Raw genomic sequence first — 72089 nt, 5'->3', positions numbered from 1 at the left:
CAATATATGATAGCCATTAGTAGTATTCTTGATTGTCACTGTGAACATAGAATCAGAACAAATCATGCAGAGCTTTGTCAATTTAAAAATATTTATAGACATACTCCAGGAAAAAAAAGGATGAGATATCTATAATTCAGGAAAGCCTTTTGGGGGCACAAAATAAAATTGTATGCCTTAGAAAATAATGATCTAATTATATGGGTAGTAATTTTACCTGTGATGAAATGTATCTTGATGAGAAGCAAGCAGAATTATGGTGAAAAAGTTGGACCTACCACCAGGGATAGCTCAAGAAATGAAAATAAGGCTAAAATCAAAAACAGACAAATTGTAGTTAATAACTGAGTATTCACAAGCTATAAGGAGATTAATGAGATAATTAAGTGAGGCCAGTATTCTTTTAAAATCTTCTTCAGAGAGATTCCTTTTAGCAAAGAAGTACTGAAAGTACAACCTCCTATGAGTCCCTGGGGTGACTTAGGAGGCTTTTCAGGTTGGCCATAACAAACGCAGACAGGATCTTGTTAAAAAATAATAATAAAAGAAAAATAAACACATTGTTTCTTAAAGTCTCTAGATCTGGCAGTTAAGGAAAAACTTAAATTACAGAGAACAATAAGACAAGTAGAGATATAAACCCAAACTTTCTGATTACTCACTGCTTAGGAAAACTGCAGAAATACTAAACCTTAACTGTAGACAGGATGGTTTCATTTACATAAATCTGGCAGTGGAATAGGACATGTGCAGAGAGAGTTTGAGCTGTCTCTAAAAGCCAGCTGTGATGAAACTTCCACATGTCCCATTCACATTACCACTTCCAGCTGATTCCAGAATTCTGTCAATGTTGAAGCTATGGATTGATTGAGACACACCTGCCAAAGAACACAAGGGAATAGTGTAGTCTAGAGCCAATTCTGTTATTTTTTCACAACTTACTTGCTACAAGATTTACTGCCTTTTCCCTCTTCCATCATCAAAACTAGATTTCAACAGAATAATTCTTTTGGCAATTTAAATGTTCAGTTTTTTAAAATTTGGTATGTAAACTATCTTCTATAATTTCAGTAATTAAATATGAAATACTCTCAAAACTGAAAGATAGCCTTACTAGGCTTTCAATGTAAAATGCTAAGTTAACATATTTCTAGAAAAAAATAATTTAAAATAATTTCTTAAGAACATGATATTTTCTAAAGATAAAATCCCATAAAAAGCTCTACAATATTATATTTCACAGTTACAATTTTATAAATCTATTTAAATGACAGTAGACTAGGTACTTTCCTGAGCACATAAATATTTCTAGTATGTTTGCTGGGATTGTTTTTAGATTTATAAGCAAAAACCCATATTATGCTTCCAGAACATACAGGCATTGATTCTTTCACATTCTAATACACTTGACATGATCTACAGTTTTAAACTCCATAATCAAATATATCTCAAAGTGATCATATATCTTTATTAATAAATCACATAAAATATAACATCCCTTAAACAAATATGATTATCAATCAATTGGTTTATTATATGCGTAATGTGGAACATGTTTTTCTTCTTGTTTGGCAAATAGAAAAGGAAACCCCATTAGGCTATATATTAAAACCAAATCTACGTTGTGTATACTGAAAGATTTTCATATTTGCCAGCTCAACTTTCCCAATCAGAATTCATTCAACAAAATCACATAGTATTTAAGACATTAGCTACATTTCAACATGTCACAGGAATTTTCAATGAATGTTGCTTGTCAGTGGTTTTAAATACTTACATCATGGTCCGGAAAAGCTATGTTTCTTTCACTAAACATTCATGTAGATACCTTAGGCATGTATACGTGATCATAAAACACATGGAAATGGGTAGCTGATCCATGGATATAGAAATAGTTCCTAGAGGCTACACTTTCCTCAGTTCCACACAGCCTTCTCATTATCTCAGTCATTAGAGAAGTATGGCACTATCCAAAGCAGATGACCAAAATATAAACATGCTTAACCATAATCTAGAAATAAATGTTCTTACCTGCTGGAAGATTTCTTCACAGAAAAACAAAGACACTACTTTTGCATGACTGTGTACAAATTGATCTGATTAGTGGAAATTAACCAGGACAAGTCACTTATTTGTGACACAAGTAAACAAAAACGTACCAACATTGAAATTTGTTACATGAAAGTTTCCTCAATTATGGCAGAGCAACCATAAGTACTTTAGTGTGAAGAGGATTTATGATAACTGTCATGTGCCCAGATATTACACTTTGTACCTAATAAAAACAATGCTGAAACTTAACTTCATGGAAAAACCAATGACAGAGCTTACTCACAGTCAGAAGCCAAACTCTTCAATCTTTCATTCAATTATCATAAAAAAGCATACACCTAAGTCCACTTCTTTCCTTATTAAAAATATGCCCCTGTATCTCCCGCCATCGCAGTAAATTGAGAAGTTTCACAACTTTTTACAAGAAATGGAGGATATGACATAAAACATCACACCTAGAGGACTCGATACCAACTGAAGACATATTCTACCTGTAAACACAATATATGACTTTTAAATCATCCGTATTTTAAATGAAAGACACAGTAGCGTCATTACAGATTGGTTAATTAGAATATCTGGAACAAATTCAAATGAGGTAATCTCTCTGAACACTTTTTTTCCCCTTAAAATCCCTAGAGGAAAAAGATGTGTGTCTCACCAAGAAAGAGTAGCTAAATGCCAGGTAATGTGAAAAGCCTATAATGTGAAAAGAAAAATTCTGAAGTAAATTGAACAATATATTATGAGTGTCACATTATGAAATACTGAGGTAAAGCAAGTAATATTTAAGCCAGAATGAAGGGGAACCAGCCCCAAGTTCTCGTCTCCGAGCATATTCCCAGGAGGAGGGCCTGACCCTTCCTGCTAGAAAGTACAGCAACCCAAGAAGCCCTGAGGCTCACAGGCACAGAGACTAAGAAAATAAGTTGAATTCTGATTCTTGGAATGATAGGTAATCAAAGGTCTGCAATCTTAGGTTAAAATACAGGCTCTCAATCGAGGCTCAAACCTATATCAGATATAACCATATTGATCAGTAGTCTATAATTCAATCCTTTAATTTTATTTCAATAACAATTCAGTAACTTTTTCTGCAATAAAGAATTTTTATTTTGCCAACAAGGGAGCAGTGCTTAAGGGTTTCCATTGATATTTTCATTACTTTCATTACCACTGGCTTCACTGAAAACTTTCATCTCATTATATGTTTAGTTAAATATTGGATCTACTGTGTCATAAGAGCCTTAGATAGAGTCCCATAAATACCAGTCGGAACCAGCTAAGGTCTTTATTACTTAATGTGCTCCACTAAAAGTTAATTATTTTCAACTTACCTAATAAATGGATTAAATTTATCTATCACAAATACAATATGTATTATTTCAAAAATTTGAAATGCATATCTATAAGCACTGTGCTCCCTTACTGGTAAGTGGTAAAAGATGCACAAACATATTTTTAATTCTGATGAACTATCAGATATGATCAAAGATACTGTGGATTAAATTATGGTTCCAAGATGGAGAACTAATATAAAAATTAGCCATAAAGTTCAGGTAACTCACAAAAGGAAGCTCATCAGACTAATAGTGGATCTCTCAGCAGAAACCCTACAAGCCAGAATAGAGTGAGGGCCAATATTCAACATTCTTAAAGAAGAGAATTTCCAACCCAGAATTAAATATTCAGCCAAGCTAAGCTTTATAAGCAAAGGAGAAATAAAATCCTTTACAGGCAAGAAAATGCTGAGAGATTTTGTCACCACCAGGCCTGCCTTACAAGGACTCCTGAAGGAGGCACTAAACATGGGCAGAAACAACCAGTACCAGCCATTGTAAAAACATACCAAATTGTAAAGACCATCGACACTATGAAGACACTGTATCAACTAACAGGCAAAATAACCAGCTAGCATTATAATGACAAGATCAAATTTACATATAACAATATTAACCTTAAAAGTAAATGAATTAAATGACCCAATTAAAGGCACAGACTGACAAATTGGATAGAGTCAAGACCCATTGGTGTGCTGTGTTCAGAAGACCCATCTCACATGCAAAGACACACATAGGCTCAAAATAAAAGGATGGAGTAATATTTATCAAGCAAATGAAAAGCAAAAAAAAAAGCAGAGTTTGCAATCCTGGTCTCTGATAAAACAGACTTTAAACCAACAAAGATCAAAAGACACAAAGAAAGGCATTACCTAATGGTAAAGATCAATGCAACAAAAAGAGCTAACTATCCTAAATATATATGCATCCAATACAGGAGCACCCATATACGTAAAGCAAGTTCTTAGAGATCTACAAAGAGACTTACACTCCCACACAATATTAGTGGGAGACTTGAACACCCACTGTCAATATTAGACAGATCAAAGAGACAAAAAATTAACAAGGATATTCAGGACTTGAACACGGCTCTGGGCCAAGCAAACCTAACAGGCATCTACAGAATTATCCACTCAAAATCAACAAAATATATATCCTTCTCAGCACCACATTGCACCTATTCTAAAAATGACCACATAATTATAAGTAAAACACTCCTCAGCAAGTGCAAAACAATGGAAATTGTAACAAACCATCTCAGACCACAGTGAAATCAAGTTAAAACTCAGAATTAAGAAACTCACTCAAAACTGCACAACTACACAGAAACTGCCCAACCTGCTCCTGGATGACTACTGGGTAAATAATGAAATGAAGGCAGAAATAAAGATGTATTTGAATCCAATGAGAACAAAGACACAATGTACCAGAATCTCTGAGACATATTTAAAGCAGTATGTAGAGGGAAATTGATACACTAAATGCCCACAAGGGAAAGCAAAAAAGATCTAAAATTGACACTCTAACATCACAACTAAAAGAATTAGAGAAGCAAGAGAAAACAAATTCAGAAGCTAGCAGAAGACAAGAAATAACTAAGATCAGAGCAGAACAGTAAGAGACAGAGACACAAAAAGCCCTTCAAAAAAATCAATGAATCCAGGAGCTGATTTTTTTGAAAAGATCAACAAAATATCTAGACCAACAGACCAATAAATATGAAAAGAGAGAATAATCAAATAGATGCAACAAAAAAATGATAAAGGGGATATCACCACCAATCCCACAGAAATACAAACTACCATCAGAGAATACTATAAACACCACTATGCAAATAAACTAGAAAATCTAGAAGAAATGGATAAATTCCTGGACACATACACCCTCCCAAGACTGAACCAGGAAGAAGTCAAATCCCTGAATAGGCCAATAAGTTCTGAAATTGAGGTGGCAATTAACAACCTACCAACCAAAAAAATTCTAGGGCCAGACAGATTCACAGTCAAATTCTACCAGAAGCACAAAGAGAGCTGGTACCATTCCTTCTGATATTATTCCAAACAGAAAAAGATGGAATCCTCCCTCACTCATTTTTGAGGCCAGCATTGTTCTGATACCAAAACAGGCAGAAACCCAACAAAAAAGGAAAATTTTAGACTAATATCCATGATGACATCAATGTGAAAATCCTCAATAAAATACTCGCAAACAAAATCCAGCAGCATATTAGAAAGCTTATCCACCACAATCAAGTCAGATTCATCCCTGGGATACAAGGCTGGTTCAATATATGCAAATCAATAAATGGAATCCATCACATAAACAGAACCAATAATAAAAATCACATGATTATCTCGATAGATTCAGAAAAGGCCTTTGACACAATTCAACAACCCTTCATGATAAAAACTGTCAATAGACTAGGTATTGATGGAATATATCTCAAAATAACAAGACCTATTTATGACACACCTATCAGGTCTCCCTATGCAAGCCTGGACCCAGAAAGTCTGAAGTCCTGCCTGCCTCTGCTGATCATCATCCACCCCAAAAATGTACCAAATGGTAAAGACCATCAATATAATGAAGAAAATGTGTCAACTAACAGGCAAAACATCCAGCTACCATCAAAATGGCAGGATCAAATTCAAACATAACAATACTAACCTTAAATGTAAATGGGCTAAAGGCCCCAGTCAAAATATACAGACTGGCAAATTGAACAAAAAGTCAAGACCTATCAGTGCGCTGTATTTAGAAAACCCATCTCATGTGCAAGGACACACATAGGATAAAAATAAAGGGATGGAAGAAGATTTATCAAGCAAATGGAGAGCAAAAAAAAAGCAGGAGTTGCAATCCTAGTCTCTGATAAAAAGGACTTTAAAACAACAAAGATCAAAAGAGACAAAGAAGGGCATTACATAATGCTAAATGGATTAATGTATCAAGAAGAGCTAATGATCCTAAATATATATGCACCCAATACAAGAGCACCCAGGTACATAAGCAAGTTCTTAACGACCTACAAACAGACTTAGACTCCCACACAATAATAGTGAGAAACTTTAACACTCCACTGTTAATATTAGACAGATCAACGAGACAGAAAATTAACAAGGATGTCCAGGACTTGAACTCAAAACTGGACTAATTAGACCTAATAGATATCCACAAAACTCTCCAACCCAAATCCACAGAATATACATTCTTCTCAGCACTGCATTGCACCTACCATAAAATTGACCACATAATTGGAAGTAAATCACTCCTCAGCAATGCAAAAGAATGGAAATCATAACAAATGGTCTCTTAGACTGCAGGGCAATCAAATTAGAACTCAGAATTAAGAAGCTAACTCAGAACCCCACAATTTCATGGAAACTGAACAAGCTGCTCCTGAATGTCCACTGGATAAACAATGAAATGAAGGCAGAAATAAAGATGTTCTTTGAAACCAGCAAGAACAAAGACACACTGTGCCAGAATCTCTGGGACAGATTTAAAGCAGTGTCTACAGGGAAATCTATAGCAATTAAAGACCACATGAGAAGCAAGGAAAGATCTACAATCAACAGCCTATCATCACAATTGAAAGAGCTAGAGGAGCAAGATCAAAAAAACTCAAAACCTAGCAGAAGACAAAAAATAACTAAGATCAGAGCAGAACTGAAGGTTATAGAGACACAAAAAATCCTTCAAAAAATCAATAAATCCAGGAGCTGGTTTTTTGAAAAGATTGACAAAATAGACAGACCACTAGCCAGATTATTAAAAAAGAAAAGAGAGAAGAATCAAATAGATGCAATAAAAAACGAAAAAGGGGGTATCACCACAGATTCCATAGAAATACAAACTACTATCTGAGATTACTACAAACAACTCTATGCACATAAACCAGTAAACCTGGAAAAAATGGATAAATTCCTGGACACTTGCACCCTCCCAAGCCTAAACCAGGACAAAGTTGAAACCTTGAATAGACAAATAACAAGGGCTGAAGTTGAGGCAGCAATTAAGAGCCTACGAACCAAAAAAAGCCCAGGACCAGATGGGTTCAAAGCCAAATTCTATCAGACATCAAAGAGGAAATGGCACCATTCCTTCTGAAACTATTCCAAACAATCCAAAAAGAGGGAATCTTTCCCAAATCATTTTATGAAACCAACATCAACATTATACCAAAATCCGGCAGAAACTCAACAAAAAAAGAAAACTTCAGGCCAATATCCCTGATGAACATCAATGCAAAAATCTTCAATAAAATACTGGCAAACCGATTGCAACAGCACATCAAAAAACTTATCCATCACGATCAAGTAGGCCTCATACTGGGGATGCAAGGCTGATTCAACATACAGAAGTCCATGAACGTAATCCACCACATAAACAGAACCAAAGACAAAAACCACATGATTATCTCAATAGATGCAGAGAAGGCCTCTGACAAAATTCAACAGCCGCAAAACTCAACAGTGCTAAAAACTCTCAATAAAATAGGTATAAGAGGAACATATCTCAAAATAATAAAAGGTATTTATGACAAACCAACAGCCAATATCATACTGAATGGGCAAAAAATGGAAACATTCCCTTTGAAATCCAGCACTAGATAAGGATGCCGTCTTTCACTTCAATATAGTATTGGAAGTTCTAGCCAAAGCAATTAGGCAAAAAATAAATAAATAAAGGGTATTCAATTCAGAAAGGAGGAGCTCAAATTGTCTCTATTTGCAGATGACTTGATTGTATATTTAGAAGACCCTATCATCTCAGCCCAAAATGTCCTTAAACTGATAAGCAACTTCAGCAAAGTCTCAGGAAACAAAATCAATGTACAGAAATCACAAACATTTCTATACACCACTAACAGAGACCCAAATCATCAGCGAACTTCCCATTCATGATTGCTACAAAGAGAATAAAATACCTAGGAATACAACTAACAAAGGATGCAAAAGACTCTTCAAGAACTACAAACCACTGCTCAATGAAATAAGAGAGGACACAAACAGACGGAGAAACATTCCATGCTCAGGGTTAGGAAGAATCAGTATCATGAATATGGCTGTACTACCCAAAGTAACTTATAGATTCAATGCTATCCCCATCAAGCTACCAAGGACCTTCCTCACAGAACTGGAAAAAACCACCTTAAACTTCCTGTGGAATCAAAAGAGAGCCCGCATAGCCAAGACAATCCTAAGCAAAAAGAACAAAGCTGGAGGCATCACACTACCTGATTTCAAACTATACTACAAGGCTACAGTAATCAAAACAGCATGGTACCGGTAACAAAACAGAAATATAGACCAATGGAACAGAACAGAGGCCTCAGAAGCAACGCCACACATCTACAACCATCTGATCTCTGAAAAACATGACAAAAACAAGCAATGGGGAAAAGATTCCCTGTTTAATAAATGGTGTTGGGAAAACTGGCTAGCCATGTGCAGAAAGCAGGACCCCTTCCTGACACCTTACACTAAAATTTACTCAAAATGAATTAAAGACTTAAACGTAAGACTTAACACCATAAAAACCCTAGAAGAAAATCAAGGCAAAACCATTCAGGACATAGGCATAGGCAAGGACTTCACGACTAAAACACCAAAAGCATTGGCAACCAAAGCTAAAATAGACAAATGGGACCGAATTAAACTCCAGAGCTTCTGTACAGCAAAAGAAACAATCATTAAAGTGAACTGGCAACCAAGAGAATGGGAAAAAATTTTTGCAATCTACCCATCTGACAAAGGGCTAATATCCAGAATCTACAAAGAACTAAAACAGATTTACAAGAAAAAAAACAAACAAACCCATCCAAAAGTGGGCGAAGGATATGAACAGACACTTTTCAAAAGAAGACATATATGAGGCCAACAAACATATGAAAAAATGCTCATCATCACTGGTCATTAGAGAAATGCAAATCAAAACCACATTGAGATACCATCTCCTGCCAGTTAGAATGGCAATGATTAAAAAATCTGTAGACAACTGATGCTGGAGAGGATGTGGAGAAATAGGAACAGTTTTACACTGTTGGTGGGAGTGTTAACTAGTTCAACCATTGTGGAAGACAGTGTGGCGCTTCCTCAAGGACCTAGAAATAGAAATTCCATTTGACCCAGCAATCCCATTACTGGGTATGTACTCAAAGGATTATAAATCATTCTACTATAAAGACACATGCATATGAATGTTCATAGCAGCACTGTTTACAATAGCAAAGACCTGGAACCAACCCAGGTGCCCAACAATGATAGACTGGGCAAGGAAAATGTGGGACATATACACCATGGAATACTATGCAGCCATAAAAATGATGAGTTCATGTCCTTTGTAGGGACATGGATGAACCTGGAAACCATCATTCTCAGCAAAGTGACACAAGAACAGAAAATCAAACGCTGCCTGTTCTCACTCATAGATGGGTGTTGAACAATAAGAACACAGGGAAACAGGGAGGGGAGCATCACACACTAGGGTCTGTTGGAGGGGAAAGGGAGGGACAGCAAGAGGGTGGGGAGGTCGGGGAGGGATAACATAGGGAGAAATGCCAGATGTAGGTGACAGGGGGATGGAGGCAGCAAACCACATTGCCATGTGTGTACCTGTGCAACAATCCTGCATAATCTGAACATGTACCCCAGAACCTAAAGTACAATTAAAAAAAGAAAAAGTATGAGTTCATGACCTTTGCAGGGACATGGATAAAGCTGGAAATAATCATTCTCAGCAAACTAACACAAGAACAGAAAACCAAATACCACATGTTCTCACTCACAAGTGGGAGTTTAAAAATGAGAGCACATGGACACAGGGAGGGAAAATCACACACTGGGGTCTGTTGGGGAGTGAGGATCTGGGGGAGGGATAGCCTAGGAGAAATAATGTAGATGATGTGTTGATGGGTGCAGCAAACCATCATGGTATATGTATACCTATCTAACAAACCTGCACATTCTGCACATGTATCCCAGAACTTAAAATATAATTTAAAAAAAGACATGAATTCAAAAAAAATTTCTTGAATTGCCTCTTTAATGTTTCATATGCAAAACTGGGCACTCAAAAATGTAACAAAATATAGAAGACATGGCCTGATTGAGAGGAAGTGCTATAAAAACAAACAGATGCTGAGCCACAAAAGGAGGCCCCTGACCCAAGAGCAGGGCATTGCTGAGCTGGAGATCTCAGAGCTGGTATGGAGTAAGTCCCTAAAGCCAAAGAGATCACATAACCCAGCCTGTCAGGCAACACTCACGTGCGTTTCACTACTCGTTAACTAGTTTCATGACCTGAAAAAGAAAAATAAATTCTTCCTATTTATTTATAAAAAAAGCAACAGATGATTCAAGCAATGAAAAAATAAGTATTTTTAAATGAGCTTAATATGTACAAATATTAAAACACAAGATAGATAATAAAATGAACCAAATAAATTGAAAAAATAAAATATATAATAAAACCTCAATGGTTGAATTTAACAGCAGATTTGAGATGAAAAATTAGAGAATTAGTAAATTGCAATAAATATTAGAAGAAAATATGCAGACCAAAGCAGAGAGCAAAAACAAACAAATGAAGAAAATAGTTGTAAAGAGATATAAAGGAAACAGTGCAAAACTCTGACATACAATTAATTCAATTACAATTTTAGAAAAATAAGAGAAAAAGAATTAGGTAGGCAAAATATTTGAAGAGATATAGCTGAAAATTATCTAAAACTACCAAAAGATATTAGACTATGAATTTATAAGATGTTACATGTTTCATGAAAAACAAATTTTAAAAACAAAATTTGCTTAGAAAGAAGAACAGAAAAGAGACAGCCAAATAAAAGCAAAATACAAAAATTTTAAGAATATACTGCAGTCAAAAAAATAATAGGAAAGCCAGGCATGCTACCTCCTGCCTGTAAACCCAGCACATTGGGAGGCCGAGGCAGGTCAGTCACTTGATGACAGGAGTTTGAGACTAGCATGGCCAATATGGAGAAATCCCATCTTTACTAAAAATACAGAAATTAGCCAAGGGTGGTGGCTGGCACTTGTAATCCTAGCTACTTGGAAGGCTGATGCATGAGAATTGTTGGAACCTGGAGGCAGAAGGTGCATTGAGCCGAGATGGCACCACTGCATTCCACCCTGGGGGACAGAGCAAGATCCTGTCTCAAAGAAAAAAAAGAAAAAGGCCGGGCACTGTGGCTCATGCCTATAATCACAGCACTTTGGGAGGCTGAGGTGGGCAGATCACCTGAGGTAAGGAATTTGAGAACAACCTGACCAACATGGAGAAACCCCATCTCTACTGAAAACACAAATTTTGTTGTGCGTGGTGACACGTGCCTGTAATCCCAGCCCTTAGGGAGACTGAGGCAGGAGAATCGCTTGAACCCAGGAGGTGGAGGTTGCAGTGAGCCGGGATCACATCATTGCACTTCACAACAAGAGTAAAACTCCATCTAAAAAAAAGAAAAGAAAGGAAAATAAAATGACTGACAGACTATTTCTTAAAAGAGGCAGTGAAAATCAGAAGACAAAGGAAATATATCTTCACAGTGCTAAATGAATATTAATTTCAATATAGAATCCATTCAAAGTCTCACAGAAGAGAATGTAAAATGCAGAGTTAAACTTGGAGATTCAGAACCAACCACAAAGTATAGAATAGGTACACTAAAAAATGATTTTCAGGAAGAAGGAAAAAGCTCTGAAATGCACAAAAGGAAATACAGAAAAGAAGGAAGACTAATTGAAAGAAGAAAGATAGGGATAAATAAAATGAATATTCATCATAGGTAACATTAATCTCTCAAAATAAATACCAAATATTACAATGTTACTTTCCAACATAAATGCCTAACAAAAAGAATCTACTGCAGAGGAAGCTTTCAGAAATCTCATAAACATAAACTGCACTTAGGATGTCAGTGAGCTGTTTCCCCCAGTTACCTTTGAAATCACTGTTGCAGAGATGAATACTCTACAAAGCCTCAATGAACAACATCATCTGCCTTTCACCATGTCTGCTTTGGCTACTGTCAATACTCAAGGTCCAAAATACCATCAGCAGTGTCTACCATTGACTTCTTAACACAGTACAAATAGTTACAGAAACCAGCCAACAACCCTGTGACAGCTTACTTCATTGCAACTCCTCAATCTGGAGAAGTCAGCATCTTGTCATCATATATTCCGGTTATATGTTTGTCCTAGCACTTGCCTTATTTATTATCCATGGAGTAGAACCCATAATCCATTGCCATGATATCTCATTTATTCTCTATCCAGAAGAAACATTTCTGATATAAAGTAAACCATATCAGTCACCACAGTAAAATTACTGGTACAATCCTATTTCTCATTACCCAGAAGTTGACCAAATAGGGCATTGAAATGACCTCCTAAAGGGTGAGTCATGATGCCAGTGGGACAACCCTGAGTACTTGAAACGCTCTCTTCCATATGTTTGACACAGAGTATATGTTCAGTAAGTTTCACTCATCATATACCCATGACATATATTCTCGAAATTATCCCAATGCTAATAAATATTCCCCTCCCCGCAGCCATCTATTTTGCCCTTCTTCATTCCAGTATCCACAAAACCCCTTTCCACACATTCCTCCAATTCTTGCCAGTGCAAATTACTTAGACTCTGCAATTTGTTAATTAAATAAAACATTTCCTTCTAGAACAAGGCCATAATTCTCACTTACAGTCTAGTGACACCTGGACCTAAATACTGATCTAGATGCAAAAGGGGACTTCTCTGGGAAGGTTCATGAGACCTTTGGTGACTGGCTTTCGCAGCTTCTAGAGATATTGAAAGAGCTAATATCTGAAGGTTGTCTACTAACAGCAGGCCCAGCAACTGAAAAAATATATCCTTCTTTCCTAAAGGGAGGGCGAGGAAGTACATTCTCAGATCTATCACAGCCTAGCTCTATGTCACTTGAATCTATTCTTTCATATACACATGGGAACCAGTTCTTTAGAATTCTCTTCCTGGGGGAAAATAGGAAGATAAACGTTAAGGGAAAAACTATCTTTTGCCACCGTGGCTGATCATAGAGTTGCAACTGCTATTTACCATCTTATTCCTTCATTGTCAATTCTGTTTCTTCCACTTCACCTTCTACTAGCACCACTACTGATCTCATGACTGACTTAAAGGTGTGGCTTAGACCTTTATCCTCAAAATGTCTCATCTCTGTTCACTGTACACATTCAGAAGCAGATTCTTGTACTTTGTCACTTCTTACCACAAGTGGACAAGGGTGTGAAAAGATGTGCTCCTATAAGTCACGTGGAAGACAAAAATAGCATTCCCTGCCACCATTGTGTTATAACACCTCCATTCCACATCATAATCAGGTCAATTACCTCTGCCACAGTTGTGAAAATATCCTTCTCTCAGTGTCTACAGATAGTAATCCTTCTCATGGTAGGAGAGCCAGATTTAATCCACATTGTGACACATGACCATCAGAGACATTTTACAAACCTTACCAAATACACTGGTTCACAACCTAGTATCAGAAAAGAAATGACAATGGTTCTAGATTTATTATGGGAAGTTACTCACACAATGTCATTGGAACCCATTAACCTTAATGACCAATTGTTTTCAGAAGTGTCTGCTATGCATAGTTTTGCACACTGGAGACTCCAGCAGAAGCCCAATTCTGCCACCCTAGTATGACACTGGGATTTGGGATTCAATATAGCTAATACAGTGGCCTAAGGAAGCCCATTTGAAAGAAACTAGTGAAAAGTGGTTGGACTTTCACAGAGACACAAATTAATTCAGCATGAGTGCCCTCAGTGACATGGGTGATTAGAGGGCAAGTTACAAAAAGATAGCATGACGTGGCAAAGTTTCTTAATAAAATGGAAATAGCATATGGAGAAATGTTCAAGGAGGTGGCTCTGAGAACTCTCTCATATTTAAGCATAACTTTCAGAGCCAATAGAACCTCTGTCAGAGGTTTTCACTCCTGCTGATCACTAGTGTGAATGCAAATATTCATTCCCAGCTAAAGAAAAACAAGATATTTAATTTCCTAATGGAGATTCTCCACTTGAAGGGTATGATTCATATGAAAATCTGGGAGGGGACTCAAGATGGCGCTGTGAGAACAACCCAGGATTGGAGCCCGCGTTGAATTCGCAAACGGTGAGTCAGTGCTGCATTTCCAGACTGATCTTTGTTGCCCACAGAACGGGGAAACTCCCAAGTATAAAAAGACACGGGACGCCAGGCAGTAGGTCTGCCTGGCAAAGCCGGCAGCCGGGGCGGCAGCGGCCGGCCCTACCCAGCAATCCCCACAGGGCGCGCTTGTCCGGGTGCCTTGTTGAACCGGCAACCTGAGACTTGAGAGGGCTGGACTTGAGACTGAACGAGACTTGCACAGTAGCCCAGCCCAGGGGATTGCAGGGACAGATCGCTTGGGATACCCAGTGGGACGAACAAAACCGCGATTTCAAACTATCCCGGGCAGACGGTCCGAGACGCTCTGTGGGGGAGGGGCGTCCACCACTACGGAGGCAACCTACCCCAACTGATATACACGCCCACTGCTGAGGCAGCCAGCCGTTGCCGAGGCAACCCGCCCCAACTGAGATACACGCCCACTGCTGACACAGCCAGCCGTTGCCGAGGCAACCCGTCCCTACTGAGATACACGCCCACTGCTGACGCAGCCTGCCGTTGCTGAGGCAACACGCTACAACGAAGAGACTCCACCCCAGGGCGTGGCAGAGACCACAGCAGAGCCAGCAGGAACAGCGTGAATCACACAACAGCAGGGCGGAGCCTCGGCAGCCAAACAGTGGCTAGTCTGCCTTTGAGCTGGGCAGGACACCTGATCGGACATCCAAAAATAAAGCCCAAACCCCTCAACACAGAGCATTTGAGAAAAAAAAAAAGGGTTGTTTAATGAGCTGTGTTGCAACAGAATCAAACATAGCAGCCTAACAGCCCTGAATGAACAACAGAGTGCACAGCTCAGCAATTAAACCCCTATAAAGTACAAACTGTCTCCTCAAGCAGCTCCCTGACCCCTCTATATCCAAAAGACTGACATTAGGCAGGCATCATCCTGGGACAAAGAGAGCAGAAAAAGAAACTGGTAGCATCCCTCGCTGTGCCACGGCTACTAGAGGTGCACCCCAGACAAGCAGGGTCTGGAGCGGACCTCAACAGTCGTACAGCGAAGGGGCTAGACTGGTAGAAGGAAAACCAAGCAACAGAAATACTTCATCATCAACATTCTGGGTGTCCACTCAGAGACCCAAACGAAAAGTCAGCAACTACGCAGACGACCAGCGGACAAATCCACAAAGATGGGAAGAAACCAGCGCAAAAAGGAGGAAATCACCCGAAACCAGAACACATCGCCTCCTAGAAAGGACCAAAACTCCTCACCAGCAAGGGAACAAAGCTGGACGGAGAATGACTGTGACGAAATGACAGAATTAGACTTCAGAAGATGGATAATGAGAAACTTTTGTGAGCTAAAAGATCATGTATTAAATCAATGCAAAGAAACTAAGAACCTTGAAAAAAGATTTGAAAAAAGATTCGAGGAAATGATAACAAGAATGGATACCTTAGAGAGGAATATGAATGAATTAAAGGAGCTGAAAAACACAATACGAGAACTTCGCGAAGCAAACGCAAGTTTCAATAGCCGAATTGACCAAGCAGAAGAAAGAATATCTGAAGTCGAAGACCAACTCAATGAAATAAAATGAGAAACCAAGATCAGAGAAAAAAGCGCAAAAAGGAATGAACAAAGTCTCCAAGAAATGTGGGACTATGTGAAAAGACCTAACCTACGTTTGATAGGTGTACCAGAAGGGGACGAAGAGAATGAATCCCAGCTGGAAAATACTCTTCAGGACATCATCCAGGAAAATTTCCCCCACCTAGCAAGACAAGCCAACACTCAATTGCAGGAAATACAGAGAACACCACAAAGATATTCTGCAAGAAGAGCAACCCCAAGGCACATAATCGTCAGATTCAACAGGGTTGAAATAAAGGAGAGAATACTAAGGGCAGCCAGAGAGAAAGGTCGGGTCACCCACAAAGGGAAGCCCATCAGACTCACAGCAGATCTCTCGGCAGAAACACTACAAGCCAGAAGAGAGTGGGGGCCAATATTCAACATTCTTAAAGAAAAGAACTTTCAACCCAGAATTTCATATCCAGCCAAACTGAGCTTCAGAAGTGAAGGAAGAATAAAATCCTTTGCGAACAAGCAAGTACTCAGAGATTTTGTCACCACCAGGCCTGCTTTACAAGAGCTCCTCAAAGAGGCACTACACATAGAAAGGATCAATCAGTACCAGCCATTCCAAAATCACACTGAATGCTAAAGAGCTTTAACATAATGAAGAATCTACAACAACTAACAGGCAAAACAGCCACTTAGCATCAAAATGGCAGTATCAAATTCACACATAACAATATTAACCCTAAATGTAAATGGACTAAATGCACCAATCAAAAGACACAGACTGGCAAATTGGATAAAAATCCAAAACCCATCAGTGTGCTGTATCCAGGAAACCCATCTCACATGCAAGGATACACAAAGGCTCAAAATAAAGGGATGGAGGAAGATTTACCAAGCTAATGGAAAGCAAAAAAAAGCAGGAGTTGCAATTCTCATCTCTGATAAAATAGACTTTAAAGCAACAAAGATCAAAAGAGACAAAGAAGGCCATTACATAATGGTAAAAGGATCGATACAAGAAGAGCTAACGATCCTAAACATATATGGACCCAACACAGGAGCACCCAGATACATAAGGCAAGTTCTTAATGACTTACAGAAGGACTTAGACTCCCACACAATAATAGTGGGAGACTTTAACACTCCACTGTCAATACTAGACAGATCAACCAGACAGAAAATCAACAAGGATACCCAGGGCTTGAACTCAGACCTGGAGCAAGCAAACCTGGTGGACATTTACAGAACTCTCCACCCCAAATCCACAGAATACACATTCTTCTCAGCACCACATCACTCCTACTCTAAAATTGACCACATAATTGGAAGTAAAGCACTGCTCAACAAATGCAAAACAACTGAAATCATAACAAACAGCCTCTCAGACCATAGTGCAATCAAATTAGAACTCAGAATTCAGAAACCGACCCAGAACCGCACAGCTTCATGGAAACTGAACAACTGGCTCTTGAATGTTGACTGGGTAAACAACGAAATGAAGGCAGAAATAAAGAAGTTCTTCGAAACCAATGAGAATGAAGACACAACGTGCCAGAACCTCTGGGACACATTTAAAGCAGTCTCTAGAGGAAAGTATATAGCAATAAGTGCCCATATGAGGAGAATGGAGAGATCCAATATTGACACCCTATCGTCAAAATTGAAAGAGCTAGAGGAGCAAGATCAACAAAACTCAAAACCCAGCAGAAGACAAGAAATTACTAAGATCAGAGCTGAGCTGAAGGAGATTGAGACACGAAAAACCCTTCAAAAAATCAATAAATCCAAGAGCTGGTTTTTTGAAAAGATCAACAAAATAGACAGACCACTAGCCAGATTGATTAAAAAGAAAAGAGAGAACAACCAAATAGATGCAATAAAAAATGATAAAGGGGAAATCACCACAGATTCCACAGAAATTCAAACCATCATCAGAGAATATTACAAACAACTCTATGCACATAAACTAGTAAACCTGGAAGAAATGGATAAATTCCTGAACTCCTGTGTCCTCCCAAGCCTAAACCAGGAGGAAGCTGAAACTATGAATAGACCAATAACAAGGTCTGAAGTCGAGGCAGCAATTAAGAGCCTACCTCACAAAAAAAGCCCAGGTCCAGATGGGTTCACAGCCGAATTCTACCAGACACACAAGGAGGAGCTGGTACCATTCCTTCTAAAACTATTTCAAACAATCCAAAAAGAGGGAATCCTTCCCAAATCATTTTATGAGACCAACATCATCCTGATACCAAAACCCGGCAGAGACCCAACAAGAAAAGAAAACTTCAGGCCAATATCCATGATGAACATAGATGCAAAAATCTTCAATAAAATATTGGCAAGCCGATTGCAACAGCAAATCAAAAAACTTATTCATCATGATCAAGTAGGATTCATCCCAGGGATGCAAGGCTGGTTCAACATATGCAAGTCTATCAACGTAATTCACCACATAAACAGAACCAAAAACAAAAACCACATGATTATCTCAATTGACGCAGAGAAGGCATTTGACAAAATTCAACAGCCCTTTATGCTAAAAACCCTCAATAAACTCGGTATCGATGGAACGTATCTCAAAGTAATAAAAGCTATTTATGACAAACCAACAGCCAATATCATACTGAATGGGCAAAAACTGGAAGCATTCCCTTTGAAATCTGGTACTAGACAAGGATGCCCTCTCTCACCACTCCTATTCAATATAGTACTGGAAGTTCTAGCCAGAGCAATCAGGCAAGAAAAAGAAATAAAGGGTATTCAAATAGGAAAGGTGGAAGCCAAATTGTCTCTATTTGCAGACGACATGATAGTATACCTAGAAGACCCCATCGCCTCAGCCCAAAAACTCCTGAAACTGATAAACAACTTCAGCAAAGTCTCAGGATATAAAATCAATGTGCAAAAATCACAAGCATTCGTCTACACCAATAATAGACTTAAAGAAAGCCAAATCAAGAGCGAACTGCCATTTGCAATTGCTACAAAAAGAATAAAATACCTTGGAATACAACTCAAAAGGAACGTAAGGGACCTCTTCAAGGAGAACTACAAACCACTGCTCAACGAAATCAGAGAGGACACAAACAGATGGAGAAACATTCCATGTTCATGGTTAGGAAGAATTAATATTGTGAAAATGGCTATACTGCCCAAAGTAATTTACAGAATCAACGCTATGCCCATCAAGCTACCATTGACTTTCTTCACAGAACTGGAAAAAACCACCATGAACTTCATATGGAACCAAAAGAGAGCCCACATAGCCAAGTCAATTCTAAGCAAAAAGAACACAGCGGGGGGCATCACACTACCGGATTTCAAACTATACTACAAGGCTACAGTAATCAAAACAGCATGGTACTGGTACCAAAACAGAGATATAGACCAATGGAACAAAACAGAGGCACCGGAGGCAACACAACATACATACAACTATACAATCTTTGATAAACCTGACAAAAACAAGCAATGGGGCAAGGATTCCATGTTTAACAAATGGTGTTGGGAAAACTGGCTAGCCATGTGCAGAAAGCAGAAACTGGACCCCTTCCTGACACCTTACACTAAAATTAACTCCAGATGGATTAAAGACTTAAACATAAGACCTGGCACCATAAAAACCCTAGAAGGAAATCTAGGCAAAACTATCCAGGACATAGGAGTAGGCAAGGACTTCATGAACAAAACACCAAGAGCATTGGCAACAAAAGCCAAAATAGACAAATGGGACCTAATGAAACTCCACAGCTTCTGCACAGCAAAAGAAACAGTCACTAGAGTGGATCGGCAACCAACAGAATGGGAAAAAATTTTCGCAGTCTACCCATCTGACAAAGGGCTGATATCCAGAATTTACAAACAACTCAAGCAGATTTACAGGAAAAAAACAAACAAGCCCATTCAAAAGTGGGCAAAGGATATGAACAGATACTTTACGAAAGAAGACATATATGAGGCCAACAATCATATGAAAAAATGCTCATCGTCACTGGTCATCAGAGAGATGCAAATCAAAACCACATTGAGATACCATCTCACGCCAGTTAGAATGGCGATCATTAAAAAATCTGGAGACAACAGATGCTGGAGAGGATGTGGAGAAAAAGGAACACTTTTACACTGTTGGTGGGAGTGTAAATTAGTTCAACCATTGTGGAAGACAGTGTGGCGATTCCTCAAGGCCTTAGAAATAGAAATTCCATTTGACCCAGCAATCCCATTACTGGGTATATATCCAAAAGACTATAAATCCTTCTACTATAAGGACACATGTACACGAATGTTCATTGCAGCACTGTTTACAATAGCAAAGACCTGGAATCAACCCAAATGCCCATTGATAATAGACTGGATTGGAAAAATGTGGCACATATACTCCATGGAATATTATGCAGCAATCAGAAATGATGAGTTCGTGTCGTTTGTAGGGACATGGATGAATCTGGAAAACATCATCCTCAGCAAACTGACACAAGAACAGAAAATGAAACACCGCATATTCTCACTCATAGGTGGGTGATGAAAAATGAGAACACATGGACACAGAAAGGGGAGTACTAAACACTGGGGTCTATTGGGGGGAAAAGGGGAGGGCCAGTGGGAGGGGGAGGTGGGGAGGGATAGCCTGGGGAGAAATGCCAAATGTGGATGAAGGGGAGAAGAAAAGCAAAGCACACTGCCATGTGTGTACCTACGCAACTGTCTTGCATGCTCTGCTCATGTACCCCAAAACCTATAATCCAATAAAAAATTAAAAAAAAAAAAAAAAATCTGGAGACAACAGATGCTGGAGAGGATGTGGAGAAAAAGGAACACTTTTACACTGTTGGTGGGAGTGTAAATTAGTTCAACCATTGTGGAAGACAGTGTGGCGATTCCTCAAGGCCTTAGAAATAGAAATTCCATTTGACCCAGCAATCCCATTACTGGGTATATATCCAAAAGACTATAAATCGTTCTACTATAAGGACACATGTACACGAATGTTCATTGCAGCACTGTTTACAATAGCAAAGACCTGGAATCAACCCAAATGCCCATTGATAATAGACTGGATTGGAAAAATGTGGCACATATACACCATGGAATATTATGCAGCAATCAGAAATGATGAGTTCGTGTCATTTGTAGGGACATGGATGAATCTGGAAAACATCATCCTCAGCAAACTGACACAAGAACAGAAAATGAAACACCGCATATTCTCACTCATAGGTGGGTGATGAAAAATGAGAACACATGGACACAGAAAGGGGAGTACTAAACACTGGGGTCTATTGGGGGGAAAAGGGGAGGGCCAGTGGGAGGGGGAGGTGGGGAGGGATAGCCTGGGGAGAAATGCCAAATGTGGGTGAAGGGGAGAAGAAAAGCAAAGCACACTGCCATGTGTGTACCTACGCAACTGTCTTGCATGCTCTGCTCATGTACCCCAAAACCTATAATCCAATAAAAAATTAAAAAAAAAAAAAAAAAAGAAAGAAAATCTGCTGAAATTCTCATAGTAGAACCTTGTTCCAAGAAGGTAAAGTAAGTCCTCTGAATGACCATATGTACAATATGGTCATAAAAGCAGCATAACCTTTAGTTCATGGCGCATTGGTTCTCAGTCTCAGAGCAATGTCTGAATATCTCCTGACTCCTGTGTTGTAACCTCACCATTTGGTCAGGCAGACAAGCCTCTGATCAATTGATGAACAAGAAATCCAGCATCAGAGAATGCTATTATGGAAGTTTGATTAGGATTCTAAGGGAAGATTAAAGTGGGTGCTATAAGTCCCCCAAAGAACCTAGGTTTTCACTCTTTTTAATTATATTTTAAGTTCTGGGGTGCATGTGCAGATGTTGCAGGATTGTTACACAGGTATACACATGCCAGGGTGGTTTGCTGCCTCCATCTCCCTGTCACCTACATTAGGTATTTCTCCTAATGATATCCTTTCCCAATCTCCCCACCCCACCCCCTGCTCTCCCTCCCCTAGCCCCCCACACCCAACAGACCCCAGTGTGTGATGTTCCCCTCCCTGTGTTCACTCTTTTTTAAAAAGTAATAGAAAGCCTTTGTCTCGGAATTTTCTAGTGACAACTTGGATATATGGGATGAATGACATATAATGATGGGAAGAATAATAACATATCCAAGTCAACCAAAACCAGTAATGTGATAAAGACTAAGGTGCTAGAACAAGAGCAGAAACACCGCTTTAAATGCCTTAAGGAGTATTTTCCAGGGTCAAAAAACCACAACAGAGCTTGTAGGATTATTACAAAGGACCAATAGCCATAGCTCCTAGTGATGTCAAATGGATTTTTCTTGATTATACTTTTAATTACACTTTAAGTTTAACTTAGCCTGTGACCCAAACCACAGATGAAAACACCATCATGTTATTGAAGCCATACATGGTCTACCAGTTTGATTCCCCAAATCTCTGAATCAAAGCACAAATTTTCTCATGGCCAGTGGGCATAAATGAGCTAAGAAGTACATCACACAGGCAGGCATGGTGGCTCATGCCTGTAATCCCAGCACTTTGAGAGCTGAGGGGGGCAGATCGCCTGAGGTAAGAGGTTCGAGACCAGCCTGACCAACATGGCATAACCCCATCTCTACTAAAAATTCAAAAATTAAACAAATGTGGTGGCACATGCCTGTAATCCCAACTTCTTGGAAGGCTGAGGCAAGAGAATCACTTGAACTCAGGAGGCAGAGGTTGCAGTGAGCCAAGATTGTGCCACTACACTCCAGCCTGGGCAAGAATCTGTCTTGAAAAAAAAAAAAAAAGTATATCACATGGACATATTATACCCCTTACAACCCATGTAATACTGGCTTAATCAAAAGATGAATTTATATATGTAATAGCTAAAAGGAAAAATCATGTCAGATGGGAAAGGGGCACAGAGATGTGTGACAACACCTAGAATGCACACTATTATTCTTTACACGTAACATTATCTTATCTGCAGAGAATAAAACTGTTTCTCTCATAGATGACATGAAGTCAGCTAATGCTGGGAAAAGACAATGAACCCCTTCTCACTTGAATGGGAGAATTAAACTGAAGTTATTTAATGCTATGTCTAGGAATTGTATTTTTTGTAGGAAATATACAATGCAGTAAATGCTTCTGTTAATACAATTGCATAAGAAAAAAATTCGAACTATAAAAAGGTAAAGATGATAAAATATAAAGAAAGAAAAGGAGTATCCCAATTGGTAAAGGATGTCTAACAGTGCTGTTGTATAATCTTTAATTCCGGGATGTAGGCATTAATGCTGAGACATGGACCTTCTTGAGTGTCAATAGAAAGTTGAAACGTTTACTACATCATTCTACTATGGCAGAAACTGAACTTCAAACTCTTTTCTAACAGCCCTTGCACTGGCAAATTGCTGGAATTTTTTCTCACTCTTTCAATCTTTTACCTCTTTTGTGTTGAGGGGAGAGCTAAATGTAGTCTCAACCTGCCTTATGCAATTCAGTAATGAGTTCAATACTTGAGGGATGAGAAATGTCAAAACTAACAGATCTCTATTATAAGAAATGCATGAAAAAATTCCTCAGCCTGAAAAAAACAGTATTATATAAAACTTATAATTTACAGAAAAGAATTCAGAAAGTAGACATAATACATAGATTCTTTTTCTTTCTTTTCTTCTTTTATAAAAATTGTTCAAACAAAATTAATATCAATATATTCAGAAGTTAACAACATGCAGAAGTAAAATACAGAAAACAATTCCAAAGTGCTGTGGGATGTTAAGTAGAATGACACCGTCAAAAGATTTTTCATTTCTATCGAGAAACAGAGTCCTGCCAACAGCCAGCTTGGAAGTGGATCCTTCCTGAGCCGAGCCTTCATGTGAGACTGTAGCCCCAGCCAGACAATGATCACAGATTTGTAAGAGACCCTGAAGCACTGAAACCTGCTAAGCCATCTTTAGTTTCCTGACCTACAGAAACTGAGACATAATAAGTACATAGTGTTTTGAGCCTAAGTTTTAGAGTAACTTTTATATGAGAATAAGCAGGTCACATATTTAGGAAAATCTTCAAATATTTGGAAATTGGCAATAAGTTTTTGATAATCTATGAATCAAAGTAGAGGTTACAATATAAACAAGCAAATATTTAGAACTCAACACTAACTAAAACATATCAAAATGTAAAAGCTGCAATTCAAATAGTACTGAGAGGGAAATTTATAGCCATGCTACATTAAAACTCAAATGTTTAAGCATCCATCTGAGTTTTCACCTAAAGAAGAGTAAATTAAATCCAAGGTAAGTAAAAGAAGAACATAATAAAAATTAGTAAAATGGGAAACATTAAATAAAGAAAATCAAAATAGTCCAAAGTTGGTATTTTTATAATAAAATTGATATACTTCTAACAAGAATTATCAAGAAAGAAAAAGAATTAGAAATTCAAATTGCCAGTATCAGATTTTTTTAAAATCATCTTAAAATAGATCCTTTAGACTTTAAAGGAATAGCAAAGAATTGTTATAAAAAGCCTCATTTTAATTAATTTGACAGCTTAGATAAAAGGGTAAAATGTAGGGAAAACACAACCTTCTGAAAATGACCCCAAAACAAACTGAAAAGCTAAACATACCTATATCCCTCCAAGTAATGAACCATTCTTGTTTGTAGAGGACATGATCATGTCCAAAAAATGCCAAAGACTCTCCAGAGATGACAAGAAACAAGTGGCAATGTTAGCATGTTTATAGGTCTAAAATGCCAAATTAAAAATTCAATTGCATTTATATATACTAACAGCAATAATAATTGAAAATTTTTAAATTAAAAACCTGTGAAAGCATCTGAAGATATAAATACTTAGGAGCAGATGAGTAAGACTCATATGCTAATAACTACAAAATGTTTCAAACATAAATATTTAAAATACCTGGTAGATATATAGTATTCAAGAATTAGAAACCCCACTATTGTTAAGATATTAATTCAGTCCAAGATGATTTATAGATTCAACTCAATCTGAATAAAATTTCTAACGTGCCTTTCAGAAGCAGTCAATTGTTCTGACACTGCTCTGCAAAGTGACTTTCCCACTTCCCCCTCAAGGGTTATTGTGTGTTTCTGTAACATTTCAAATCTGGGATGGTCATGTGAACACTCTGAGCAATAGAAGATGGTGCAAGTGACATTGTGCCAGTTCCGGACATAGCCCTTCATTGGCCTGCCACCTTCTAATTTCTACCATGGGGATCTCTTAGTGCCATGTAAAAAGCCTGACTATCCTGTTAGAGACCTTGTGGTCCTTCATCTAAATGGGTAGGAGGAAGGACTCAGTGGATCTCTTCCAGTCATCACCTCCAAAATACTATAAATGTGAAGTAAGCTTTCCTGGACTCTACAGATGCCCCAGCTATCAGCTGAATAACACTGAGTGACTTCAGTCCATGCCACATGAAGCAGAAGAAATACTCAGCCAACCACTGCCCGAATTCCTGGCCCAGAAAATTTGAAGATAAAATAAGATGGTGATTGTTTTAAGTCGCAAAATCTGTGGAGCCTTGTACAGCACGGGAAGAGATGACCAGAATAAAGAGTGGCACCTGTAAGTGTGGTGCTTCCATAACAACAATTCAAAGCATGTGGCATAGGCCTTAATATCAGATGCTAGATGACACGTAGAAGGGTCACCAGGACAGTGTAAGTGATGACTGAAAAGACGGAAGTAACTAGGGACAAAGAAGTGACTCCTTATCTAGTGCCAGAAAGGCCTGGTGATACTGCCACATGTAATAATGTAGAAAACAGAAAGTGTACTTAAGCGAACAGGTGGATCCAGCTAAAATTTTCAAGTACAATCTTGAATATTCAACCTGTTTCTTATAAAAGTGTGTGATATCATAGGTAAAAATATAAGTTGAAAGAATATCTTTAATTTTCTAGCAGAATGTACAAGAAAAATAATAACCCAAGCTTTCTGGATTCAAAAATCAAACTGGTTTCCCTTTCCAGTCTGTCCAAAGATCTAAAGACTCTCAGTGTAAGTAAGCTCACCTAGCTTCTGACATTAAAGCCAATGCCACATGCTTTAAATGTGAGAATAAATGTCATCTCAAAATTGACAATGGAAGATTCTTTGAGAAGACTTCAGAAAGATTTTAAAGTGTGTCTCATAATCCCCACCAATTAAACAATAATAATCCTAAGACTCTTATGGGAATTATCCTACTGCACACACAGACTTTCAGCTCGAACCCAAGAGTCAGTTGCAAAGGTATTTCTGAATATGACTCTTTAATAATGTTGTTAATTCCAATAAAAACACAGAAATATTACAAAGTTTTTAAGGAAATTGCACTGAAGGTAGCACCTTAGCCTTTTCTTGTGAACAGGAGTGTCTGTTTTTGGTTATCTACTCCTCTCTTCTTCCACTGTATGCTGAGAATGTGAAAGAAAAACTCTGTCTCTAATTTATAGATCTGAAAATAAATAAGAACCAGAATAAAAGAGTTGTACATTAGAAATTGCACCAGAGAGCTTCATCCACACTCAATCTGCATATACAATTTGAGATCCTGGATATCAAATTGAAGTTATGATGGGACAAGGTGTTTACTGAACTGGGAGCTCCTAAATCCTGCTTTCCCAATCTAAGATCCCTGAATTGCCATTACAAGTCTGACAATCTCACTGGAAAGATCTTGTTTACATATCCCTGTAGCTACATGAAGAGGGACATTCTTATTCTTTCTATAGTTAATTTGTTACACCAGAGATTTTCTATAGCATTTTTCATCTCTGAATTTCTCAATGTGTATATTAAAGGATTCAACATGGGTGTGATAACTGTATAAAACACAGTCATAAATTTATCAACAGGAAAACTTAAAACTGGTCTAACATATATGAAAATACAGGGAACAAAAAAGAGGACAACCACGGTGATGTGGGAGCTGCAGGTAGACAGGGCTTTACACCTCCCTTCCTGACTATAAGTTTTAAGGGAGTTTAGGATGACTCCATAGGAGATTAGCAGAAAGGTAAAGACGGCTATAGAGATTGCTCCATCATTGAAAACCACGGTGAGGCCTATAAAGTAGGTGTAAGTGCACGCCAGTTCCAATAATGGGTACATGTCACAGATGAAATGGTCAATGACATTGGGGCCACAGAAAGGGAGACTATAAACAACAGCAATTTGAAACACTGAATGAACTAAACCTCCAAACCAGGCCACCACCAACAGAAGGATGCAAACCTGTCTATTCATGATGGTCAAATAGTGCAGCGGCTTACAGATGGCCACATAGCGATCATAGGCCATCACCACCAAAAGGAAGACCTCAGAACCACCAAATAGGTGTTCTATAAAGAGCTGGCCCATGCAAGCTGGGAAGGAAATCGTGTTTTTATCACAGAGTAAGTCTATCATCAATTTGGGTGAAATGGCAGTAGAATATGCAGCATCCATAAATGACAAGTGGGCAAGGAAGAAATACATTGGGGAGCCCAAAGAGGGGCTGCCAATGATAGTCACCAGGATAAGCAGGTTCCCCACCATGGTCACAATGTATATAAATGAAAACATTGCAAATGATGCTTTTTGCCCATCAATGTCTTGAGCAAGACCCAAGAGAACAAATTCTGTAACGTTGCTAATCTGGCCCATTGACTCTTCTTTCAGGCTTGTTTCAAAGTTGAGAGCTCAGAAGAGGACCTGTAAAGACATTGTGAACAGGAATATCAATACATCCATTATGTTACTCAGCACATCATGATTATATCTTCAACAGTGGTTTATATTCAATGAACATTTAGTAAGTCTCTACTGAGTTCCTCTTCCAATGGACCCAATAGATCCTCCCTTGACAAATCTATTTCTCCTCAGAATTGGTTTTGGGCCAACAAGTAAAACAAAATCCATCTCTAAATCTTAGTACGTATTCTGTAGAAAAGGGTAAAGTTATAATTATTCACATGTTTAATAACCCCTTACATAAAATGTTACTTCTTGGCACAGAAATCAGCTATGATAAACAGGTTCCTGCTCTCAAGAAATTTACTCTAGTGGTAGTGCTAAAACTGACATAAGTAAATTGGCATTAATTCAGCCCTGTGAGTTTGTAGTAGTTGTCATATTCTTATAATATGACCTGTGTAACACCAGAAATAACATCTTCTGATATGTCTCACTCGGTCCTATGGCATTCCATTGTTAAACCTTTAGTCCTTCATGTCTCAAAGATGTGTAGTCTTCATGAATCTCTCATTAAACGTCAAGAGACTAGACTTTGAAATGTATCACATAACTACAAATTAGTTAGTAAACTGTACCCTAGAACAATTACTTAGTCTTAATCTGTGATTGTCTGCTTTCTAAGGAGCTGTATATCTCTCCACTTTATTCTTGCCTATACCACAATTCTTACCACATCTACATACACTATCCTGATTTTCAGCAATTAATATTGAACTGAACTCAACTAACTCATAAGTGTCACAAACTAACTAACACATGCACAGCTGATATTTTTTTTTTCAAAACTTTTGGGGCGAACCAGGTAGTGAGGGAGGAGAAAACAGAAATTTAAAAGAGAGGTAAATAACTGTAGGACATGGTTTCACTCATAATGCTATCTAGGTATTAAGAGCACTCAAAAATAGAACCTCAGCATCCATATTCCAAAAGGAAGCATACTCAAGGGAAAATTCCAATCTTAATGTAAGAAGGCATGAGTTCAAGTCGCTTTCTAGATGTAAATATAAATCTGTCTCAGTTTGCTAATTTGAAAACAGTGGGATTGAACTAGACGGACTCATAATTCTTCCCAGTCAAATTACCTAAGAAACTATTAGTGCCACCCTACATTATTCTATTCAGCTGACATTTTTTCATTTTTTACATTTTTATTATTAAATAACAATTTTCAAGCTTATGACAGTTGCATGAAAAATGCCAGCCTGTATATGTGATATTTGACAAATACAGTGAGCAAATAATGATTATATGCTCCTCATGCACTGTGTACCTATTTAAGTTTCAAGATTCCTTTGGAGAGAAAACAGAGCACTGTGGTAAATAATGCAGACCCTCCAGCCACACTGCCTCTGCTGCAATCCCAGATACGCCAATTACTATGTGACTTTGGGCTACTTACTGAAGCTCTTTTTGCTTCACTTTCATCATTTTTAGAATGGAGATACCAAGAGTTCTTACCTCTTATAGCTGTTATTTTATTGCAACAAAGTAAAGTGTCTAGAACAGTGGCTGGCACCTGATAAAGTCTGAATATCTGATAGCTATTACTAGTGATCTTGAATGCTTCACTGTGAACACTGGATCAGAACAAATAATTGAGATCTTTGCCAACTTGATAAGATTTATAGACGCAGTCCAAGATGAAATGAGTAAGACAACTGCACCTCATAAACTCCTGAGAGGCATACATACATATAATAAAATTATATATCTTAGGAATCATTGATTCAATTATATAGAAGTAATAATTTAACTGTGGTGTGATGTATCTTGAGAAGTAAGCAGAATTATAGGAAAAATTGGATCTATCAGCACAGACATGGCTACATATTGAAGATGAAAGAAAAGAAGAATCAAATAAGATAACAAATTATAGTTAATAAATGAGTATCTACAAGTAATAAGATTAGTGTGATAATTAAGTGAGGTTAGTATCCTTTTAAAATTCTTCTTCAAAAGATTTCTTTTAACAAGGAAACACTGGAAGCATAACCTCCTTTGGTTCCCTGGGGTGACTCAGGAGGCTTTTTGGAGTAGCCAAAAAAATTGATACAGACCATATCCTAGTAAAAATAATTAAATAGAAGAAATTTCAAAAAGAAAAAATTATTAGTTTCTCTTTGTCTGTAGATCTGATGTTGAAAGACAAACTTAAAGAAAAAAGAACAATAGGACAAGCAGAGATACAAACCCAACTTTCTGATTATTCGCTGCTGAAGAAACCTACAGAATGACTAAGCCTTAAATGTAGACAAGATGATGCTGTTTACATACATCTGGCAATGGAGGAGCATGCGTGCAGGAGGAGAGCCATCTCTAGAAGCCCGCTGTGATGAGCAGCCTATGTGTCATTCACACTATCTCTTCCAGCTGATTTCCGAGTTCTGTCATTGTTGAAGCTGGAGACTAATAAGACACACCTGCTGAAGAACACAAGTGTATAATGTAGTCTACATCCCGTTCTCTTTTTCTTCACACTTTACTTGCTGCAAGTTATTAGTTCTTTTTCTCTTGTAATCATCAGTGATAAATTTCATCAAGCTAAATCTTCTATTGGGCAGTTTCACAGTTTACTTGAAAAAAAATAGGACATGTAAACTATCCCCTGTAGTTTAAGTGGTCAAAGATTTAATATCTTACAGAACTGAAAGATAGCATAAGGACTATTAACTTAAACCACTAAGTTAACACTTTTCTAATGAAAAGAGATTTAACTCAATTTCTTCACAATGTGACATTTTTAAAAGATAAAATTCCATAACACAAAAACAAGCCTCCAAAGTACTTAACGAATACAGTTATAAATGTTTTTTAATGATAGTACACAAGTTACTTTCTGAATCATGGGTTTCTTTACATGCACATACTATTATGTTTGCTGAGATAATTTTTAGATTTACATACAAAAATCTGTATCATGCTTGCAGAACATAAGAGTCATTGATTCCTTTACACGTTAACACACTTGACATGATATGCAATTTTTAATTCTTTAGTCAAATATATCTAAAAGTAATTATATGTATTCATTAACATCATGTAAAATATTATATCTTCTAAATAAAGATGATGAATCTATTGGTTTATTTATTATAGATGTAACATGGAACATGTTTCTCTACTTAATGGCAAAAAGAAAAATAAATGCCTATCAGACTATAATCTAAAACCAAATATACTTTGTATACTCTGATTAATGCCTGTGTTTTACTAGCTTAATTTTCTCAATTAGAATTCCTCCAATAAAAATATATGATAAATAAGACAGCCATTTTTAAACATATCACAGGAATTTCCAATGAATATCCCTGTCAAGAATTCACATCTTGAGTTTTGTCATTGGTCCAAAAAAAATCAATGCTTCTTTTATTGAGGATTGCTGTAGATACTTTACACATCTATGTGTGATCATAAAACACAGGAAAATGAATGACTTATCCATGGATCTAGAAATAGTTTTTAGTGGCTACAGTTTTCATTTTTTCACACAGGCTACTCATTATTTCACTTTTTCAGAAAACAATAAAAGTAATCACAGCAAGTGCCAAAAATATAAAGGTGCTTAAACATAGTGTCCATATTTACTGTAAAAAGGTAGTTGAATATTCTCACCTGCTGAACAAATTTATTCATAGAAAAACAAAGATTCTGCATTTGCATGACTATATAAAATTGACCTAATTAGTGGAAGTTAACCTGGACAAGTTCATTATTCAGTGGCACAAACAAACAAACAAAAAATTTAGCAACACTAAAATTCATTATTTAAATGCTTCTCTTCTCGGTCAATTATGGTGAAGCAACCATAAGTATTTTACTGTGATTGAGAAATTATGATAACACTTATGTGCTTTTGAGCTATTGAGCTCTGTAACTAACAAGGAAAATGCAAGGAATTAACTTTGCAAAAAAAGTCAATGGTAGAGATTTCTCTCGCTTTTAATTAGGAAAGAACTCGTCTTAGAAATAAGCTATTTGAATGACTAAAAGGTTGAAGAGTTCGGCTTAAATTAAATCTTTCAGTTATTCAAATAACATAGTCCTAAAACACTTCTTTCCTAAGTAAATGTAGATCTCCATATCTTCCCAATCTCATTCCAGGAAATTGAGACCTTTCACAAATTATTACAAGCAATGGTGGATATGACAAGAAAACATCACACCTAGAGAATTAGATACAAACTGAAGGCATACTCTACCTTTGGTGGGAGTTTAACTCTTGAAATACCACTTGGGTTTTCTTATCAGGAAAATAATTCTTCCATTTATGTGTGTAGACACGGTATGTGACTTTTACATCATCACTGTTTTAAATGAAAGAGACAGCAAGGTCAATGTGGGTCAGTTAATTAGAATATTCAGTACAAATTCATATGAAGTTATCTCTAGAAACGTTTTTCCCTAGAACAATCCCTAAGGAAAAAACTTGGCTCTTGCCAAGGAAGAGGAGCTGAATGCCAAGTAATATGTAAAGCCTGTGATGTAAATAAGAAAATTCTAAAGTAAATTGAACAATAAAATATGAGTTTTATATTATGAAATACTTAGGGAAAGCAAGTAATATTTCAGCCATAAGGAATCATCCCTATATTTTCTTACTGAATTACAAAACCAGCAAAGAGGTGCCTTACCCTTGCTGTTAGAAGTCTGTAGCCAAGAAGCCCTGACGCTCAAAGGCAGAAAGCTTTGAACTGAAGTTGATGTTTTGTTTTTTTTATTGCATTTTAGGTTTTGGGGTACATGTGCAGAACATGCAAGACATTTGCATAGGTACACACATGGCAGTGTGTTTTGCTGCCTTCCTCCCCTTCACCCACATTTGGCATTTCTCCCCAGGCTATCCCTCCCCAGCTCCCCCCGCCGCTGTCCCTCCCCTCTTCCCCCCAATAGACCCCAGTGTTTGGTACTCCCTTCCCTGTGTCCATGTGTTCTCATTTTTCATCACCCACCTATGAGTGAGAATATGCAGTATTTCATGATGTTCTATTTATTGAAAGATAGTCACGGTTCTGTAATTTTAGGTCAGTCTATGGGATTTTGATCAAGGCCTGAATTTGTGTCAGATGCAACCATAATGATATATAGTCCATTAATTCATTCCCTTAATTTTCTTGAATATTAATTCAATAACTATTTTTACAAAGAATACATTGTAATTTTCCAACAAGGGAATCATTCCCTAAGGATTTACATTGCTCTTTCCATAAACTGGCTTGTCCTTGGCTCCACTGAGCATCTTTACCTTATTGTATGTCTAGTTAAATGCTGAAACTTCTGTGTCATAGGAGCCTTAGGTATAGAGTCCTATAAATACTTATCTGAACCAGCTAAAGATATTTATTATGGAATAGGCACCACTAAACAGGATTTATTATATAGTAACATCCACTAAAAGCTGGCAGTTTTCAACTTGCCTAATAAATGGTTTAAATCTAGCCAACCCAAATGTAATTTGGATCACTTCTAAGATTTAAAGAGCACATCTAGATGCTACATTCTCTTATTCATAAGTGGTAAAAGATGCACAAACCTATCTTTAATTCTGAAAAATGATTTGATGTGAGCAAAGGTACTATGTGTTAAATTATGACTCCATGATGGAGAATTAATATAAGAATAAGACATAATTCTCTATGTCCCTTCCAGGTGAAGTCAAAGAGCTGCCAGTGCTTTCCATTTATCTAAATGAGGCAAAAGTGTTTGCTAGCTCAGTTGATGCCTATGACAACCCAGAATCTGAATTTATTTGCTCCAATTAAAAATACATTGAAAATATCAACTGATATACATATTGCCTCAAAATATGCCATAGTCTGCAGCAATTCTCTATAACTCACATTAATTGCCAAAGTGGACAGTAAAATATAGATATAATACATAATTTATCTTCTAAAAAAGCAGAAATCACTTGTTTTACGCCAAGTTGAAAATAAGAAAAAACAGAAGAGCTAGAAAAATGTGAAATACATGCACTTCAAAGCATTTAAAAACTTTAATAAGTAAAGAATTTGTGGGAATGACATTTCAAAGAAAAGCCAGAGAGCTAAACTTGCTTTTGGGTTCTTTTCTCTAAGAGTATGGATTAAGTCTAAAGCCATAAGTGAAAGCCTTAAAAATTGGGTGGAGCTTTATATTGACGTTGTTGCCTGAAGAATAAGTGAACCTCAAAATTTACCAAGGAAAGGAGTCCTTTGTAAACAACCAGGCTTTCATTTGAGACCACAGAAGAATTTATTCTTGGAGTAGGGATAAGTAGACAATGGAGTAGTATGCAAAGGAACTCAAGCCCAGCTTAGGTCATCTCATTTCTTCATTGGATTAATGTTGTCTGGAATTTTTAGATCTTCAATCTTAGCTGCCAGCTAGAAAAATAGTTAATCCTCTTTTAAAGAAAATCAACATAGGTGGCTCACACCTGTAATCACAGCACTTTGGGAGGCCGAGGTGGACAGATCACAAGATCAAGAAATCAAGACCATCCTGGTCAACATGGTCAAACCCTGTCTCTAATAAAAAAAAAAATTGGCTGGGCATGGTGGTGAGTGCCTGTAGTCCCAGCTACTTGGGAGGCTAAGGTAGGAGAATTGCTTGAACCCAGGAGGTGGAGGTTGCAGTGAGCCAAGATTGCACCATTGTACTCCAGCCTGGGCAACAAGAGTGAAACTCCATCTCAAAAAAAAAAAGAAGAAAACCAATATAATAAAAATCTTAATATGTTGTACCATTTTTATATGCAAAATGCAGCACTCAAAAATAACAAAGTGTAGGAGAAGACAAGTCCTGATCAAAAGAAGAAAGCAAAATAAAAGTTATGAATGATTCAAATAATGAAAAGTGTTTTTAAATGTGCCTAGTGTATACAAATAATTAAAACACAAGATGCTTAATACATTGAACAAACTAAATTTGAAAACTAAAATACACAATACACAAAATTAGGAACTCAAAGGTTGGGTGTAACAGAAGATTAGAAACAGTTAAAGAGAGAAATAGGAAATTAGAAAAAGATTAGAAGAAAATATGCAGAACAAAGCAGAGAGCAATAAAGTAAATGCAGAAAATGGTATAAAAGAAGCATAAAGTTCACAATGCAAAACTCTAACATGCATTGAATTATAATTGCAGAAAGAGGATAGGTAAAATATTTGAAGATGTATGGCTACAATTTTTTAGGTTCAGGAATACATGTGCAGGCTTGTTATATAGATAAACTGGATGTCATGGGGGTTTTGGTGGACAGATGTTTCATCACCTAGATAATAAGCATACCATTTGATAGGTATTTCTTCTGATACACTTCCTACTCCCAACATTCCCTATTAAGAAGGCCTCAGCATCTGTTTGCTCCCCTTCTAGTATCCATGTGTTTGTTCTTCTTGTTTATCTTTAACAACCAGTCTTATCTCTGACTGAAATAAAGAAGAATATGCAGTATTTGTTGTAGTATGCTAAGATAATGGCCTCTGGGTCTCTACATGGTGCTAGAAAGGATATGATCTCAATGTTTTTATTGCTGCATAGTATTCCATGGTGTATATGTACCAATTTTTTTATCCAGTCTACTGTTCATGAGCATTTAGTTGGATTCTATATCTTTGCTATTGTAAATATTGTGGTAATTAATATATGTGATATTGATTGGCTGTGTCCCTACCCAGATCTCATCTTGAATTCACAGGTGTTGTGAGAGGGACCCAGTGGAAGGTAATTGAATGATGGGGGTAGGTCTTTCTCGTGCTGTTTTCTTGATTGTGAGTAAGACTCATGATATCTGATGGTTTTATAAGAGGGACTGTGCCTGCACAAACTCTCTATTTACCTGCTGCCATCCGTGTAAGACACGACTTGTTCTTTGTCTACTGCCATGATTGTGAGGCCCCACCAGCCACTTCAAACTGTGAGTCCATTAAACCTTTCTTTTGTAAATTGCTCAGTCTTGGGTACGTCTTCATCAGCAGTGTGAAAATGAACTAAAACAGTAAATTGGTACCAGTAGAGTGGGGCACCACTGAAAACATAACCCAAAATAAAGAAGCAACTTTCAAGCTGGGTAACAGCCAGAGGTTGTAATACATTTGAGGACTCAGAAGACAGGAAAATGTGGGCAAGATTGGAATTTTCTAGATAGTTGTTCAATGGCTTTGACTACAATTCTGATAATGGTATAAACAAATCAAGGCTGAGGTGGTTGCAGATGGAGATGAGGAACGTGTTGGGAACTGAAGCAAAGGTGACTCTTGTGATGTTTTACAGAGACTGGCAGCATTTTGTCCCTGCCCTAGAGAATATTGGAACTTTGAACTTGAGAGAGATGATTTAGGGTATCTATTGGAAGAAATTTCTAATCAGCAGAGCATTCAAGGGGTGACATGGGTACTGTTAAATACATTCAGTTTTATAAGGAAAGCAGAGCATTGAAGTTTGGAAAATTTGCTATGTCACAATGCAATAGAAAAGTGAATCTCATTTTCTGAGAAACAATTAAAGCAGACTGCAGATATCTGAATAGGTAATAAGGAGCAAATGTTCATCACCAAGACAATGTGAAAAACATCTCTGAGGCATGTCAGAGAACTTTGCAGCAGCCTCTCTGATCACAGGCTCTGAGACCTAGAAGGAAAAATGTTTCTTGGGCCAGATCCAGTGTCCCTCTGCTGTGTGCAGTATAGGGCCTTGGTGTCCTGCATCACAACTGCTCCAGCCATTACTTAAAGGGGGAAAGGTACAGTTTAAGATGTGGCTTCAGAGGGTGCAAGCCCCAAGCCTGGGCAGCCTCCACAGATGTTGTACCTGCAGGTGCACAGAAGTCAAGAATTTCATTTGGGGAACCTCCACCTAGGTTTCAAATGATATATGGAAATGCCTGGATGTCCAGGCAGAAGTTTGCTGCAGGGGGAGAAAACTCATGGAGAGCCTCTCCTAGGGCAATGTGGAAGGGAAATGTGGGGTTAGAGCCCCACCACAGAGTCACCACTTGGGTGCTGCCTAGTGGAGCTATGAAAAGAAAACCACCATGCTCCAAACTCCAGAATGGTAGATCCACTGACAGCTTGCATCATGCACCTGGAAAAGCTACAGACACAACACCAGCTTATGTAACCAGCCAGAAGGAAGGTTATACCCTGCAAAGCCACAGAAACAGAGCCATACAAGACCATGGGAATCCAGCTTTTAAATCAGCATGACCTGGATGTGAGACATGGGGTCAAAGGAGATAATTTTGGAGCTTTAAGATTTGACTCCTCCACTGGATTTCAGACTTGCATGGGACCTGTAGCCCCTTTGTTTGGCCAATTTCTCCCATTTGTAATGATTGTACTTACCCAATGTCTGTACCTCCATTGTATCTAGAAAGTAACTAATTTGCTTTTGATTTTACAGGCTCATAGGCAGAAGGGACTTGCCTTGTCTCAGATGAGACTTTGGACTGTGAACTTTTAAGTTAATGCTGAAGTGAGTTAAAACTTTGGGGAACTATTGGGAAGCATGATTCATTTTGAAACGTTAGGACATGAGATTTGGGAGTGGATAGGTGCAGATTGATATGGTTTGTCTCTGTCTGTACCCAAATCTCATCTTTAATTCCCACATGTTGTGGGAGAGACCTGATGGGAAGTAATCAAATCATGGGGGCAGGTATTTCCCAAGCTGTTCTCATGATAGTGAATAAGTCTCAGGAGATCTGATTGTTTTATAATAAGGAGTTTGCCTGAACAATCTCTTTTTGCCTGATGCTATCCATGTAAAACATAACTTGCTCCTCCTTACCTTCTGCCATGGTTGTATGGTCTCTCCAGCCTCTTAGAACAGTAAGTCCATTATAATTCTTTCCTCTGTAAATTGCCAGACTCAGGCATGGCACGGTGCTGTAATCAGCACTGAGAAAACAGACTAATACACTATGCTTTGCTGAATTTTTATAATAAAACAATTTCTGTTCCTTTGAGTATATACTTAATAATGAGATTGCTGGGTGAAATGTTAATTCTGTTTCTAGATCATTGATTGCCACACTGCTTTCCATAATGAAGAAATTTACACTCCCACCAGCAGTGTATAAGCATTCCCTTTTCTTTGCAACATTACCATCATCTGTTATTTTATCACCATTTGATATTAACTATTTTGACTGTTGTGGAATGGTAACTAATTGTGCTTTTGATTTGCATTTTTCTAATATTTCATTATGTTAAGCATTTTTTCCTTTTTTTTTTCTTTTTTTTTTTCCTTTTTTTATTTATTAGCCCTTTGTCAGATGGCAAAAATTTTTTCCTATTCTCTTTGTTGCCAGTTCACCTTAATGATTTTTTCATTTGCTGTACAGAAGCTCTGAAGTTTAATTCGATCCCATTTGTCTATTTTGGCTTTTGTTGCCGATGCTTTTGGTGTTCTAGTCATGAAGTCCTTGCCTATGCCTATGTCCTGAATGGTTTTGCCTAGGTTTTCTTCTAGGGTTTTTACAGCGTTAGGTCTTATGTTTAAGTCTTTAATCCATCTGGAGTTAATTTTAGTGTAAAGTGTCAGGAAAGGGTCCATTTTCTGCTTTCTGCACATGGCTAGCCAATTTTCCCAACACCATTTATTAAACAGAGAATCCTTTCCCCATTGCTTGTTTTTGTCATGTTTGTCAAAGATCAGATGGTTATAGATCTGTGGCATTGCCTCCAAAACATTTTATGCTCAAAGTTAAGAAAAATCAATATCATGATAATGGCCATACTGCCCAAAGTAATTTCTATGTTCAATGCTATTTCCATTAAGCTACCATTTAATTTTTCATAGAATTTTTTAAATCCACTTTAAATTTTATAGAGAACCAAGAAAAAAGCCCACATAGCCAAGATAATTCTAAGCAAAAAGAACAAAGCTGGAGACATCTCACTACCTGACTACAATCCATATTACAAAACTATAGTAACCAAAACAGCATGGTACTGGTACCAAAACAGGTATACAGACCAATGGAATAGAGCAGAGGCCTCAGAAATAGCACCACACATCTACAACCATCTGATCTTTGACAAACCTGACAAAAGCAAGCAATGGGGAAAGGATTTCCTGTTTAATGATTTATTAAATTATTAAATAAATAAAATAGCTGGTATGCTGGCTAGCCACATGCAGAAAACTGAAACTGAACCCCTTCCTTATACCTTCTACAAAAATTAACTCAAGATGAATTAAAGACTTAAATGTAAAACCTAAAACTATAAAAACCCTAGAGGAACACCTAGGTAACACCATTCAGGACATAGGCATGGACAAAGACTTCATGACCAAAACACCAAAAACAACTGCAACAAAAGCCAAAATTGACAAATGGGATTGAATTAAACTAAAGAGTTTCTGCAGAGCAAAAGAAACTATCATCAGAGTGAACAGGCAACCTACAAAATACAAGAAAATTTTTGCAATCTATCCATCTGACAAAGGTCTAATATCCAGAATTTACCAAAGAACTTAAACAAATTTACAAGAAACAAACAAACAACCCCATCAAAAAATTGGTGAAGGATATAAGCAGACACTTCTCAAAAGAAGACATTTATACTGCAACAAACACACCAAAAAAAGTTCATCATCACTGGTCATAGAAAAATGCAAATTAAAACCACAATGAATTACCACCTCACATCAGTTAGAAAGACAATCATTATAAATTCAGGAAACAACAGATGCTGGAGAGGCTGTGGAGAAATAGGAATGCTTTTATACTGTTGGTGGGAGTGTAAATTAGTTCATTCATTGTGACAGTGTGGCAATTCCTCAAGATCTAGACCCAGAAACGCTATTTGACCCAGCAATCCCATTACTGGGTATATACCCAAAAGATTTTAAATCTTTCTACTACATAGACACATACACATATATGTCTGTTGCAGCACTACTTACAATAACAAAAACTTGAAACCAATCCAAATGCCCATCAATGATAAACTGGATAAAGAAAATGTGGTACATATACACCATGCAATACTATGCGGCCATAAAAAAGAATCAGTTCCTGTCCTTCGTAGGGACATGAATGAAGCTGGAAACCATCATTCTCAGCAAACTAATACAGGAACAGAAAAGCAAACACTGCCTGTTCTCACTCATAATTGAGAGTTGTACAATGAGAACATATGAACACAGGAAAGGGAACATTACACACCAGGGGACTGTCCGGGGTAGGGGCCAAGGGAGGGAGAGCATTAGGACAAATACCTAATGCATACAGGGCTTAAAACCTAGATGACGGGTTGATGGGTGAAGCAAACCACCATGACATATGTATACCTATGTAACAAACTTTCATGTTTTGTACATGTATCCCAGAACTTAAAGTGTAATAAATAAAAACAAAAATAAAAAAACATTGTGAAATCCTATGTTCAGAAAGGTTATTTTAGGTTACTTTTCAGGGTTTTATAGTTTAAGTTTTACATTTAAACTATTAATTCATCTTGAGTTAATTTTTGTATATGATGTAAGGTAGGGGTCCAGTTTCAGTCTTCTACATCCGGCTAGCCAGTCATCTGAGTATGATTTATTCAATCGGGAGTTCTTTCCACATTGCTGGGTTTTGTTGACTTTGTCAAAGATCAGTTGGTTATAGGTGTGCGGCGTTATTTTGATGCTCTATACTGTTCCATTGGTCTATGTGTCTGCTTTTGTACCACTACCATGTTCTTCTGGTTACTGTAGTCCTGTAGTATAGCAGTATAGTTTGAAGTCAGGTAATGTGATGCCTCCAGCTTTATTCTTTTTGCTTAGGATTATCTTGGCCTTTAGAGCTCTTTTGTGGTTCCCTGTGAATTTTAAAATGCTTTTTCCTAATTCTGTGAAGAATGTCATGATAGTTTGATAGAAATGCATTGAATGTGTACATTTCTTTGGGAAGTATGGGTATTTTAACAATATTGCTTCTTACTATCCAAGAGAATTGATGTTTTGTATTTATTTGTGTCACCTCTGATTTCTTTTAACAGTGTTTTATAATTCTCATTGTAGAGATGTTTCACCTCCTGACTTAGCTCTATTTCTAGATAATTTACTCTATGACAACTACAAATGGGATTACTTTCCCCATTTGGCTCTTGGCTTTGATGCTATTGATACATAGTAATGGTACCAATTATTGTATGTTAATTTTGTATCCTGAAACTTTGCTAAAGGTGTTTAACAGAGTAAGAAGCTTTTTGGCAGAGCCTATGGGGTTTTCTAGATATAGAATCGTGCTGTCTGCAAAATGTGATAGTTGGATTTCTGCTCTTCCTATATTTTTTCTTTGCATTTCATTTCTCTTGTTTGATTACTCTGACCAGGACTTCTCAAACTATGTTAAATAGAAGCAGTAAAAGAAGGCATTCTTGGCTTGTGCCAATTTTCAAGGGGAATGCTTCCAGCTTTTGCCCATTCAGTATATTATTGACTATAGGTCTGCATTAGATGGCCTCTGTTATTTTGAACTATATTCCTTCAATTCCTAATTTATTGAGGGTTTTTAACATGCAGAGACATTGAATTTTATTATAAGTGTTTTCAGCATCTATCAACATAACTATGTGGCTTTTGTCTTTAGTTCTGTTTATGTGTTGAATCACATTTTTGCATTAGCATATGTTAAATCAACCTTGCATCCCACAGATAGGGCCAATTTGATCAAGGCAGATTAGATTTTTTTATGTGCTACCGGATTGGATTTGCTAGTGTTTTGTTGAGAATTTTTACATCTGTGTTTATCAAGGATATAGGCATAAAATTTTATTTTATTGTTGTGTCTCTGCCAAGTTTTGTTATGAGAATGATGCTGGCCTGACAGAATGAGTTAAGGAGGAATCCTTCCTTTTCCATTTTTTGAAATACTTTCCATAGTAATGGCACCAACTACTATTTAATGCCTGGTAGAATGCAACTGTGAATCTATCTGGTCCTGGGTTTTTTCTGGTTGTTAGGCTTTTTATTAGTGATTCAGTTTGGAACTGATTATTGGTCTCTTCAGGGATTCAATTTCTTCCTGGTTCACTGTTGGGAGGTTTCATGTGTCCAAGAATTTATCCCTTTCTTCTAGATTTCCTGGTTTGGGTGGATAGAGGTGTTTATAACAGTCTCTGAGGGATTTTGTATTTTTATGGGGTTTGTGATAACATTACCTCTGTCATTTCTGATTGTGATTATTTGAATCTTCTCTCTTCTTTTTCATTATTCTAGTTAGCAGTCTATCTATCTTATTAATTTTTTCAAAGAACAAAGGCTGATTTCATTGATCTTTTGTGTGGTCTTTTATGTCTCAATTTCCTTCAGTTCAGCTCTAATTTTTGTTATTGCTTGTCTTCTGCTAGCTTTGGGGTTGGCTTGCTCTTGCTTTTCTAGTCTTACTAGTTCTGATGGTAGGTTGTACTTTGAAATCTCTCTAATTTTTTGATGTGAGCATTCAGTGCTATAAACTTCCCTCTTAATACTACTGCCTTAGCTGTGTCCCAGAGATTCTGCTATGTTTTATCTTTGTTCTCATCAGTCTCAAAGAATTTCTTGATTTCTGCCTTAAGTTTGTTACTTACCCAAAGTCATTCTGGTGTAGGTTGCTTAATTTCCATGTAATCATATTGTTTTGAATAAATTTCTTAATATCCATTTCTGTTTGTATTTCACCATGGTCCAAGAGTGTATTTGGTATGATTTCTGTTCTTTTCCATTTGCTAAGAATTGTTTTATGTCCAATTGTGTGGTCAATTTTGGACTAGTTGCCATGTGATTATGAGAAGAATATAGTTTCTGTTGTTTGGGGGTAGACAATTCTGTAGATGTACATTACATCCATTTGGTCAAGTGTTGAGTTCAGATCCCAAATATCTTTGTTAATTTCTGCCTGGATAATCTGTCTATATATCAGTGGGGTGTTGAACTCTCACACTATCATTGTGTGGAAATTAATACTGCTTTGTATGTTTCTAAGAACTTGTTTTGTGAATCTGGGTGCTCCTGTGTTAGGTGCATGAATACTTAGTATAGTTAGGTCTTCTTTCTGAAATGAACTTTTTACCATTGCATAATGCTCTTCTTTGTCCTTCTTGATATTTATTGGCTTAAAGTCCATTTTTTCTGAAACTAGGATTGCAACTTCTGCTTTTCTCTATCTTCCATTTGCATGGTAGATGTTTCTTCATCTGTTTAAGTCTATGGATGTCACTGCATGTGAGATTGGTCTTTTGAAGACAGCATACCATTAGGTCTTGCTTCTTCATCCATCTTGACACTTGATGCCTTTTAACTGGAAAATTTAGCCTGTTTACATTCAAGAATAGTATTGTTATGTATGGATTTTATCCTGTCATTTTGTTGTTAGCTAGTTATTATGCAAACTCGTTTGTGTGGCTGCTTTATAGTGCCACTGGTCTATGGGCTTCAGTGTGTTTTTGTAGTGGTTGGCAACTGCCTTGCCTTTCCATATTAAGCTCTCCTTTCAGGACCTCTTGGAAGGCAGTTCTGGTAGTAACAAATACCCTCAGTATTTGCTTGTCTGAAAAGGTCTAAGGGCCTAAGGGTCTATTTCTCCTACACTTATGAAGCTTAATTTGGCCGGATATGAGATTCTGGGCTCGAATTTCATTTCTTTTCTTTAAGAATGCCAAATACAAGCTCCCAACCTCTTCTGGCTTGCAGAGTTTCTGCTAAAATGTCCACTGTTATCTTGACAGGAATTCCTTTGTAGATGACCTGCCCCTTTTTTCTAGATGCCTTTAACATGTTTTTTTCTTTCATATTGACCTTGGAGAATCTGATGATTATGTGTCTTGGGGATAGTCTTCTTGTGTTGTATCTCTCAGGGGTTCTCTGCATTTCCTGGATCTGAATGTGTGGTCAATTTTGAAAGAGATGGGGATCTCTTTAGAGATGCTGGTAAGTCATAGATTTGGTCTTGACATAATCCCATGTTTCTCGGAGGTTTTATTCATTCTATTTATTTATTTTTCTTTTGTCTAAGTTATTTAAGACATCAAGTACTCAAGCTCTGAGATTCTTCTCAACTTGGTATACTTTACTGTTGATACTTGTGATTACATTATACAATTCTTATAGTGTGCTTTTTAGCTCTATTTGATGAGTTTGGTTCCTTTTCATAGTGGCTATTTCATCTATAGGGTTCTCCTGAATATATATTCTCCTAAATGTCAATGATCTTCATTACTATCCATATTCTAAATCCTATTCTGTCATTTCATTCGTTTTAGCCCAGTTAAGAACCCTTGATGGGGAACTAGTATGGTTGTTGGGAGGAAGAAAGGCACTCTGGCTTTTGAGTTGCCTCAATTCTAGCACTGCTTCTTTCTCATTTGTGTAGACTGATGTTCCTTCAATTTCTGAAGTTTCTGTCCCTTGGATGGATTTTTTTCCTTTTATCTTCTTTGATGCCCTTGTGAGTTTCATTACGGTATAAGGCACGTTCTGTTGACTTCGAGTCTAGTCCACTCATGACTATTGGAGGAGCCCCCTTAAATTACTGTCTCCATGCCCACATTTCTTTTGTTGCATGTTCTGGTTCATGGGATTACTTCAAGCAGGGGCCACAGCTGGAAGACAAGGCATATCCCTGCCTGGTCAACCCTAATCTGCTGTCCACGTACTTCCTGGGGAACATGGGATTGTGCCTGCCAGAAATAGGACCACTGGGTTGAAAATTCTAGAAAGTGTGGCACATCTGGCTATGGGATGCAAGCTAGGGGGAGATGCCTGCCCTGTCATCTGGGTATTTCCAGGGCAATGGGAGGCTGTGCACCTCAGCAAATTCAGGTATAAGTAGGACCCCAGGGATCTAGGCTCCAGAAGACATGCCTTGACTGCCTACCAGTATCAGGGGTGGTAGGAGATGCCAGTCTGCCATCTGGTTGCTTCCTGGGACAACAGGAGGCTGTGTATACTGGCTGAGTTCCCACAAAAGCAGGGCCCCTGGCTGGAAGCTCTAGAAGGCATTGCCCACCTGGCTACCAGTGGCAGGAATGGGCAGAGTTACATGCTCTGCCTACAGGGTGTTTCCTGAGACAACAGGATACTGTGCCCCTAACCTGAGTTCCCACAGAAGTGGGACTGCTGAGCGAGAAGTTCCAGCTGGCATTGCCCACATAGCTATCAGTGGCAGAGTGAATGGAGTTGTCTACCCTGCCATCTGTGTGCTTCCCAAAACAACAGGAGGCTCAGCCCACAGGCTGATTTCACACAGAAGCAGGGCCACCAGGCTGGAAGCTATAGCATGGTTTCCCACCTGGCTACCAGTGGCAGGGTGGCTGCAGTGTCATGCACCTTGCCATCTGCATATTTCCACGGACAATAGGAGGCTGTGCCCTCCAGCTGAGGTCACATAGAAGTAAGTTTTATGAACCATAAGCTCTAGCAGGTGTTGCCTGCCTGGCTACCAAGGGCAGAGTTGGGTGGGGTCACACACTTTGCTGTCCAGATGTTTCCCAGTACACCAGGACACTGCGTTCTTCAGCTAAGTTCAAACAGATGGCTGAAATTTTTCCATAACTGTTGAAATACGTTAAGCTATAAATTAATGGAGTTTAAAAGCTCATAAAAAACTTTTATGAGAATAAATAATTTTAAAAGGATAAATAGAAGCGACAAAGCAAAATAAAACAAAAAGAAATAACAGTAAGTCTGACAATCTATTTTTTTAAGAGAAGCAGTAAAAACCACAACATTAAAAAACTTGATGGAGCTAAATAAAAATAAATGTTAATATATAATTAAACATCAATTTTGTAATCTTACAGAAATAAAGGCAAAATGTAGAAATTTTTTTGACCAGATGAAAAAATACGCTTAGAGATTTTTGTGATCAGCCAAAGACTATAATACTCAGAACTCTAAATAACGATCTTCATAAAGAAGAAAAGAACACTGACATAGAAAAAACGAAATGCAAGAAAGAATAAAGAGTAATAGAAAGAGGTAACATGGGAGTAAATTGAAATGAATGTAAACTATATGCAACATTATTAAACACAAAACAAATAGAAATATAGTAAATATAAAACAAAATACATGATTAATTTTATTTAAGAAAATAAATGAGCAAATGTTCCATATTTAGAAAAGAGGACTCAATAATAACAGTCTTATGAGAGAAACATCTTATATAACAGGATTAAAAATGTGAAAATAAAATAGAGGAATAAACTATATAAACTCTGACTAAAAGAACACTGTTTCCATAATAATAGCAGATAAAAATAGACTTCAAGACAAGAAACACTGCCAGAAACAATATGTTTCTAATGACAAAATCTCAGTAGTGGGAATATTAGAAGTTGGTACAATTGTAAATTGGTGTGTACCTAAAAATAGAACTTCATAAGACTTTCACAAGACTTAAAAAAATAGATTGACCTAAATGGGGCAGATATGGATAAATTCCTAGAAAACTACAACCCTCCTAACTTAAATCAGGAAGAATTAGCGACCCTGAAGAGACCAATAACAAGCAGCAAGATTGAAATGGTAATTTAAAAATTACCAACAAGAAAAAATCCAAGACCAGACAGATTCACAGCACAATTTCACAAGACATTCAAAAGAGAAGTTGTACCAATTTTTTTGACTCTATTTCACAAGATAGAGAGAAAAGGAACCCTCCCTAATTCATTCTATGAAGCCAGCATCACCCTAATACCAAAACCAGGAAAGAACATAACCAAAAAAGAAAACTAGAGATTGATCTCTTTGATGAACATAGATGCTAAAATCCTTAAAAAAAAATGCTAGCTAACAAAGTCTAACAACGTGTCAAACGGATAATACACCAACATCAAGTGAGTGTCATACCAGGATGCAGGGATGTTTTAACATATACAAGTCAATAAATGTTATATACCACCTAAACAGAATTAAAAACAAAAATTACATGATTGTTTCAATAGATGCAGGAAAAACATTCAACAAAATCCAGCATCCTTTTATAATAAAAACTCTTGGCAAAATCAGCATGCAAGAGACAAATCTTAATGTAATAAAAGCTATATATGACAAACCCACAACCAACACAATAGTGAAGGGGGAAAAGTTGAAAGCATTCCTTCTGCGAATGGGAACAAGGATGCCCACTCTCACCACTCCTCTTCAACATAGGACTGGAAGTCCAAGCCAGAGCAACCAGACAAGAGAAAGAAATAAAGGGCATCCAAATAGCTAAAGAGGAATTGAAACTATCACTGTTTGCTGATGATATGACCATTTACCATGAAAACCCTAAGGACTCCTTCAGAAAGATCCTAGAACAAGCAAAATAATTCAACAAAGTTTCCAGACACAAGATTAATGTACACAAATCAGTAATTCTTCTACATACCAACAGCCACTGAGTGGAGAATCAAATCAAGAACTCAATCCCTTTTACAATAGCAGCAAAAAAATTAAAAATAAAATGCTTAGGAATGTACCTAACCAAGGAGTCAAAAGACCTCTACATGGAAAACTACAGAACATTGATGAGAAAATTCATAGATGACATGAACAAACGGAAATGCATCCCATGCTCATGGATAGGTAGAATCAATATTATGAAAATGACCACGCTGCCAAAAGCAATCTACAAATTCAGTGGATAAAGGAACATATATATATGTAGATATATATATGCAGGAATACTATGCAGCCATAAAAAGGAATGAATTAACAGCATTTGCAATGGCCTAGATGAGACTGGAGACTATTATTCTAAGTGAAGTTTATCAATAATGGAAAACCAAACATTGTATGTTCTCACTGATATGTAAGACCTGAGCTATTACATAGAGGACACAAAGGCATAAGAATGATACAATGACTTTAGAGACTTGGGGAGAAGAGTGGGAGGGGGTGAGGAATAAAAGACAACCAATATGATTTTGCAGATGGTGTATCAAAATCTCACAAATCACCACTAAATAACTTACTCATGTAACCAAATACCACCTGTACTACCAGTACCCCAATAACTTATGGAAAAATAAAAAATATAATAAATAAAATAAAATTCTCCAGAAATTCCTGCATATTTGAACAGTAAGTAAATCACTTTTTAACAACCTATCGGTAAAGTAAATCACAACGGAAATCATAAAATATTTTGAGCTTAATGTTTATAAAAATACAACCTAACAAAGCTAGTAAAAGTCAGCCAAAATCTTAGTTGTATTAATTAGAAAGTAACAAAGACTGAAAAACTAATGCACAAAACGTTAATTCAAGAACTAATTTCACTTAACATAATGTACTCCATGTTCATCCATGTTACTGCAAGTGATCTCAAAATATTATATTGTACCCTATAAATAGTAATATTATTATTCATCAATTAAAAGTGAAATAAAATAATAAAGTTATTCATGCCCTCAGGTCCATACACATTGCCAAAAATGGCAGTATTTTCTTCTTTTTTAAGGTTGAATAATATTGAGTTATAAATGTATTTATTGCATAATACTATATTATATATATAGGGCACAAATTTTGAGCTAGGCAGAATGAACAAATTCTGGTAATCTAAGGGACAGCATGAGATTATAACTAATGATTCATATTAGGTATATAGATACATATATATTATTCAACACTGGATATGTACTGTCTTTACCCATTTATATTTGATGGACATTTTTTCATATCTTGGCTACTGTGAATAATGCTAACCTATATATAGAAGTGCAGGCATCCTTCAGGATATTAATTTCATTTCCTTTACACATATCACAGGAAGTCCCATTGCTAGATTATATTTTTAATTATAATTTTTTGAGGAACCTCTATAGAGTTTCATATAATGGCCATAGCAATTTACATTTCCAGCAATAGTGCACAAGGGTTCTTTTCTCTATGGAAACATAAATGCAGCATGATCTCACTTATGTTTGCAATCTAAGAAAAGTCAAACTCATAAAAGCCAGAGACTAGAATGGTGGTTGCCAGGGACTGGGGCTGAAGAAAATGAGATGTTGGTAAAAGGGTTAAAGTTCTGTTATGTACTATGAATAACTTCTGAAAAGCTCAGGTACAGCATGTTGATCATAATTAGCAATACATACTGGATAAATGAAATTTGCTAAGAGAATATACCTTAAGTGTTCTTACCACAAGTGAAGGTAACTATGTGATTTAATGGATACATTAATTAGCTTCATAGTGGTAATCACTTCACAATGTATACATTTATCAAATATCATATTATATACTTTAAGTACATAAAATATTTGTGAAATATACCTCAATAACACTAGAAACAACAAGAACAAACTACATTTGAAAGACAACAACAGAAGATGTTACCAATCTTCTGTTGGCAAAAGCAGGTAAAACTGTACAAATGCTGCACAGTACTCTCCCTGGAAGGCGTTACTGAAGCACTGAAGTGAAGCAAAGCATCCCAGTGAGCGGTATTTTGAGAATTGCGTTTGGTTTTCCATTTCATATGGAAAGAGAAATAGCCTGAGTTCTAGGTCAACAAAGATTCAGGAACATGGCTAAAAGATTTGATAAGATGTTGAGGAATTTTGAAATTCAACAATGGAAAAATGATTACAAAGCAATTGGAGTGGTATGAATATCCCAGAATGGGCACCAAATGCAACAGTTAGTTTCCCACATAATTGCCTATAAAAGCGAATGTACTGCAAAGGAGGCCTACAGAAATCTGGTCAGCAACATGAACTATAATTGGATATCAGTCAGACTTCTTTTTTCAGTCATCTTTGTAGTCACTGTGGCAGAGATGAATACTTGACAAAGGCTCAAAGAAGAATATCATTTGCCTTTAACCATGGCTGCTCTGGCTACTGTCAGTGCCCTGGGTCCAAAATGCCATCAGCAATGTTCATCATTGACTCCCTAACATGACACAAATAGCTAGCAAAACCACCAACAACCTGTGGCAGCTTACCTCATTGCAAATCTCAATGTAATAGACACAGTATCCTGTCATTATATTATGTATTCTGGTTATATGATTGTTCCAGCACTTTAGTCTTATTTATTATTCATGGGGAATAATCCATTATCCATTGCCATGGTATCATGATCATTGCCATTTATAACCAGAGAATACCTTTTCTAGTAAATAAACCAAATTACTCACCACCATAGAATTCACAGCTATGACCACGCATCCCATCACCTAAAAGCTATTGTCTAGGTAGAACATTGGAATGGCGTGGGTGAGTCATGGTGCCATCCGGAATGATATCACCCTACAAACTTAGAATGCTTTCTTCTATATGTTTGACACACAGTATATGCTCAATAATTTGTCAACATAAACCTTGTGCCACATAAATCTTTGGTAGATTATCTTCACACTGATAAACATTCCTCATGCAGCCTAATAAATGTCCTTCTTCATTTCAATATCCACAAGATCCAATTCCACATGCTGCTATAAATAAATAACTCATAAATATATCTAGAATATTCTTCAAATATTGAAAATCATGCCAATAAATATTTAGTGAACCTATGAATCAAAGAAAAAATTATAATGGAAATAAGCAAATATTTAGAACTAAGCAATAAAAAATATTAAAACATTGAGGGGTCATCAAAACAGTGCTTAAAGAAAAGTGTATAGCCAAAAATGCTTACATTTAAAATAAATGTTTAAAAGCAGCCATCTGAGCCTTCACGTTAAGAAGCTAGAACAAGAAAAGTAAATGAAAATCAAGGTAAGTATATGAAAAGATATAAATATAAGATCAAAAAGCAATAAAATGAAAAACATAGAGAAAATAAAAATAGCCAAAATCTGGTATCTTTATGAAGAAATTGATAAACTGCTACAAGAGTGATCAAGAGAAAAGAAAGAGAAATTCAAATTACTAATACCAGAAATAATAAAACAAATGATCATCCCACAGATCCTCTAAACTTTAAAAGGTTAGAAAAGGATTGTTATGAAACACATTGTTTTAATTAATTTGAAAGCTTAGATGACAGGTAAAATGTAGGGAAAGGATAACCTTCTAAAAATGACGCAAAGAGAAACTAAAACATTCCTGTATATTTCCAAGTAATGAGCTATCTTTACTTGTAGATAACATGATAGTATTTCAGACAACCCTAAAGAATCTACAGATATAACTTTGTAGGAATAAGAAGTAAATTTAGCAAATTTATAGAATTCAAGTGTCAAATAAAAAATTAACTTTCCTTTATAATTCCTAGCAACAATGACAATGGGAATTTTTTTGATTAAAAACCTGTGGTGAAATCTAAAAATATAAATACTTAGTAATAAATAAGGAAGATCCCTAGACTAACAACAACTAAAACAAATACTCTTCAAAAATAAACATTTATACTACCAAACAGATGTACTGTATTCAGGAATCTAAAAACAAAACATTGTTAAGATATTATTAGTATAAGATCATTTATAGATGCAACGTAAAGTGAATAAAACTCCAATATGCTCTTTTTGAGATATGGACAATTGTTCTGCATCTTTCTCTGCATAGTGACTTTGCAACTTCCCCAGCAAGGGTTATCTTCTATTTCTGTAACCTCAAATCTATCCTGTGACCACTCCGACAAATAGAACATGATGCAAGCGACCTTGTGCCAGTTCTGAACATAGCTGTTAACTGGCTGGACCCATCTACTCTACCACTGGGATCACTGAGCACCATGTAAAAAGCCTGACTATTCTCTGTAGTGATCTTGTGATCCCTCATTTAAAGGGATAGGAAAAGGGACCCAGCGCATCTCTTACTGTCATCTCTTCTAGTACACTATAAATGTGAATTAAGTTATCCTGCATCTTAAATAATACTCAGTTATCAGGTGAATAAGAGAGTGGCTTCAGTTTTTGCCGCACAAAACAGAAGAAATACCCAGCCAACAACTGCCTGAATCCCTGGTTCACAAAATTTTGAGATAAAATAAAAATGATGGTTGTTTGAACTCAAAAAAAACTGTGGAGCCTTGCACCATACATGAAGATAGGACCAGAATAAAAAGTGACACCTTAAGGCTTAGTGCCAGTAACAACAATTTAAAGTCTATAGCATTGGCTTTAGTGCCCAAAACAGGGGCCTCCAGGATATTATATGTGAAGGCTGAAAAGACAGACGTAAGTGTTCCACAGGCTATGAAAAAAGTGAGTCACTGTCCAGTGCTGAAAAAATTTAGTAATTCTGTCACCCACAGTAAGGCAGAAAATAAAAAATGTACTTAAGCAAGCAGAAGGATTTGGCGAAAATTGACAAGTAGAATATTGAACATTGAAGTTGTTTCTTTTACCAGTGTATCATATAATAATAGATTTTTTTAATTAATGAAAAGATTAAATGTTACATTTTTCAGACAGAATTTACAAGAAGCATAAAAGAACCAGAAACTGCTGGCTTCAAAGATAACACTGGTTCCCCTTTCCAGTCTCTGCAAAGAGCTAAGTACTCTAAAAGCAAGAAAGGTCATCAAAATAAATGCCATTTCAAACATGTGGATGTAAGACTTGGAGAGAATGCAGAAAAATTTAACGCTGTGTATCATAAGTACCTTAAATTAGACAAACAATTCTCAGATTCTTAAGAGTTTATCTGACAGCATACAGTGTTTCAGTTCAAGTCTGAGAAGGGCTAGTTTCAAAAATATTTGTGAATATGATGATTGTATATTCTACAAAGTCTTTAAATAAACTACACTAAAGGAAGCACCATAGCATTTTGTTTTGAACAGGAGCCTCCATTTTATTACCTATTCCTCCCTTTCCCCATTGTGTGCTAGGCATATGGAAGAAATACCCTATCTCAAAGATCTGTAAATAGGAAAAAATATAACTTAACACACGCACAATAGCAACTGCACCCATGGAGCCCCATCCACACTCAGGCTGGATATAGATGTTGAGATCTTGAACTTCAATCAGATGCCATGATGAGATGACTTCTTAATTGGGCCATAAGCCTCCAAATCCTGTCTTCTCACTTTGATATCCTTGACTTACCCTTAGAAATCTGAATACCTCACTGGGAAGACCTTGAATACATGCCTCCTTATCTACATGAAGAGGAACACTCTTATTCTAACTGTAGTTAGCTTTTACACAAGAGTTTTTCTAAAGCATTTCTCATCTCTGAATTTCTCAATGTGTATATTAAGGGATTCAACATGGGTGTGATAACTGTATAAAACACAGTTATAAATTTATCAATAGGAAAGTTTGAAACTGGTCTAACATATATGAAAATACAGGGAACAAAAAACAGGACCACCACGGTGATGTGGGAGCTGCAGGTAGACAGGGCTTTACGCCTCCCTTCCTGACTGTAAGTTTTAAGGGAGTTTAGGATGGCTCCATAGGAGATTAGAAGAAGGGTAAAGATGATCATACAGATTGCTCCACCATTGAAAACCACAGTGAGGCCTATAAAGTAGGTGTCAGTGCATGCCAGTTTCAATAACGGGTACATGTCACAGACAAAGTGGTCAATCACATTGGGGCCACAGAAAGGGAGACTGTACACAACAACAATTTGAAACACAGAATGAACAAAACCTCCAGTCACGGCCAACACCAACAGAAGGATGCAAACCTGTGTATTCATGATGGTCAAATAGTGCAGGGGCTTACAGAGGGCCACATAGCGATCATAGGCCATCACCACCAGGAGGAAGATCTCAGCACCACCAAATAAGTGGTCTATAAATAGCTGGCCCATGCAAGCTGGGAGGGAAATAGTCTTTTTGTCACAGAGTAAGTCCACAGTCAATTTGGGAGAAATGATAGTGGAATATGCAGCATCTATAAATGACAGGCAGGCAAGGAAGAAGTACATTGGGGAACCTAAGGAAGGGCTGGCAGTAATAGTCACCACAATGAGCAGGTTCCCCACCATTGTCATGAAGTATGTGAGTAAAAACATGACAAATAATGCTTTTTGCACATCAGGATCCTGAGAGAAGCCCAGGAGGACAAATTCTGTAATACTCTTATTCTGTCTCATTTAATCTTATTCAGGCTTGTAACAGAGGTGAGAGTTCAGGAGAACAGGACCTGTAATGAAATAGTGAACAGGAATATGATTACATCCATTGTGTCACAGAACACATCTTCATTTTTGAATCCTCACTAGTGATTGACGCATATAAACATTTAGTAGGTCTCTATAGAGTTCCTCACCCAAAGAGCCTATCTTCCCTTTACAATTCTACTTCACCTCAAAGATTTTAGTTTTAGCCTTTACGGCTTCTACCTCCAAGTTTTAGTGCAAATTCTAAACAAGAAGAATTAAAGTCCCAACAGCTTTCATACATTTTGTAACCTCTTATTTAAACATTTTTCTTGGCACAGAAGTCAGCTATGACAAATAGGCAATGTGTTCTTGGTCTCAGGAAACTTACTCTCTAGTGGTGGTAATAAACTCTAAACAAATAAATTGCATAGATTTAGTCCTTCGTGTTTGTACTTGTGATATCTTTACAATATGAGCTGTGTAGCTCCAGGAATAACATCTTCTGAAATATCACAGTACTCTGGCCTTCTACTGTGAGACCTTCAATCCTTCATGCCTCAAAGGATGTTTAGTCTTCATTAGTCTTTCATTAAACATCAAAAGACAGGGCTCTAAAGTGTATAAATAGCTGTGGAGTTTCATTAGGTCCCATTTGTCTATTTTGGCTTTTGTTGCCAATGCTTTTGGTGTTTTGTTAATCAAAAGTGGGCAAAGGATATGAACAGACACTTTACGAAAGAAGACATATATGAGGCCAACAATCATATGAAAAAATGCTCATCGTCACTGGTCATCAGAGAGATGCAAATCAAAACCACATTGAGATACCATCTCACGCCACTTAGAATGGCGATCATTAAAAAATCTGGAGACAACAGATGCTGGAGAGGATGTGGAGAAAAAGGAACACTTTTACACTGTTGGTGGGAGTGTAAATTAGTTCAACCATTGTGGAAGACAGTGTGGTGATTCCTCAAGGCCTTAGAAATAGAAATTCCATTTGACCCAGCAATCCCATTACTGGGTATATATCCAAAAGACTATAAATCCTTCTACTATAAGGACACATGAACACGAATGTTCATTGCAGCACTGTTTACAATAGCAAAGACCTGGAATCAACCCAAATGCCCATTGATAATAGACTGGATTGGAAAAATGTGGCACATATACACCATGGAGTATTATGCAGCAATCAGAAATGATGAGTTCGTGTCGTTTGTAGGGACATGGATGAATCTGGAGAACATCATCCTCAGCAAACTGACACAAGAACAGAAAATGAAACACCGCATATTCTCACTCATAGGTGGGTGATGAAAAATGAGAACACATGGACACAGAAAGGGGAGCACTAAACACTGGGGTCTATTGGGGGGAAAAGGGGAGGGCCAGTGGGAGGGGGAGGTGGGGAGGGATAGCCTGGGGAGAAATACCAAATGTGGGTGAAGGGGAGAAGAAAAGCAAAGCACACTGCCATGTGTGTACCTACGCAACTGTCTTGCATGCTCTGCTCATGTACCCCAAAACCTATAATCCAATAAAAAATTAAAAAAATAAAATAAAATAAAATAAAATAAAAAACAAAAAAAAAAACACTGGGGTCTATTGGGGGGAAAAGGGGAGGGCCAGTGGGAGGGGGAGGTGGGGAGGGATAGCCTGGGGAGAAATGCCAAATGTGGGTGAAGGGGAGAAGGAAAGAAAAGCACACTGCCATGTGTGTTCCTACACAACTGTCTTGCATGCTCTGCTCATGTACCCCAAAACCTAAAATCCAATAAAAAATTTAAAAAAAAAATTTTTTTTTTTAAAAAGTGTATAAATAGCTATGATATTATTTATCACATTGTTCCATGTAGCAATTACTTGGTGTGACTCTTTACAAGAGCTGTGATTCTCTCCATTTTATCCTTCTCTATACCCCAATTTTGACAACACTTAAATACAATATCTTAATCCTCAGCAATTAATTTTGAACTCAAATGAACTAACTCATGACTATCACCAACTACCAAATATGCCATGAGTATTTTTTTCCTGAATTCTTGATATGAGCTAAGGAGTGAGAGAGGAGAAAACAGACACTGTAGAAAGAGATACATAACAGTGGACATGGTTTTATTTATAATACTATTTAGATACCAGGAGTGCTCAAAAATAGAATCTTAGTTATCAGATTCCAGAAAGAATCATACTCTATGAGAAATCCCAAGTTCAGTATAAGGCAGCATGGATTTGAGTCATTTTCCTAATGCATTTACAAGTCTGTCTCAGTTTGCTCATTTGAAAACAATGGGATTACATTTGAGAAATTCAGAATACTTTCTAGGCAACTATCTACAGAACTATCAGTGCACCTCTCCTTTATGGTATTCTGCTTTTTTTTTTTCTTATAAATTTATTATTAAATAAAAATTTCCAAACTCGTGAGTCTTACATGAAACATGGTAGTCCATGAAACAATGAGTTTTATGATTACAGTGAGTAAATAGTGACTATAAGTTTCTGATTGAGTATGTGCCTATTTAAAATCAAAGACATCCCTGGAGAGAAAGTGTAGCATGTGGCAAATAATGTGGACCCTTCAGTCACACTGTTTCAGCTACAGCCTCAGGTTCAACATTTTTTATGAGACTTTGGGACATTTACTAAAGTTCTCTGATCCTTACTTTCATCATTTTTAGAATGGGGATCCCAATAGTGCTTACCTCTTAATTGCTTAATTTTCAGCAATTAATTTTTAACTCAAGTGAACCAACTGTTGTTTTATTAAAACAAAGTAAAGTGCCTAGAACACTGGCTGGCACCTGGTAAGGACTCAAATAAATTATAGTTATTATCAGTGTTCTTGTACGCTTCGCTTTGAAGATAGAACAAATCCTGTGAATCTTTGTCAACTTGAAAAGATTCATAGACATAGTCTAGGATAAAAAAGAATAAAACACTTATAATTCAGGAAAACCTCTTGGGGCACACAATAAAATTGTATGTCTTAGGAAGTATGTATCTAATTAGATATGAGTAGTAATTTTATCTGTGATGAAATATACCTTGATGAGAAGCAAAATTCTAGTAAAAAAAAATTTGAACCGATCAACAGAGGGAGAGCTAAATGGTACACCATAAAAGAAAAAAGAGTCAAATCAGAAAAAAAGAGAAATTATAGTAAATACATTAAAATTCACAGGTAATAGGAAGATTAATGTTATAATTAAGTAAGGCAAATTAGCTGGGCATGGTGGTACACACCTGTAATCTCAACAACTCAAGAGTCTGAAGAATGACAATCACTTGAACCCAGGAGGCAGAAGTGGCAGTAAGCCAGGATCATGCTACTGTGCTTCAGCTTAGGTGACCAAGTGAGATTCTGTCTCAAAAAAATAATAATAAAGTGAGACTACTTTTCTGCTAAAAAAAAAAAATCTTCAGAAAGATTATTTTAGTGAGGAAATACTGGAAGCATAATTTCCTGTGGGTCACTGGGGTGACTCAGGAGGCTTTGGGAATAGCCATAACAAACAGACACAGACCAGATCCTAGTAATAAAATAAAATTTAAAAAGAAAATAAGTAAACTAATAGATCTATAATCTAGTATGTAAAATATTTTATTATGTGATATATTAATATAGGTATAGAATTATTTTTAGATATAGTTGATTGGAAAATTTAAAATTGCAGATTATGTCAAGTGTGTAAGAATCTCTCAGTGTCTCTAGATCTGACAGTTAAGGACAAACTTGAAGGAAGAAGAATGGAACAAGTAGAGATACAAACCCAAACTTTGTGATATTCACTGCTGAGGAAAAGTACAGAATTACTAAACCTCAGATGTAGACCAGATGAATTCTGTTTACATAGATCTGACATTGGAAGAGTATGTGTGCAAAGAGAGTTTAAGCTTCTTCTAAAAGCCAGTTGTGATAAATGTTCGACATGCCTCCATATTACCACTTCCAGCTGATTCCAGAGTTCTGTCATTATTGAAGTTACAGACTAACAAAGGCAGATCTGTTGAAGAACACAAAGTATAATAAAACCTATAGCCAATCATCTCTTTTTCACATCTTACATGCTTCCAAATTTAATTCCTTTCTCTCTTTCTCTCCTTTTTTTTTTGAGACAGAGTCTCGCTCTTATTGCCCAGGCTGGAGTGCAATGGCGCAATCTCGGTTCACTGGAACTTCTGCCTTCTGGGTTCAAGCAATTCTCCTGTCTCAGCCACCCGAGTAGCCGGGATTAAAGGTGCCTGCCAACATGCTCAGCTAATTTTGAATGTTTAGTAAAGACAGGGTTTCTCCATGTTGTTCAAGCTAGTCTCAAACACCCAACCTCAGGTGATCACCAACCTCGGTCTCCCAAAATGCTGGGATTACAGGCATGAGCCACAGCACTCAGCCTCCTACTCTCTCTAATCACCAGGATAAATCTCTTGGGCAGTTTAGATGTTTACTTGTAAAAAGTAGGATATGTAAACTACTCTCTTTAGCCTAAGTCATCAAAGATTTAATCCTTTAAAAACTGAAAGACAGTATTACTAGGCACTCAACATAAATCACCAAGATAATCTTTTCTAGACAAAAAATAATTTCCTAGGAACATGACATTTTCAAATGATAGAATCCCATAGTAACAAAAACAATCCCTTATAGATAAGATTTATAAAACAATACGTTTTGTAAATCTCTCTAGATACTTTCCTGAACCTGTACATGCTGAGACAAATTTTAGATTCACACATAAAGACCATATCATGCTTCCAGAGCATACTAGGCATTGGTTTCTTAACACTCTAACATACTTGATATGATCTGCAATTTTAAATTATCTAATCAACTATATCTAAAACTTCTATACCTATATTAATGTATCACATAGTAAGATACTCTACATGCTAGATTATAAATCTATTGGTTTACTTATTTTATGTGTAATGTGGAACATGTTTCTCTTGTTACTTGGCAAATTAGAAAATAAACATCTATGAGGCTGTATATGAAAACAAAATATACCTGTATACTCTGATTAATGTCTGTGTTTTGCTTGCTTAATTTTCCCAATTAAGATTCCTCCAGTGAAAACATGTGATATTTGAGACTTTAACTATGTTTCAAAACATTACAGGAAGTTTCAGTGAGTATCCCTTGTCAATTTCTTCAAAAACTCACATCTTGGGTCTTGTCCTTGGTCCAGAAAACCAATGCTTCTTTCACTGAGGGTTACTGAAGATTTGTATCTATTTGTGTTCCTAAAACATGTGAAAAAATGTATTGCTGGTCCACGGACATAGAAATATCCCCTAGTGTGATAATTTTCCTATTTCCACACAGGCTTTCTATTACCTCAATATTTTAGAAAAATATACAGGTGTTCAGAGCAGGTGTCCAAAATATAAAGACACTAAAACATAATGTCAGAATCTACTTTACAAAGGTGGTTGAAATTTCACATTCCCTGGAAAATTTCTTCATAGAAAAACAGAGATAATTTCTTTGCATGACTATATAAAATTGACCTAATTCATGGAAATTAGCCTTGACAAGCCCATTATCTGGTGGCCCAAGTAAGCAAACAAAAAATTCATCAACACCATAATTTGTTACTTGAATTTGTATCTTCTCTGTCAATTATGGTGATACAACACTGAATATTTTATTGTGAACAAGGATTTATGATAACGTTCATGTGCTCAGCTATTAAGCAATATTAGCTAATAAGGAAATGCTGGGATTTAACTTTGTAAAAGAGTCAAGGACAAAGCTTTCTCACAGGCAGAAGCAGAATTCTTCAGTCTTTCAGTCATTCAAATAGCTTATCCAGAAGATCACTCCTTTTCTGATTAAAGGCATATCTCTACATCTCCCAAATCTCATCCCTGGAAATCAAGATCTTCCACAAATTTTTACAAGCAAAGGTGGATGAAATTTTTAAAAAACCATCTAGAGGACTAGATACCAATTGAAGCATACTGCAGCTTGAGCAGAATTTTAATGTTTAACCTATCTCATAGGTTATTTTATCAGGAAAATAAGCCTTCCATTTATGTGTCTAGGCATAGTCTATGACTTTTACATTATCAATATTTTTAATGAAAAGTTCATAAGGCTTTTATAGATTAGTTAATTAGAATATTTGGAACAATTTCAAATAAACACTTTTCTTCTGGAGAACAATCCCTAGAGGAAAAAGACTTGATTCTTGCCACGGAAAAAGATTTGGCTTCTGCCAAGAAAGAGTAACTGAATGCCAAGTAATGTGAAAATCCTGTAATGTGAAAAAAGAAATTCTAAAGTAAATTGAACAATAAATTATGTCTCATATTATGAAATACTGAGGTAAAGCAAGTAATATTTAAGCCACAATGAAGAGGAAACCAGCCCCAGATTCTCTTAATCATATCCTCAGCAAGGAGTACCTAACATTGTTGATAAAAATTCTATGCCTAAGAAGTCTGAGACTTAGAGGCAGAGAGCCTGAGAACTGAAGTTGAGAGTCTAACACTTAGAAAGACAGGTAATCATAGTTATACAGTCTTAGGTTGGAGTAGAAGTTTTTAATCAATGCCTCAATCTGTGTCATACGCAACCATAATGATAATTAGTCCATCAATTCAATAATTTAATGTATCAGGCCATTTTTATACTGCTATAAATTACTGCCTGAGACTGGGTAATTTATAAAAGAAAGGTTTAATTGAAACAGTTCAACACGACTTGGGAGGCCTCAGGAAATTTACATCATGGCAGAAGGCAAAGGGTAAGCAAGGCACCTTGCTCACAGGGTAGCAGGAAGAAGTGCTGAAAAAAAGGAGAAGAGCCCCTTATAAAGCCATTAGATCTCATGAGAATTCACTATCACGAGGACAGCATGGCGGAAACTGCCCCCATGATTCAATTACCTCTACCTTTTCTCTCCCTTGACATGTGGGGTTTATGGGGATTACAATTCAAGGTGAGATGTGGGTAAGGACCCAAAGTCTAGTCATATTGTTTCACCCTGGGCCCCTCCCAAATCTCACATCTTTCATATTTTAAAACCAGTTATGCCTTCCCAACAGTCCCTGAAAGTCTTAATTTATTACAGCATTAGCCCAAAAGCCAAGTCCAAAATCTCATCTGAAACAAGGCAAATCCCTCCTGCCTATGAGCCTGTAAAATCAAAAGCAAATTAGTTACTTCCTAGATGTAAGGGATACAGGCATTGGGTAAATAAACCCATTATAAATGGGAGAACCTGGCCAAAACAAAGGGGCTACAGGCCAAGTGCAAGTCCAAAATCCAATAAAACAGTCCAATATTAAAGCTCTGAAGTGATCTCCTTTCATTCCATGTCTCACATCCAGGTTACACTGATGCAAGATGTGTTCCCATGGTCTCGGACAGCTCCACCCCTGTGGCTGTGTAGAGTATAGCCCCCTCCCAGCTGTTTTCAGGGGCTGGCATTGAGATCCTGTGGCTTTTCCAGGCTTTTCCAGGTGCATGGTGCAAGCTGTCAGTGGATCTACCATTCTGGGATCTAGAGGACAATGACCCTCTTCTCACATCTCCACTAGGTGGTGCCTCAGTGGGGACTCTGTGTCAGGGCTCCAAACCCACATTTCCCTTTGACAGTATCCTAGGAGAGGGTCTCCATGAGGGCTCCATCTCTGCAGCAAACTTCTGCCTAAACATCCAGGTATTTCCACACATTCCCAAACCTCAACTCTTGACTTCTGTACCCTCACAGGTCCCATACCACATGTAAGCCACCAAGGCTTGGAGCTTGCACTCTCTGAAAAAAATGGCCTGAGCTGTACCTTGGCCCCTTTTAGCCATGGCTGGAATGCAGGGCTGAGTCTTGGCACTGAGTTCCAAGACTGCACAAAGAACAAGGCCCTGGGCCTGGCCCACAAAAACATTTTTTCTTCATAGACCTCCAGGTCCTTGATAGGAAGGACTGCCATGAAGATCTCTGACACACCTTGGAAACACTGTCTTTATTGTCTTAGTGATTTAACATTTGACTTCTTATTACATATGCAAATTTCTGCAGCCAGTTTGAATTTCTCCTCAGAAAAGGAAGTTTTCTTTTCTATTGCACTATCAGGCTGCAAACTTTCCAAACTTTTATGCTCTGCTTCCTTTCTAAACATAAGTTACAATTTCAAACCATCTCCTTGTGAATGCATAAAACCAAATGCTTTTAGGAGTACCCAACTAACACCTTGAATGCTTTGTTGCTCAAAAATTTCTTCTGCCATACACTCTAAATTATCTCTCTTAAGTTCAAAGTTTCACAGATCTCTAGGTCAGGGACAAAATGACACCAGTCTCTTTGCTAAAGCATAGCAAGAGTCACCTTTATTCCAGTTCTCTACAAGTTCATCATCACCATCTAAGACCACTTCAGCCTGGACTCCATTGTCCATAACACTAGGATCATTTTGGTCAAAGCCATTCAACAAGTCTTTAGGAAGTTCCAAACTTTCCCACATCTTCCTGTCTTCTTCTGAGCCCGCCAAACTGTTCCAACCTCTGCCTGTTTCCCAGTTCCAATGTCACTTCCACATTTTTAGGTATCTTCACAGCAGCGCCCCACTCTCTGTGGTACCAATTTACTGTATTAGTTCATTTCAAACTGCTGTAAAATACTGCCTGAGACTGGGTAATTTATAAAGGAAAGAGGTTTAATTGACTCACAGTTCTGCATGGCTGGGGAGGCCTCAGAAAACTTACAATCATGGTGTAAGGTGAAGGGGAAGCAAGGACCTTCTTCACAGGGTGACAGGAAGAAGTGCTGAATGAAGCAGGAAGAGCCCCTTATGAAACCATCAGATCTTGTGAGAACTATCATGAGAACATCATGGAGGAAACCATGCCCATGATTCAATTCCCGCTATTTGGTCTTTCCCTTAACACATGGGAATTAGGATAATTACAATTCAAGATGAGATTTGAGTGGAGACATAAAACCTAACCATATAACTTAATTTTAATCTAATATCAACTTAATTAACTCCTTATATTAAAAGAAGTTTTAATTGTCCAATAATGAAACTGTGATTAAGGTCTTCTATTGTTATTTTTGTAACTTGGCTGATATTGGCTCCATTGGGCATCTTTATCTCATTGCATGTTTCATTAAATATTGGAGGTCCTGTGTCATAAGAGCCTTAGGTAAAGAGGTCCTTAAAACCTATCCAAACCATGTTACAGCCTCCACTAAAAGTTGATAGTTTCCAACTTACTTAATAAATGGATTAAACCCCTCTACCCCAAATATAATATGTATCACTTCTAAGATTTAAAAAACACATCTAAGTGCCGTGCTGTCTCAAAGGTAAGTGACAAAAGGTGCATAAACATGTGTTTAATTCTGAAGAACTACCTGATATGATCAAACATCAAACATATTGTGGATTAACTTATGACTCCAAGATGGAGAACTAATATTCTGTAGTAATTCTCTACAATTCACACCTATTACCAAACTGGGAAGTTAAATATAACATATATATTTGTCTTGTAAAAGAGCAAAGATGGCTTCTTTTACACCAAATCTTCAAATAACTAAAAGAGCTATAAAAAGTGTACTTCAAAGCATTTTTTTAAAAACTAACAAGGAACAAAGAATCTGTATGAACAATGTTTTGAAGAAATGCCAGGAAGTGGGCTGGGTATGGAGGCATGTTTCTCTGCCCCAGTTACTTCGAAGGCTGAGGGGAGAGTATTATTTCAGCCTAAGAGTTTGACTTTAGCTTGGGCAACACAGCAATATCAGAGAGGGAAGGGGAAGAGAGGGGAGGGAGGGAAAAGGAGAGGGAGATGGGGAGGGGAGGGAGATGGAAGAGGAAGGGAGGAGGAGGGGAGGGGAGGAGAGAAAAGATTTAATCATCATTAACAAATTTGACCAATTTACATAAGAGAACAATGAACACAAAAGCTGCAAAATAAACATTCTTTTTATAAATTTTAATTTTTAATTTTTTTGGGTAAATAGCATATATATATATTGATGTGGTACATTACATGTTTGGATACAGTCATGCAATGCATAGTAATCACATCATGAAAAGTGGGGTATCCATCCCCTTGAGCATTTAACCTTTGCACTACAAATAATCCAGTTATACTTTTAGTTATTTTTTATGTATAATTAACATATTATTTACCATAGTCACCCTTTTGTGCTATCAAGTAGTAAGCTTTATACATACTTTCTGATTATTTTTGTACCCATTAACCATCCTCATTTCCCACCCTCTCACTTCCTTACTACCCTTCTCAGGTTCTAGTAACCATCCTTCTATATTCCATGTCCACAAGTTCAATTGTTTTGAATTTTAGATCCCATAAATAAGTGAGAACATATGATGTTTGTCTTTCTTTGTCTGGCTTATTTTACATAACATAATGACTTCTGGTCTCATCCATGTGGTTACAAATGACTGAATCTCACTCTTTTTAATGGCTGAATAGTATTCCATGCTGTATATGTACCATATTTTCTTTATCCAGTCTACCAATGATGAGCCATTATGTTGATTCCATGTCTTTCCAATTGTGAATAGTGCTGCAACGAGCATGTACATACATGTATCTTTATGTATGAATAATTTATACTTTTGGGTATATAACCAGTAATGGGGTTGCTGGGTCTTTGAGGAATCACCACAAGGTCTTCCACAATGGATGAACTAATTTACATCCCAATCAACACTGTATCAGCATTCCTTTTTCTCTGCAACCTCTCTAGCACCTGCAATTTTTTTACATTTTAATCATAGCTCTTCTGACTGGTGTGAGATGGTATCTCACTGTGGTTTTGATTCGCATTTTTCTAATTATCAGTAATATTGACTTTTTTTTGAATGATTGTTGACCGCTTGTATGTCTGGTTTTGAAAAATGCCTGTTCATGTTTTTGCCTACTTTTTGATTGAGATTTATCAATCAAGAATTCACAATAGGTGTCTTATTCTAGGTAGGAAAACTAGGCATTATAATATACCATTTATCTCAAAATAAACAAGAAGGGTCATGAAACCCTAAATATAATTTTATGAAAAGTATTCAAGCTTTAAAAATTGCCCTAAGGTTTATTAGAAAGAACAAATACTTAGGAATTGCAAAAAAACATGAAAATGATGAGTAATTAGGGGAGACTATCTCTATTAAGTATAAATAAGTTCCAAATCCTTGACCACTGGGATAGTGTGTTAGTAGGAAAAAAAAAAACAAGAAAAGAAGAAATAGAAGAAATGTCCCAAGATTGAACCGTCTAGATGTAAAGAATTTGACATATTAAAAGGAGGAATTCCAAATTACTATTGCAAATAATTAATGGACTAGGTTGGAATGGTTTATATCTGTTTAGGCAAAATATACCTCAATATTTTCTTATAAATAAAAATAAATGATCAGTGGGCTGGAAAACAAATATTTTTGTAAAGTTTTTTTTTTATATATAATTTTTTTTTAATTTTTTATTGGATTTTAGGTTTTCGGGTACATGAGCAGAGCATGCAAGACAGTTGCGTAGGAACACACATGGCAGTGTGCTTTTCTTTCCTTCTCCCCTTCACCCACATTTGGCATTTCTCCCCAGGCTATCCCTCCCCACCTCCCCCTCCCACTGGCCCTCCCCTTTTACCCCCAATAGACCCCAGTGTTTAGTACTCCCCTTTCTGTGTCCATGAGTTCTCATTTTTCATCACCCACCTATGAGTGAGAATATGCGGTGTTTCATTTTCTGTTCTTGTGTCAGTTTGCTGAGGATGACGTTCTCCAGATTCATCCATGTCCCTACAAACGACACAAACTCATCATTTCTGATTGCTGCATAATATTCCATGGTGTATATGTGCCACATTTTTCCAATCCAGTCTATTATCAATGGGCATTTGTGTTGATTCCAGGTCTTTGCTATTGTAAACAGTGCTGGAATGAACATTCGTGTACATGTGTCCTTATAGTAGAACGATTTATAGTCTTTTGGATATATACCCAGTAATGGGATTGCTGGGTCAAATGGAATTTCTATTTCTAAGGCCTTGAGGAATCGCCACACTGTCTTCCACAATGGTTGAACTAATTTACACTCCCACCAACAGTGTAAAAGTGTTCCTTTTTCTCCACATCCTCTCCAGCATCTGTTGTCTCCAGATTTTTTAATGATCGCCATTCTAACTGGCGTGAGATGGTATCTCAATGTGGTTTTGATTTGAATCTCTCTGATGACCAGTGATGATGAGCATTTTTTCATATGATTGTTGGCCTCATATATGTCTTCTTTCGTAAAGTGTCTGTTCATATCCTTTGCCAACTTTTGAATGGGCTTGTTTGTTTTTTTCCTGTAAATCCGTTTGAGTTCTTTGTAAATTCTGGATATCAGCCCTCTGTCAGATGGGTAGACTGCAAACATTTTTTCCCATTCTGCTGGTTGCCGATCCACTCTAGTGACTGTTTCTTTTGCTGTGCAGAAGCTGTGGAGTATCATTAGGTCCCATTTGTCTATTTTGGCTTTTGTTGCCAATGCTTTTGGTGTTTTGTTCATGAAGTCCTTGCCTACTCCTATGTCCTGGATAGTTTTGCCTAGATTTCCTTCTAGGGTTTCTATGGTGCCAGGTCTTATGTTTAAGTCTTTAATCCATCTGGAGTTAATTTTAGTGTAAGGTGTCAGGAAGGGGTCCAGTTTCTGCTTTCTGCACATGGCTAGCCAGTTTTCCCAACACCATTTGTTAAACAGGGAATCCTTTCCCCTTGCTTGTTTTTGTCAGGTTTATCAAAGATTGTATAGTTGTAGATATGTTGTGTTGCCTCCAGTGCCTCTGTTTTGTTCCATTGGTCTATATCTCTGTTTTGGTACCAGTACCATGCTGTTTTGATTACTGTAGCCTTGTAGTATAGTTTGAAATCCGGTAGTGTGATGCCTCCCGCTGTGTTCTTTTTGCTTAGAATTGACTTGGCTATGCGGGCTCTCTTTTGGTTCCATATGAAGTTCACGGTTGTTTTTTCCAGTTCTGTGAAGAAAGTCAATGGTAGCTTGATGGGGATAGCGTTGATTCTGTAAATTACTTTGGGCAGTATAGCCATTTTCATGATATTAATTCTTCCTAACCATGAACATGGAATGTTTCTCCATCTGTTTGTGTCCTCTCTGATTTCATTGAGCAGTGATTTGTAGTTCTCCTTGGAGAGGTCCCTTACGTTCCTTGTGAGTTGTATTCCAAGGTATTTTATTATTTTTGTAGCAATTGTGAATGGCAGTTCGTTCTTGATTTGGCTTTCTTTAAGTCTGTTATTGGTGTAGACGAATGCTTGTGAATTTTGCACATTGATTTTTTATCCTGAGACTTTGCTGAAGTTGCTTATCAGTTTCAGGAGTTTTTGGGCTGAGGTGATGGGGTCTTCTAGGTATACTATCATGTCGTCTGCAAATAGAGACAATTTGGCTTCCACCTTTCCTATTTGAATACCCTTTATTTCTTTTTCTTGCCTGATTGCTCTGGCTAGAACTTCCAGAACTATATTGAATAGGAGTGGTGAAAGAGGGCATCCTTGTCTAGTACCAGATTTCAAAGGGAATGCTTCCAGATTTTGCCCATTCAGTATGAAATTGGCTGTTGGTTTGTCATATATAGCTTTTATTACTTTGAGATACGTTCCATCGATACCGAGTTTATTGAGGGTTTTTAGCATAAAGGGCTGTTGAATTTTGTCAAATGCCTTCTCTGCGTCAATTGAGATAATCATGTGGTTTTTGTTTTTGGTTCTGTTTATGTGGTGAATTACATTTATAGACTTGCGTATGTTGAACCAGCCTTGCATCCCCGGGATGAATCCTACTTGATCATGGTGAATAAATTTTTTGATTTGCTGTTGCATTCGGCTTGCCAATATTTTATTGAAGATTTTTGCATCTATGTTCATCATGGTTATTGGCCTGAAGTTTTCTTTTCTTGTTGGGTCTCTGCCGGGTTTTGGTATCAGGATGATGTTGGTCTTGTAAAATGATTTGGGAAGTATTCCCTCTTTTTGAATTGTTTGAAATAGTTTTAGAAGGAATAGTACCAGCTCCTCTTTGTGTGTCTGGTAGAATTCGGCTGTGAACCCGTCTGGACCTGGGCTTTTTTTGAGTGGTAGGCTCTTAATTGCTGCCTCGACTTCTGACCTTGTTATTGGTCTATTCATAGTTTCAGCTTCCTCCTGGTTTAGGCTTGGGAGGACACAGGAGTTCAGGAATTTATCCATTTCTTCCAGGTTTACTAGTTTATGTGCATAGAGTTGTTTGTAATATTCTCTGATGATGGTTTGAATTTCTGTGGAATCTGTGGTGATTTCCCCTTTATCATTTTTTATTGCATCTATTTGGTTGTTCTCTCTTTTCTTTTTAATCAATCTGGCTAGTGGTCTGTCTATTTTGTTGATCTTTTCAAAAAACCAGCTCTTGGATTTATTGATTTTTTGAAGGGTTTTTCGTGTCTCAATCTCCTTCAGTTCAGCTCTGATCTTAGTTATTTCTTGTCTTCTGCTGGGTTTTGAGTTTTTTTTATCTTGCTCCTCTAGCTCTTCCAATTTTGACGATAGGGTGTCAATTTTGGATCTCTCCATTCTCCTCATATGGGCACTTATTGCTATATACTTTCCTCTAGAGACTGCTTTAAATGTGTCCCAGAGGTTCTGGCACGTTGTGTCTTCGTTCTCATTGGTTTCGAAGAACTTCTTTATTTCTGACTTCATTTCGTTGTTTACCCAGTCAACATTCAAGAGCCAGTTGTTCAGTTTCCATGAAGCTGTTCGGTTCTGGGTTAGTTTCTGTATTCTGAGTTCTAACTTGATTGCACTATGGTCTGAGAGGCTGTTTGTTATGATTTCAGTTGTTTTGCATTTGTTGAGCAGTGCTTTACTTCCAATTATGTGGTCAATTTTTGAGTAGGTGTGATGTGGTGCTGAGAAGAATGTATATTCTGTGGATTTGGGGTGGAGAGTTCTGTAAAGGTCTATCAGGTTTGCTTGCTCCAGGTCTGAGTTCAAGCCCTGGATATCCTTGTTGATTTTCTGTCTGGTTGATCTGTCTAATATTGATAGTGGAGTGTTAAAGTCTCCCACTATTATTGTGTGGGAGTCTAAGTCTCTTTGTAAGTCATTAAGAACTTGCCTTATGTATCTGGGTGCTCCTGCATTGGGTCCATATATGTTTAGGATCGTTAGCTCTTCTTGTTGTATCGATCCTTTTACCATTATGTAATGACCTTCTTTGTCTCTTTTGATCTTTGTTGTTTTAAAGTCTATTTTATCAGATATGAGAATTGCAACTCCTGCTTTTTTTTCTCTCCATTTGCTTGGTAAATCTTCCTCCATCCCTTTATTTTGAGCCTTTGTGTATCCTTGCATGTGAGATGGGTTTCCTGGATACAGCACACTGATGGGTTTTGGATTTTTATCCAATTTGCCAGTCTGTGTCTTTTGATTGGTGCATTTAGTCCATTTACATTTAGGGTTAATATTGTTATGTGTGAATTTGATACTGCCATTTTGATGCTAAGTCGCTGTTTTGCCTGTTAGTTTTTGTAGATTCTTCATTATGTTGATGCTCTTTAGCGTTTAGTGTGATTTTGGAATGGCTGGTACTGGTTGTTTCTTTCTATGTGTAGTGCCTCTTTTAGGAGCTCTTGTAAAGCAGGCCTGGTGGTGACAAAATCTCTGAGTACTTGCTTGTTCGCAAAGGATTTTATTTTTCCTTCACTTCTGAAGCTCAGTTTGGCTGGATATGAAATTCTGGGTTGAAAGTTCTTTTCTTTAAGAATGTTGAATATTGGCCCCCATTCTCTTCTGGCTTGTAGTGTTTCTGCCAAGAGATCTGCTGTGAGTCTGATGGGCTTCCCTTTGTGGGTAACTCTACCTTTCTCTCTGGCTGCCTTTAGTATTTTCTCCTTTATTTCAACCTTGTTGAATCTGACGATTTTGTGCCTTGGGGTTGCTCTTCTTGCAGAATATCTTTGTGGTGTTCTCTGTATTTCCTGCATTTGAGTGTTGGCCTGTCTTGCTAGGTGGGGGAAGTTTTCCTGGATGATGTCCTGAAGAGTATTTTCCAGCTTGGATTCATTCTCTTTGTCCCCTTCTGGTACACCTATCAAATGTAAGTTAGGTCTTTTCACATAGTCCCACATTTCTTGGAGACTTTGTTCATTCCTTTTTGCACTTTTTTCTCTAATCTTGGTTTCTCGTTTTATTTCATTGAGTTGGTCTTTGACTTCAGATATTCTTTCTTCTGCTTGGTCAATTCGGCTATTGAAACTTGTGCATGCTTCGCAAAGTTCTCATATTGTGTTTTTCAGCTCCTTTAATTCATTCATATTCCTCTCTAAGTTATCCATTCTTGTTATCATTTCCACATATCTTTTTTCAAATCTTTTCTCAAGGTTCTTAGTTTCTTTGCATTGATTTAATACATGTTCTTTTAGCTCACAAAAGTTTCTCATTATCCACCTTCTGAAGTCTAATTCCGTCATTTCGTCACAGTCATTCTCCGTCCAGCTTTGTTCCCTTGCTGGTGAGGAGTTTTGGTCCTTTCTAGGAGGCGAGGTGTTCTGGTTTTGGGTGTTTTCCTCCTTTTTTCGCTGGTTTCTTCCCATCTTTGTGGGTTTATCTGCTTGTCGTCTGCGTAGTTGCTGACTTTTCGATTGGATCTCTGAGTGGACACCCAGATTGTTGATGATGAAGTATTTCTGTTACTTGGTTTTCCTTCTACCAGCCTAGCCCCTTCGCTGTACGACTGCTGAGGTCCACTCCAGGCCCTACTTGTCTGGGGTGCACCTCTAGCAGCTGTGGCACAGTGAGGGATGCTACCCGTTTCTTTTTCTGCTATCTTTGTCCCAGGATGATGCCTGCCAAATGTCAGTCTTTTGGATATAGAGGGGTCAGGGAGCTGCTTGAGGAGACAGTCTGTACTTTTTTGGAGCTCAATTGCTGAGCTGTGAGCTCTGTTGTTCATTCAGGGCTGTTAGGCTGCTATGTTTGATTCTGCTGCAACAGAGCTCATTAAAAAAAAATTTTTTTTTCTCAAATGCTCTGTGTTGGGGGGTTCAGACTTTATTTTTTGATGTCCGTTGAGGTGTTCTGCCCAGCTAGAAGGCAGACTAGCCACTGTTTGGCTGCCGAGGCTCCGCCCTGCTGTTGTGTGATTCGCCCTGTTCCTGCAGGCTCTGCTGTGGTCTCCGCCACGCCCTGCGCAGTCTCTTCATTGTAGCGTGTTGCCTTGGCAATGGCAGGCTGCATCAGCAGTGGGCGTGTATCTCAGTAGGGACGGGTTGCCTCGGCAATAGCTGGCTGCGTCAGCAGTGGGCGTGTATCTCAGTTGGGGCGGGTTGCCTCGGTAGTGGTGGACGCCCCTCCCCCACAGAGCGTCTCGGACCGTCTGCTCGGGATAGTTTGAAATCGCGGTTTTGTTCGTCCCACTGGGTATCCCAAACGATCTGTCCCTGCAATCCCCTGGGCTGGCCTACTGTCCAAGTCTCATTCAGTCTCAAGTCCAGCCCTCTCAAATCTCAGGTTGCCGGTTCAACAGGGCACCCGGACAAGCACGCCCTGTGGGGATTGCTGGGTAGGGCCGGCCGCCGCCGCCCCGGCTGCCGGCTTCGCCAGGCAGACCTACTGCCTGGTGTCCCATGTCTTTTTTATACTTGGGAGTTTCCCCGTTCTGCGGGCAACAAAGATCAGTCTAGAAATGCAGCTCCGACTCACCTGTTTGCGGATTCAACGAGAGCTCCAATCCTGGGTTGTTCTCACAGTGCCATCTTGAGTCCCCCCCTCCTTAGTGCTTTTAAACTTCTCTCTTTGTCCTTAACTTTTGGCAATTTGATTCTAGTGTGTTTTGGTGAAGACATTTTTATGTCCTAACTTTTATAGTTCTTTGGGCTTTATGGGTGTGAATGCTTATTTCCCTTCCTACGTCTGGGGACACTTTTCTTTTATCATTATTTCTTTTCATCATTTTTCTTTATCATCATTTCTTTAAACATACTTTTGCCTTCTCTTTCTTTCTCTGTTCCTTCTGGGTATACTATAATACGAAAACTAACTTTTGTAGTTCTTTGAGCTTCATGGGTCTGGATCCTCATTTCCCTTCTTACATCTGGGGACCCTTTTCTTTATTATCATTTCTTTAAACATACTTTTAGCTTCTCTTTCTTTCTCTGTTCCTTCTAGGTATACCATAATACATATATTGATATATATGTTGGTGTCCCAGAAATAC

The 72089-nt window shown here is 37.4% G+C and overlaps 3 protein-coding genes across 4 annotated transcripts in view; all 3 read right to left on the bottom strand.

Moving 5' to 3' along the window:
- Positions 1-2526, bottom strand: part of LOC100399229 (olfactory receptor 4A5-like) — a 6155-nt gene extending 3629 nt beyond the window's left edge. The window contains exons 1-2 of one of the 2 annotated variants that reach the window (XM_017978126.4): positions 2336-2526; positions 218-310 (exon numbers count right to left, since the gene is read on the bottom strand). The gene's annotated coding sequence lies outside the window, so the exon portion shown is untranslated. Of the gene's footprint in view, positions 1-217; positions 1050-2335 lie in introns of those variants that run through there. The other variant, XM_078339315.1, reaches the window with a different exon arrangement.
- A 24329-nt stretch (positions 2527-26855) lies between these two features.
- Positions 26856-27803, bottom strand: LOC100399596 (olfactory receptor 4A5-like). The gene has a single exon (XM_002755318.3). It carries the CDS (start codon positions 27801-27803, stop codon positions 26856-26858), a length of 948 nt encoding a protein of 315 aa, XP_002755364.3.
- A 24377-nt stretch (positions 27804-52180) lies between these two features.
- Positions 52181-53889, bottom strand: LOC100400317 (olfactory receptor 4A5-like). Its single transcript, XM_035264347.3, has one exon. It carries the CDS (start codon positions 53843-53845, stop codon positions 52934-52936), a length of 912 nt encoding a protein of 303 aa, XP_035120238.3. The 5' UTR covers positions 53846-53889; the 3' UTR covers positions 52181-52933.
- Positions 53890-72089: the final 18200 nt, after the last annotated feature.

This window comes from Callithrix jacchus, chromosome 10, assembly GCF_049354715.1.
Source record: "Callithrix jacchus isolate 240 chromosome 10, calJac240_pri, whole genome shotgun sequence".
Classification (NCBI taxonomy): domain Eukaryota; kingdom Metazoa; phylum Chordata; class Mammalia; order Primates; family Cebidae; genus Callithrix; species Callithrix jacchus.
Note: the sequence above shows the minus strand (reverse complement) of the source record. Positions and strands in the feature narration are given on the sequence as shown.

Excerpts from the sequence above, each read along its gene's own strand:
- LOC100399596 (XM_002755318.3), bottom strand. The coding sequence starts at position 27,803 with ATGGGCCAGATTAGCAACGTTACAGAATTTGTTCTCTTGGGTCTTGCT.
- LOC100400317 (XM_035264347.3), bottom strand. The coding sequence starts at position 53,845 with ATGAGACAGAATAAGAGTATTACAGAATTTGTCCTCCTGGGCTTCTCT.